Source organism: Scardinius erythrophthalmus, assembly GCF_964197995.2.
Source record: "Scardinius erythrophthalmus genome assembly, chromosome: 23".
NCBI classification, from domain to species: domain Eukaryota; kingdom Metazoa; phylum Chordata; class Actinopteri; order Cypriniformes; family Leuciscidae; genus Scardinius; species Scardinius erythrophthalmus.
Window position 1 is genome coordinate 26,216,324 of NC_138243.1, and position 64,794 is coordinate 26,281,117.

At 38.6% G+C, this 64,794-nt stretch overlaps 4 protein-coding genes across 4 annotated transcripts; 3 read left to right on the plus strand and 1 right to left on the minus strand.

Annotated features, from left to right (window-relative positions):
* Positions 1 to 7,702: 7,702 nt before the first annotated feature.
* npy8ar (neuropeptide Y receptor Y8a) lies at positions 7,703 to 23,857 on the plus strand. The gene is made up of 3 exons (XM_081354252.1): positions 7,703 to 7,780; positions 8,242 to 8,551; positions 21,235 to 23,857. The coding sequence occupies exon 3, from the start codon at positions 21,359 to 21,361 to the stop codon at positions 22,493 to 22,495; it is 1,137 nt and encodes a 378-aa protein (XP_081210378.1). The 5' UTR covers positions 7,703 to 7,780; positions 8,242 to 8,551; positions 21,235 to 21,358; the 3' UTR covers positions 22,496 to 23,857.
* Positions 23,858 to 27,509: 3,652 nt separating this feature from the next.
* Positions 27,510 to 32,558, minus strand: marchf5l (membrane-associated ring finger (C3HC4) 5, like). The gene is made up of 7 exons (XM_081354442.1): positions 32,419 to 32,558; positions 31,824 to 31,923; positions 31,541 to 31,743; positions 30,234 to 30,364; positions 29,973 to 30,156; positions 28,639 to 28,805; positions 27,510 to 28,552 (listed from the first exon to the last, which is right to left on the minus strand). Exons 2-7 carry the CDS (start codon positions 31,850 to 31,852, stop codon positions 28,391 to 28,393), a joined length of 876 nt encoding a protein of 291 aa, XP_081210568.1. The 5' UTR covers positions 31,853 to 31,923; positions 32,419 to 32,558; the 3' UTR covers positions 27,510 to 28,390.
* A 432-nt stretch (positions 32,559 to 32,990) lies between these two features.
* On the plus strand, positions 32,991 to 40,751 carry actr1b (actin related protein 1B). The gene is made up of 11 exons (XM_081354443.1): positions 32,991 to 33,208; positions 34,292 to 34,356; positions 34,927 to 35,002; positions 36,681 to 36,806; positions 37,073 to 37,197; positions 37,283 to 37,499; positions 37,615 to 37,707; positions 38,019 to 38,193; positions 38,278 to 38,339; positions 38,420 to 38,460; positions 39,157 to 40,751. The coding sequence occupies exons 1-11, from the start codon at positions 33,161 to 33,163 to the stop codon at positions 39,257 to 39,259; spliced, it is 1,131 nt and encodes a 376-aa protein (XP_081210569.1). The 5' UTR covers positions 32,991 to 33,160; the 3' UTR covers positions 39,260 to 40,751.
* Positions 40,752 to 41,250: 499 nt separating this feature from the next.
* kctd9b (potassium channel tetramerization domain containing 9b) lies at positions 41,251 to 45,803 on the plus strand. Its single transcript, XM_081353614.1, has 12 exons — positions 41,251 to 41,419; positions 41,505 to 41,626; positions 41,710 to 41,753; positions 41,838 to 41,937; positions 42,757 to 42,812; positions 42,915 to 43,043; positions 43,337 to 43,404; positions 43,483 to 43,578; positions 43,663 to 43,812; positions 44,772 to 44,877; positions 44,963 to 45,096; positions 45,180 to 45,803. The coding sequence occupies exons 1-12, from the start codon at positions 41,303 to 41,305 to the stop codon at positions 45,294 to 45,296; spliced, it is 1,239 nt and encodes a 412-aa protein (XP_081209740.1). The 5' UTR covers positions 41,251 to 41,302; the 3' UTR covers positions 45,297 to 45,803.
* The last annotated feature ends 18,991 nt before the right edge of the window (positions 45,804 to 64,794 follow it).

Consider the following 64,794-nt stretch of genomic DNA (forward strand, 5'->3'; position numbering starts at 1 on the left):
GTCTCCTTTTTTATTAATCTATTTATATTTTATTTTTTTCTAATGTTTATCAGTAGGCAGTGACCTTAAAATTTCATCCCTGTTACAATTTTTTTAAATAGTAATCAACTGTTCATTGAAATTTGGTATTTGTAGAAATATCAGCAAAATTCAACTCTGTTATTGTCAATCCTGTAAGCTTTTTGAAGCCCCCAACATCTATTAAAATTAAAATTTACTCCTGGTGACACATTGCATTTTATTACTATCAACACATTTTACAGCATTATAAAATGTTTACAATCTAATGAAATTCAGCTCATTCTGACATTTTCCATTCATAATTTCCTCACCCAAACAAATCAAATGTAGTGCAAACAGTGAGGTAAATGTTAAGGAGAGGCATACAGGGATTATATAAATGTCAGAGACACTCTGTATTTATCATCGGTTCACAATAGGTGACGTAAAGGGATACTCCAGAGAAATGTCATCACACATTAATACTGAACATTTTAAATAATTTAGTCTGGGATTGCCTACAGAGTGGGTGAATTTGTTTTAGTGTTTGGCTGAGCAATTTTCTGACCATGCGGTCAAGACGAGCATAAGAAGCTTACAGATCGGTTCACTCACCAAAATGTGTTTTCAGTTGAAGACCCTTGAGAGAGCCGCAAATGTCACATTTATGCATTTTTAAAGAAGCTTTTCTTACATGTTCTGTCCTCTCTTTTTACACATGCAGCATAGAGAAAAAACAGGACCAAATGACCCAGAAACAGTGGGTGTTGTGAATGCAGAAACTCTGGTTTGATCTTTCAGGGATGATTGCTAAAATGACGAAACGAGCGCTGGATGACATCAGAGGCTTAGTGAACTAATTTCAGCAGTGCTGCAGAGAGATTTTCCAGGGATTTTCCCAAGACCGTGTAAGGCTTTTCACCACTTAAGACTCTAAATTGGGATGCTTTCAATTTCTCAAGTGCCAAATGAAGGCATTGAGCTTCAAGAAATTACAGAAGTGGCATCCTTTCACTTTATCTCATAACTTAACTAAATGAAGCTAATAACTAATATTCTTCTTGTAAGTGTTTATTGTAATGAACTGGGGCTAGTTGTGACACAGAAAAAAGGCTGTATCTCTGTCACGAACCGCACACGGATGAAAGCAGGTGAAATCCAAAGTGCAGTAAGATGAGTTTTATTAGGGTAATCCAAAAGCGAAGTCAAGACAGGCAGGGTTCAATATCCAGGACTCAATACAAAACAGTGAACAGGCTAGGCAGGAAACACGGGAACAGAAGCGGCGTGACATAAAACATTGATCCACAAAGAACACAAGACAAACAGGGCTTTAAATACATGAATGACAAGGGGATAACGACAGACAGCTGGTGATTACAAACTACAGACACCTGGGTGTAATTCACAGACAGAATTGTGGGAGATGAAGTTCTAAGTGCAAGACACCGTGAAGGTAAGGAGGACATCTAGTGGAGACCTGGGGAACACAACCAGACACTGTGACATGACCCCCCTTCTACGGAGTGGCTCCCAGACACTCCAAGACATAACATGGAACAAGACAAAAGTTCAGGAGGGAGGTGACACGGTGGAGGATCAGGGGGAGGGACGGGGGGCCAGGTCCATGAAGGGAAACGGGGACAGGGAGTGACAGTTCATCTGGCGGCCAGGGCGGAGCAGACAGTCCATCGGGCGGCCAGGGCGGAGCAGACTTTCCCTCGGGCGGCCAGGGCGGAGCAGACTTTCCCTCGGGCGGCCAGGGCGGAGCAGACAGTCCATCGGGCGGCCAGGGCGGAGCAGACAGTCCATCGGGCGGCCAGGGCGGAGACTTTCCCTCGGGCGTCCAGGGAACAGGCACCGGCTCAGGAACAGACACCACCGGCTCAGACATCACCGGCTCAGGAACAGATTCCACCGCCCCAGGAACAGACACCACCGGCTCAGACACCACCGGCTCAGGAACAGACACCACCGGCTCAGGAACAGACACCACCGGCTCAGGAACAGACACCACCGGCTCAGGAACAGACACCACCGGCCCAGGAACAGACACCACCGGCTCAGACACCACCGGCTCAGACACCACCGGCTCAGACACCACCGGCTCAGGCACTGGAACTCGCACCACCGACTCGGGCACTGGAACTGGCACCACTGGCTCGGGTACTGGAACTGGCTCGGGCACTGGAACTGGCACCACCGGCTCGGGCACTGGAACTGGCACCACCGGCTCGGGCACTGGAACTGGCACCACCGACTTGGGCACTGGAACTGGCACCACCGACTCGGGCAGTGGAACTGGCACCACCGGCTCGGGTACTGGAACTGGCACCACCGGCTCGGGCACTGGAACTGGCTCGGGCACTGGAACTGGCACCACCGGCTCGGCCACTGGAACTGGCACCACCGGCTCGGGCACTGGAACTGGCACCACCGGCTCGGGCACTGGAACTGGCACCACCGGCTCGGGCACTGGAACTGGCTCGGGCACTGGAACTAGCACCACCGGTTCAAATGTGTGCGAAGCCCACACACACACCATGGCTGTGGCCATAATAGCCAGTGTCGCGGTCACTGAAGGCTCAGGAACAGGCACCACCGGCTCGGGCACTGGAACTGGCACCACCGGCTCGGGCACTGGAACTGGCTCGGGCACTGGAACTAGCACCACCGGTTCAAATGTGTGCGAAGCCCACACACACACCATGGCTGTGGCCATAATAGCCAGTGTCGCGGTCACTGAAGGCTCAGGAACAGACACTGGCTCCGGCTCAGGAACAGACACTGGCTCCGGCTCAGGAACAGACACTGGCTCCGGCTCAGGAACAGACACTGGCTCCGGCTCAGGAACAGACACTGGCTCCGGCTCAGGAACAGACACTGGCTCCGGCTCAGGAACAGACACTGGCTCCGGCTCAGGAACAGACACTGGCTCCGGCTCAGGAACAGACACTGGCTCCGGCTCAGGAACAGACACTGGCTCCGGCTCAGGAACAGACACTGGCTCCGGCTCAGGAACAGACACTGGCTCCGGCTCAGGAACAGACACTGGCTCCGGCTCAGGAACAGACACTGGCTCCGGCTCAGGAACAGACACTGGCTCCGGCTCAGGAACAGACACTGGCTCCGGCTCAGGAACAGACACTGGCTCCGGCTCAGGAACAGACACTGGCTCCGGCTCAGGAACAGACACTGGCTCCGGCTCAGGAACAGACACTGGCTCCGGCTCAGGAACAGACACTGGCTCCGGCTCAGGAACAGACACTGGCTCCGGCTCAGGAACAAACTCTGGCTCCGGACTAACAGCCGGCTGCACGTGCACGGTCTTAGAGATGACAGCCGGCCGCACGTGCACGGGCTTCGGAACCTTGTCTGGTTGCACGGGCTTCGGGGTCACGGACACCGTCTCGAGATCGAGGTCAGGATCGGGAAACTTCCTCCTCCTCCGCCGTCTCTGATGGCGAGTGGACGACTCTTGACTGGGTGGAGCCCGTGGCGGAGGAATTTCGGCATCGAAAGATGGCCAGACCGAGTAATGGGACTGGACCTCCTCCCGACCCTCCCCGCCTCCTCTACGACCTCCCCGAGTTCCACGGAATTTGGCCAAGCGGGTCCCCTTGAAGGACTCATCATGACGGGGTGCGTGATCCGACACAAAACTCTCTGTGGGCTGAGGCTCAGGGGGCTTGATGATGAATCTTTCGTCTGTTCTCTGAGCCCACAGAGCAAAACACTCAAAAATGTTCATCCTGGGTTGGGACTCACTGAAAGACGGATCTGGTGGTGGTTGTCTCCGCTCACCTCTTGCAGTGGAGAAATAGCGACGGGAACTCATACTGCTTGGATTTTCTTGGTGGATCAATCTGTCACGAACCGCACACGGATGAAAGCAGGTGAAATCCAAAGTGCAGTAAGATGAGTTTTATTAGGGTAATCCAAAAGCGAAGTCAAGACAGGCAGGGTTCAATATCCAGGACTCAATACAAAACAGTGAACAGGCTAGGCAGGAAACACGGGAACAGAAGCGGCGTGACATAAAACATTGATCCACAAAGAACACAAGACAAACAGGGCTTTAAATACATGAATGACAAGGGGATAACGACAGACAGCTGGTGATTACAAACTACAGACACCTGGGTGTAATTCACAGACAGAATTGTGGGAGATGAAGTTCTAAGTGCAAGACACCGTGAAGGTAAGGAGGACATCTAGTGGAGACCTGGGGAACACAACCAGACACTGTGACAATCTCATTAACAGTTTTGCGCCAAAAGTTCAGTTGCTTATTTTACTTCATAAGTGGCTTTGTATGTTCAAACACTTAAACTGACATCCTCTAAACTAAATCCTCTAAACACTTAAAGGGATATTTCATCGCTGGAAAGATGAATGTGTATTTAAATTGGGTCATTTATGTAGTAGAAATGTGAAATTATTTTAGAAGTTGGTGCCTTTTAGACTGAGAAAAGCCAGAAAATGTATTTTTGGCTCATGTGGATAAAAGACAACAACTCCCAGAATGCACTTGCTTCGCTGATCTACGAGGACACTCCCAAGCCACGCCTACTGGTTACAGAGGGCAGTATCGGAAGAAATAATACAACTAGACAACTAGTTGACTCGAAACTGAAAAGATGGCGTTTTATCGTGAGACCCTCCTATGGGCGAGTTGAAAACATGCGGAACGAGCTCCTCCTACTGGCTGTAGTCTCTCGCCTCTGGCCAAAAAAGCCTCCGATTATGCAAAATGACGAGTTTTGCGTTATCTGAGGTTTTTTTCCAGACACCACAATACAGGCCCTGTCCCAAATGGCACACTTCATATGTACTTTTGGTCTTGTGGGCTTACAATGGCTGCCACGTGCGCGTATCCGTTAAGTCCCTGAGACTGTAGGGTGTCCCATTTGTCATTTTAGGTCTCAGAAGGGTGCTCACGAGCCTATGTGGTCGATTTGCGCCCTCGATGCGCACTTTTGCCGAGCCCTCACTGATGCGAGCTCCGTAGCAGACTTCTTCCCGACAGTCAAAGCGGCGTTACGTCACGAAAGTGCGGACTCAGAGGAAGACCGCAAGTGCATGTGCCATTTGGGACAGGCCCTCAGAAATCTCTCGTCTCAGGGGGACATGAGGGAGGGAAGCACGGTCATCCGAAAATACTATCGGGTTTCTACTGATACAAAGCTTAATGCTAATCGGTGAAGTATCCCTTTAAATCCAAAACTAAGTCACATAACAACTCTCCAAATGAGGCTAATAAATGAGTTGACCAACATATTTTGCCTTTATTATTCTTCCTGTTATTAATTGTACAGAACCGGGGCTAATTGTCATGCAGAGCAGTATCTCATTAACTCATGAAGTTTAGTTACACAAATGCTTTCTTTTCTTCATCAGTTGTCATGTATAAGTAATAAAGTATAATTAAATTATAGCTGTGTATTGCAGCCATATGGACATTATACTCATCTCTGGCTGATAACAGAATACTTAAATTATAACAATAAAACAAGCCATTCCTGTAAAGCTGCTTTGAAAAAACATGCATTGTGAAAAGTTGAACTGAACTGAATTTTCCGTAGACACATTTCTTTAAGTCATTTATTATTAAGTCAAGTTTGATTATTAGTTAACTTCATGTATTCGGTTAAGCAGACTCCATGAACGTGTTTGGCCGAAATTACAACTTGATTACAATATCAGGATAATATAACATTTGAAAGTTTTGTGTGTTGATCCAAAATAGCCGTCATCTGAAAAATAAACTACTCTGAGACATTTAGTCTATATATTCATTGATTTGTCTGCACTGACACTATTGGATGAGACCAAAACATAAACTGAATTTAGCTAAATAATGACACTGTTTTCTGTACGACTGCTTTATCGCTGAATCGACTTTGTTTAATAATTGACGGATTTTGCAAGACTGATTCAGTTGAACTGAACTGAATCAACAATGAATTGACTCAAAGTGAATAATGACACTATTATCTTCAGCTTATAGCTGAATTAAACTCATTTCATGTTGATGAACAGTTACTGAACTGAACACTGAACTGAATTGAATTATTTTGGCATCATTATTTTCCTGTTTATCCATTTAAAGCTGCTTTGAAACAACCGGTATTGTTAAAAGCGCTATATTAGGAAAAGCAGACTCACTTGACTAGAGTAAATATTCCCTTTTAAAGAAGAAAAGAAAGCAACACTTTGAACATCCTTTGCTCAAAACAGCAGCATCACCTGCTTTTCTTCTCCAGACTCAAGATCTGCACTTCATAGCCTTTGGCTCCTGAAGTACTTCTGAAAGTGGTACTGAGAAGCTCATTTGCATTTCAATAGCATGGGTTTAGTATCTTAAAAGACCAAAAACCAAGTTTTGTCTCCCAGCAAGATCTGCTTTACATCACAAATAGGCTAAGCCAAAAATAGCATCTAGTAAATCATAGGCATGAACCAGCGAAGTGAGCTTAATATTTTCCATGCTCGGTTTACACGTCAAGGTCTAGCCATCATCGACTACCACCGAAGTAACTCAAACTCCCACCGCACATCTAATCAAACATTCGGTTAGGCAGCAGACGGCCTGCTCGTTGCGATTTATTTTCTATTTTTCCTGAGATGAAAGAGCGATATTCGTAATGACAGTTTCTTCTCCGGCCTGCCTTCTTTGTCTTGCATGCTCTGCTCCTTTTATTATCTTCTGTCTGAAATCCTTTTCCCAGGGCCTGAAAACTCATTATTCACAAATTACTCAACAATACACCCCAGTGGAGATTTCTTGGATTTCATTTGTTCTTAAATCATACTGTCATGTTTAAATGGAGCCTGAGTAATTAATTTTGACCCTTAATTGTGTCAAGGAACAAAATGTCGTGAAAAAGTAATAAGCTACTCTGCATTGTACATCTGTTTGACTATCTAATCTTTGAAGTATATATTTTGTGGTAGTTCCAGCTGCTGAATAGCTTGTGTGAACGACATTCTCACTGAATATTAAGTGAACTATAAATACTTTTCTCCTCACTCTCTTTTCTCAAAATTTCCTTTATGCTGCAGTAGAATGAGATATAATGTTGTTGAATAAATGGGATTTTAGATCAATCATAACTGGAAAATAACCTTAAAGAATATTTTATATAACCTCTGGTCGGAGAAGTACAGAATAATATTTGTTTCAATCTACAATCAATGTGCACTGTAAAAGGTAAAAATGCAGATGCTATCATGTTGAGCTTTTTTTAATATGATCTAACTATTAAAATGACTTTTGCTAGTTTAATTTAATTTTGTATAATTTCATGCAATTCTGAAAGCATTCTGCGGTGTGACACATATAATTCAAAGTGACCCCCCCCCTCCCCATTTTTCTACAATAATTATAGACATGCATAATTTATAACTTCATAACTGAGAGGCCCATGCAATGTTGACACTGATTAATGCATTTTGTTCTAGGCCTGTTAAGTTATTAAAAGAAATACATAAAAAAATGCAAAATATACAAACATGAGCACACCTCTACTAAGATTTGACATGTAGCCATATGACATTTTTTTGTGGGGTTTGAAGTCAAAAAGGACTAAGTGGCATGCGTTTAAATACTTAAAAAAAAATAGCTTAAATAGATTAAAAACAAAATTATAGCTGAAAACGTTTGTCAATTAAATAAAAACCAGTTGGGCGTAACCAAGGTGCTATAGGGTGTAACTACGCAGGCAGGAAGCCATTGTTGTCATGGGAAGAAAGTCGAAAACAGAGTTGTGGATCGTCTGTGAGTTAAGTTAATTAACTCAAATAACGTAAAGTTAATCAACTTTTTTTTTTTAATGACGTATTTCGACATTTGATATAAAGGCACGTTTTCTTCAGGTCAAACGGAATATGCTAACCCTGAGAAAACATCTTGATATTGCTCTGGCGTTCCAACGCTTTTTGGAAAAAATATTGCGTGATAGCCTGTGTATTCGACGTGCAAGACAAATAGCCTATATATCCTACCTACTTGATAGTTAGGCGACTCCATTTGAGATTTTTATTTGGTTTTAATGGCACCATATTCATTATTAATGTAAAGTTCACCCACCTACAATATCGATTTTGAAAAACGTCATTTTAAATGACGAGACATCTATTTTCAGTCAATAACTATAGCCTAACAACACAGTGGCATTACAGCAATGACCTATCATCAGTTAGCCTTAATTAACTATCTTATTAATTAACCTTTCTCAGTAACAGCATTCAGCGCGACAAAGTCTGTTTACCGAGAGCTCCAAACAACAACCAATCGAGTGAAGAGGTGCTCGCGAGAGGGGGATGGATGACACCAAATTCACGTCCACGCAAACTTTCTCAGCATTTCATCTTGACACGCTCTGCCCATCTGTACGCACGAAGTCTCGTTGAGAGAATCAGACAGATGCTGATGCTGTTACATTGAGTTTCAGCATCTTCCTCCTCCTCCTCCTCCTCCTCCGTCAGTCGAGTTCGGGCTCTCCGCCGCACTGTCGGTATCAGCGCTGGAGAAAATACAGCTGGACTGGTAAGATTTCTTATATCGTGAATATATCGTGCTGTAGAGGATTAGAAATAACATAAACTCAGTTGTATGCATGATGTCTGAACATCTGAGCAGATTTGCGACACGAACACAGTTTAAAAGCGTCTGGAATTTTAATGATTCCTTGCATTTCTGTGTTGAGTTATGCAACTGATTTTATCATCTGAATCTTGGCATGTGGTATGAAATGTGTGTTTATTGACTTTTAGATAAAAATAAGCCATGAATTTATCAGAAACGCTAAATGATCCTTGAGGTATTTTAAAGAAACTTCATTAAAATGACAGAAAAAGTCATTAAAAATGTGTGTCCAACAATCTAGTGAGCAATTTGCTCAAGTATCTGAGCATAATCTCAATTCAGGAAGCATTATGTGAAATGTTGATACGTGTTGATGGAAATTATAAGTGAAAGGAGGTGAGAGCATTTTCACCTTTTCCACCAAGTTGGAATTTGAGACTTGATAGAATGATCTAGTAGTTGACAGCTGAACGTGATGAGGAAACAGTCGGAGCAAATAGTAATTCTGGGAACGATTAACCACAACCGCACTAGAGATTTCCACAAGTGGGATTTAAAATATAATATTTGGCTTGTGCTTGTCAGGGTGCATTAAAAATATAATCTCAGTAAATAATGACTGTTGTGGTTTTTTTTTTTTGGTCAAGACTAGATACAGGGATTGTTCGGTAATGCAGCTTGAGAGACAAAAGATTAATGTTAGGATGAGAGGTATGTTATTGCACTTTATATAGATTAAGAATCCTTCCAGCCCTTGTGGAGTGTTTATCATGGTGTCTCTCTCTCTGCAATTTGATCGACAGGTGTGAAAGGATCTCAAGTTAATGGTTATTACACTGTCCTTTCCTCTTAAAGTAGACCATTCCTGGAGATATTCTCATGACCGTATCACGATTCAGACAGACCCTTCAGTCAAGACATGGTGTGGGGCAGTTGTCATCTAAGTCACCATAAGATTAGTTATCGGGCGGTACCTCCCCTCGCATTATCCGGAATTCAATGGATTGTGCTTGTAATCTTCAATGTTATTGCATATTAGCAACACTTCACATTGAACTGCATTTCGTAGAAGATTACATGCACAAGATGGAAGAATAGTAATGGCAGGACATAATTTTAATCTCTTTTTAAATAAAAATATGCACAGAAAGTATTAAGAAACAATAACAGATGGCCATAGCAGTTTTAGTTTATGTAGCTTAAAAAGGAAACCTCAACTGGTGGGTTAATATTGATAGAAATAGGGGGAAAACGATGCCCTAAATGTACTAAATAAAATGCATCTAACCATGTAATCGTGTTTAGTTGGGGTAGCAATATAAATAGACATCAATTTTAAAAGGGAGAAGAAATGCAGCAAATATCTTTTGCTCTTGACATCGAAGGCTCAAATTTATGTAAATTGGTTGACGTCAGATAAATTAGGTTTGCGTTATAAGAATTATGAACAAAACTTCAAAAGGTAAAAGAAAATACAGTGTAGTAGACTATATCACAATGTGGTGTAAGGGTGTGTTCACACTTGGCATGTTTGGTTCGATTAAAGCGAATCCTGGTGGTGTTAGTGCGGTTCATTTGAATAAGCGTGAATGCTGCCGTCCGAACATTGGTGAACACGAGATCGCTGAAAAGATGGGTCTCGATCCGCTTCCAAACAAACTCTGTTGAGGTTTGAATGAAATATGAACGCAACGTGGACCACAGACATGTAAATGAACCAAAAACAGGACATGATGTTACGAGATGTGACAGGAATGGACAGAATGCTCAAGCATACCTGTTTTTTCTCATCATAGTCGCGATGTTGCTAATCACAGGTTGTCAGAACCGCTTCTCGTCACAGCTGATCTTCGTTTGTGTGTGATGGAGGGATTCCTGCCGCTGTTTTAACTCCTTTACACATTTTATAAGCTCTTCACGAGTTCTCAGCTGGCCAAAATACCATCATATGTAGGCTACGCACATACAACGAGCGCATTTAGCCCAGCACACAGCATGGTTTTGGATGTTCGGTAAGTTCAGTTGTGAAATATACTTAAAGGGATGGTTCGGAGTAAAATCAACCTAGGGTCCTTTGCACCGTGACCTCGAGCCAAACACCCCCCCCCAGAAGCTTTTTTCCTTTGGTCGAACATTATTAAAGTTAGAGCTTATTTAGAGATATCAGCCGAATGGCTTAGTGCAGGCGCTAATGGGTCCAAGGTCGTATCTCGTAAATTACCCTACTAACGTTATGCATCGCTTTCTGCTAAGACTTTTACGGGCTTTTCCCAAATCACGGAAGTGACCTCGACGTCCAGGTTAGCGGTAGCATAAGCCATCAGGCAAGTGTTATTTAAATAAACTCCTGATGTACTTACAAACTTTCCAATGCCTCGTTTTATGAGTAGAGAACCTATTTGTTCTACTGTGGAAGTTTGGTACCATTCTGGCCATTATTAGTGGGGTAATTTATGAGATACATCATAGGATCCATTAGCGCCTGCACTACGTCATCCGGCTGATATCTCTAAATAAGCTCTAACTTTAATAATGTTCGACCAAGGGAAAAAAAAGCTTCTGGGGGGTGTTTGGCTCAAGGTCATGGTGCAAAGGACCCTAGGTTAATTTTACTCCGAACCATCCCTTTAATAAAGGCTGAGCAACCAGGTTGTGAACATATCCCTATGCCTTTAGATTTGGTATCTTTAGGCAGGTGTTAAAATGCCAATGTGAATGCTAAGCAGACCATCATTAAATGTTTGTTTTTTTCGGAACAAACGAACCAAGCGAACCGAACTACAATTATGAACACACCCTAAGAGGTGATTTTGGGTTGGTTTGGTTCATACTTGATGTTCAATATAAAATCTGCATCCTGCAGCAAAACAAGTTGAGAACCGGGGGAATGCACAGGGTGTATTTCTATAGATTGTAGACCATTGATTAGTCATGTTGGCCTACCTTTCATATTTTTTCTGCAGAGGACCAAGAGGTTCAAGGTTGAAAAAAGAAAAAAAGTCTTTACATGTGTTGTGTTGAGGGATTTCATAATGAACAGAGATCATACATATGTCTGTTGGATGTGAAACCACATAAGCTAGTGAGGGGAAACTTTCCCATCCTTAAAAGGCGCTGATGAAAACATCAAAAGTCAATGATGGATGTAATAGATTTTGATGGATTGTCAAACTTCATCAGTCGAATGAAGATGAAGTGTCTAAAAAAGCTATATTCTTATAGGACGCTTGTGTTATGCTTTAGCCGTCCCCCGGTGAATTTTCAACACCCATTTTCCAAGAACCAAGGTGACACCAGGAGATTCACCCTGCAGCAATTACTGGATGGGGTGAAGTTGGAGATGATGTATGGCATGAGTTTTTACTACAGCCCCGTGGCCCAAAATCTGACATTTTAAAGAAAAGCTTGTATTTACGCTTGTCTTTGATGAAAGATACACTGCAAAGATGCATCTTAAAATGTAAAGGTTCAGTCAAAAATCAATGTCATGTTGATTAAAACCTTTATCTGTGAATGAATATGGATGTTGGCTGCTCTTTTTCATACGTAATGTAATATTTATGTGTTTTTAAAGCGGTTAGTTCCAATCCTTGATTCTGATTGGTCAATAGCTGTGTTTTATTCACGATAAAACACGGCTATAACCGCTTCACCCAACGGTTCTATGTATCACTACACAACACCCCTAGCAACCACTCTTAGCAACTTACACACATGTTTGATCTCATTGATATTGTTCATTAAACCCTAGAGTAGAGTATTGTGAGAGATCGAGTAAGCAAGTGTACCTGCATTTACAGTAGACAGCATTTTCCTTCAGGTCAGTCCTAGATTCATGATTTAAAAAAATCCGTTTGAATGTCCGCTGCAATATCTTGTCCTTTTAACCCTATACATTGTCAGTTGCGTCTTCCTTCTCTGTGATCACAAGCAGAGCCCGTCTACGGAGAGCCTATCCACTCCCTATTTAGTCCTATTGTACCGAATGTTGGTTGTAGTTCCACCAGAGTTCCACTGGGGGCGCTCGCCATGAGTGCAAAATGAATGGGAGTCTATGGGGCTAGACGGCTAAATTTGTCTCTTTCACCCGATTGCCGATAAATATCAGATTTGATTGTAGGTTTTGCAAGTTCAACATGGGTTATAGGTCGAAAATTTAATGAATGAGTACTTATGTCCTTTCGATTTCTTACAGGTTGAGTTGTTGTTGCCCATAACACGCTAGCATTCTGCTAATGAACGCTGATTGGTCAGTGAAGGACTGATTACGACCAGAGATACCGCTTGATGACATCGTGGCATCCGAAGCAGGACCAGAAACAAACAAAACAAAAACTCTTCTAGCACGTGTATTTGTTTTGTTTGTTTCTGGTCCCGCTTCGGATGCCACGATGTCAAGCGGTATCTCTGGTCGTAATCAGTCCTTCACTGATTAAATTCATGTACGGCAATCCCTCAGTCACTTTGGTGCGTTCGCGCTCTGCACTTTCTTTTCTCTCGTGGCATCGACAACCGTACAGCAGTATCTCTGGTCGTACGATGTTTATGACGTCATTGACATTTTAAAAGACTTTTTAAAGCAAATAAGTGACTCTAAAAAATCTAACACCCAGCAATGTGTAATTTCTTTGCATCTCCTTTCGAATACAACATTCAAATTACTAGACAAAAATGTATATCCTGAGAAAAGTGGATTTTGATAGGTATAGCACCATAGATTCATTCATTCTGCACTCGTCCTGTGAGCGCCCTCATATGGAATCAGAGTGGAACTGCAACCAGTTCAGAAGCCGGAAGTGTGAGAGTGAAACTTCTCGCCTTATTAAACATTCTCTGTCACAAGTTTGAGTCCTTTCAATGTAAAAGTCTTCTCTACTGACTGACTCACTCATTAAGACCTCTTTGTCTCCATCTATTGGTGAAATAATGTATGTAACCTCTGTTGCTGTTTACGGTCAGGGACTATTTTTTTTTTTTTTTTTCAGCGGAAGGCTTTTAGAGATTTTACTTCATGAAAGTTGCATAGGAACATATTTTTTCGGCTTTAATATGTGTATTGTGTGGTAACAGTTTTATAAAAGCAATAAGGTACTGAGGCTAGTGCTGTATCGTGAATAATTCACGGCAGAAGGGGTTTCGGCCGTGACTTATTCACAATACAGCACAGCCTCTCGTACCTTAGGGTCAGTATTTTTTTCATGTTTTTGAAAGAAGTCTTTATTTGATCAAAAATACAGTACAGTAATATTGTGAAATATAAATTCACAATATCAAATATTATTTCACAATTTAAAAGAACCGTTCCCCGTTTGAATATATTTTCAAATGTTATTTATTCCTGTGATGCAAAGCTGGATTTTCAGCATCATTACTCCAGTCTTCAGTGTCACATGATCCTTCAGAAATCATTCTAATATGCGGATTTGCTGTTCAAGAAACATTTATTGTTATTATCAATGTTGAAAAGAGTTGTGCTGCTTAATATTTTTGTGGAAACAGTGATGCGTCTTTTTTCAGGATTCCTTGATTAATATAAAGGTCAAAAGAACGCCATTTATTAAAAAAAAATATTTTATTTTTACTGTCACTTTTGTTCAATTTAATGTATTCTTCCTTGCTGAATTAACTTATATATAAAAAAATTACCAATCCAAAACGTATTAATGGTAGTGTGTGTGTGTGTATGTATGTACATGATTTTAAGGATCTGTTGAAAGAGAATAGTGACCAGGTTTAAGGGTGAGTAAATGACAGCATTTTAATTTTTGGGTGAACAGAAACGGCTCCTTTTAAGGTATTTTAATACCTTTTTCCCCACATAGCTTTATACTTTATTTCCTGCTATTCATGTCCTCCCAAATAATAGACTACGCTAGAGCAGCTGTTCTTCAACCCTGATTTTCCGATAAATTGACTTGTCTCTGTGTAGTTGGCCTGCCCAGATGGATTTAAACCACATCGCCTTGGGCCACTTTGTGGTATTTCAGCAGTGTTATTACCTTCAGTGTGCATCCTATGTAGTGAATTGCCCTTCCACCATCCTATAGGGAGACACATATTTATGGAAACTCATGTTCTTCTCAGAACTGATCTGAATCAACTTCAGCAGAGAGCCAGGCATTTCCTCTTCAATCAGAGGGCTTCTGTGGCCATGAACCCGCATCAATAACACTGTTGTTCAGCTGCCATGTGCCACATGTCATTGTCCTTTTGCTGAAGGTCGAGAGAGCTCATGTCAAAGAAAGAGAGAGAGATAATGTCCTGCTATCCAAGGCTGTTGAAATGTGTAATTGCCATCTGTGTAAAGAACATAATGAGTGGAAATGTGTTTGTATGGTCAGAATAGCTCAGGGATACAATTCTCAATCAAGATGTAATTCCATCCTTGACAGCTACATTATATCTTTTTTTTTTTAAGATTTCTGAAAAAATTTGAGTTGGAAAAAAAAGATGTCTAGATGTCTCTAACTATGGTCTCTCCTTGAATGCAAATTAGTTTTCTTCATTTATATTATTATCCATCAGGTGAACATGGTCAAAACAAATGGTCAGATGATTTAGAAAAGCACTAGCACAATGTAGCTGTATTCAAACAAAAATGTTTTTATATGCTATTTGAGCAAATCAACCTAAATGGTTTACTTACAGTTGCCGTGTCATTCCAAACCTCTGATTTTTTCTTCTCCTATGAAACACAAAAGAAGATATTTTCAAAGTCATTTGACACCACTGACATCGTAAAAAAATAAAAATAATATAAAAACAGGTTTAGAACAACATAAGGGTGAGTAAAGATTAATCTTTACTCTTCAAAGATTAAATAGGAGAAAGTATTTTATCGGAGAAAAAAATTACACACTTCAGCAAGACAATTATTTTAAGGAATGGTTTGATCACTCCCGTTATAATTTGTTGATTCGACAGTTCCATCAATAGTCTGTTTAATCAGAGGTTGTGATTAGCCTGGCATAACTCAAGGTCATTATGAAGCTGTCAATTTCCCAAGTGACTCGCAGATGCTAATATGAGTCAAATACATTTTCTAATACCGAGAGGGCAATAAAGTACCAATAAAAAGGTTGCCAGAAAAAAACATTAATGTTCCACTTTGTTGGTAATGGTATAGTAAAGGTAATACTTGTCTGACTTTGATAGTGGTAGTTGTCATAAGCTTATTAGTTGCTCTTCAAGCAGTCCCGGTGCCAGGACACACCACATGGGGGGGGGGGGGGGCTTTTATAATTCTAAGGGGGGCTTGCGCTTGAGATCATGTGAAGGGGGATGGGGGCGAACCGCAAGTCCGAGGCCCTCCTCATTGGGTAATTTAGTCTACTTCATTATCACGGGATATGACGCGCGAAATGTGAATCGTTGCCCATCATTTTGCGAGCAGTTGTTGATAAAGAAAAAAGTCACTGTGGCAAGCAGGGCGGGGCCGAGAGCCGTGGGAACTGAGCGAGGACGGTAGCCTGATTGCTAATGTGTCACCTGCGCATCACACCGGTCTCGATTTTCACAGAGAAGCACTGGAAGGACCAATGGGGAAGTGATGACAGTGAAGGACAAGAGAGGACCAGGCCTGGACTATTTATGTTGTGGTTTTATTCTGTTTATACGCGGCAGTCGTCAGTGATGGGCTGCCGCTTTAATTTGCCACCAATGTAACAAGGTTTAAAGGCTCAGGGAAGAAGGAGGCGGGAACCGGCAAACGATCAACGTTAACTTTAATATCAAAATAAACAATTAACAAAACGAAAGTAAAGCGTCAGCCCCTCACGGACGACTGCTGCACAAATATAAACAAAACCAGGCCAGGCCTGGTCCTCTCTCATCCTTCACTGTCGTCACTCATCCTTTTAACCTCCCAGATTCAAGAGAATGACAAGAAACGTGCAGCTACAGTGAAAATGACAGGATCCAAATCATGAGGAAAGATCTAATAAACTACTAGGGCAGGGGTGCCCAATCCTGACCCTGTTCCTGGAGATCTGCCTACCTGCAGAGTTCAGTTCTAACCCTGATCCAACAAGCCTGTCTGTAATTGTCAAGTGTCTTAATTAGCTGGTTCAGTTGTGTTTGATCAGGGTTGGAGCTGATCTTTGCAGGAGGGTAGATCTCCAGGAACAGGATTGGGTGCCCCTGTACTAGAGCATCTGTCAAACGTCTTCAAGGTTAATGGAAGCAGAAAGCAGTTTGGCAAAATTCACTCTTTTGTTTTCTGACTGAATCTATCTGGCCTTGTAGACAGTCAGCAGCTCACAAATAGTGATACATGTCCTGTTGTGTTTTGGCTTCCTGTGAGAAGAGTTTTACATAAGCTTTAGTTAAAGAGACAGTTCACACAAAAATGAACATTTTGTCATCATTTTCTCGTGTTGTTGCATGTTGTTTGGCTTTTTTTCTTGGAACACAAAAGGAGATTTTGTTGCCTTTCAGTGAAAGCGGATGGGCAGGGGCTATCAAGGCAATATATATATATATATATATATATATATATATATATATATATATATATATATATATATATATATATATATATATATATATATATATTATAAAAAAAATACATCAATATAATAGTACTTCAAATGACTTTTATGAGGTAATTTAGGTCTTTTTGTTTAGCAGTGGTCACCATTTACGTTCATTGTATGGACCAGCTTGGACATTCTGCTATAATATGTGTATATGTGTGTATATATATATATATATATATATATATATATATATATATATATATATATATATATATATTATATATATATATATATATATATATATATATATATATATAATTCTGCTTTAAAAAAAAAAGTCATACCGGTTTAGAAATGACGTGAGGGTGAATAAATAATGACAAAATCTTCATATTTGGGTGAATAATTCCCTTAAGTGTCCTTTTTTATTTTTATTATGTACCTCAGCTTGATTTAGATGCCTGCTAAAAATACTTGTTTTCGTTCATTTTTGTCTTTTGTCTTACACCAAGTATTCATTTCTTTTTTTATCCCAAACGACAATGCATTTGATTTGCACAAGTAGTGAATCTCTGTGAGCGGTTATGAAAGCATGTCGCTCAGACTTGTCTGTGTGATATGAAAATTAGATGATTAATTTAGTTCTGCCTTATATAATTTCACACACTCCCTTAAATTCTTGAGTCATTCTCTCCACACACACAAACCTCCGATGCTGCTGCCTGTGATATATGCCAATATATTTCAGAGAGACAGCATGTCAGCGCTGTGGTAATACGATATTTTGTATCCTGTGAAGGACACATCTATCAAAGATATCACATATCAGTATATCATATTCTCATATCTGACCTCTATCTTAGAATGTAGTGCTTTTAAAAATGCTGGGTTGTTTCAACCCATGTTTAGAGAGATCTAACATATAGGGAACAGAATAGACTATTTAGACTGACAACCTAGCAACTACTTAGAACAGTTTAGCAACCACATAGAAATGCCCTGTCAACCTTGCAGAACACTCTAGTAGTCACCTGGCAAGCACCCAAAATGTCTAGAAGCCACATAGCAACACCCTAGCAACCATTTAGAACACTTTGGCCACTGATAACAGTACCCGGGCAACCACCCAAAATGTCTAGCAGCTACATGGCAACACCCTAGCAACCACTCAGAACACCTGGACTGCCTTGTAACTAGGGTTGGGTATCGCTTTAATTTGAACAATTCCGATTCTTATTGATTCCTATACGGTCATTCACATTTATTCTAAGTCTTATTGCAAAACATTTCATTGTAGCTGAATACCATGAACAAAAATCAACAGGCTAATAAATAAGACTTAGGCCGTGTGTCCACCAAAGCGTTTTTACTCGCGGCTGGCGTGTTTTTTCTATTGTTTTCAATGGGAGCGCCGCGTTTTTAAAACGCCATGAGCGCAGCGAGGCGCTGAGCGTCTTTTTCACGCTGAAGCGCCGAGTGCTCGGCGTTTTTTACAGGTCGCCGAGAGTTGAAGAATGTTCAACTTTGGGTAAAACGCTGCGCTCATCACTGTCACTTTTTACCCAACCGACCAATCACAGTGGTGGAGGGGCGGGACTAATACCACACCGACCAACCGCGTCCACCACATGATTCTGCTTGTACAACGTCAACAGAGGACAACAACAAGCATAATAACGGAACAAAATCAAGAGCCAGAGAAAATACATTACATTTTAATATAGAATCAACACAGAAACAAAATATGTGTGAAATGAGATAGTAAGACTTTCGCGGATATTCCGTATCATAACAACAGTGTCTCGGTCTCAACCGTCTCAACTGAAAAAACGCTGCGCTGCCAAAACGCTCTCAAGCGCCCACAGCTGAGCGTTTGTAGCAGAGCGCCTAGCGTTTTCAGCTGGCTAAAAACGCTTTGGTGGACACACGGCCTTACACAAGGAATTTTTGCCTATGGACTCTGTATAGTATCGGGAGCTATTCAATATGAGAGGCGGCCTTCACATTTTTTTTGATGTGTGCGCAAGACAGAAAACAGAACACAAGTCTTCTTGCGCTTGAATGGTTTAAAGTCATTTGAATGCACACAAAGGAATCGATAAGAGGAATTTAATTTTTTATTTTATAACAAGTATTTGTATGACCTTACAAGTATGACCTTCAGTATTGATTTTCGATTCCCAACCTTACTTGACACCACCTAAAATGTCTACCTGCCACAAAGCCACACCCTAGAAACCTCTCAGAACACTCTATTAAACATCTGGCAACCACCCAAAATGTCTGCAGTGGCCTACTAACCACTTAAGCTGCTTCATAACAATGTCCTAGCAACCACTTATAATGTCTAGCAGCCACATAGCTACACCCTAACCACTCAGAACACTTTGCATAGCAGTGCCCTGGAAATCACCCAAAACATCTAGCAGCCACGTAGAAACACCCTAGAAACCACTCAGGCAACGGCCTAGCAACTACTCAGAACACTTTAGCTACTGCATTGAGAGCCCCCTGGTCTTGTTTTGCCAAAAGCAACATACTCTTTTGCTGCCTTAAGCATTGGTATTTCATTTGTGAAATGCAAATTGTAGAGCACTTCTTTAAAAGATTACGTGTTATAAATGATGCTCTTTAGAGCTGTGAAGGATTGAAACTGTGGAGTAGATAATCTCAGTAAGGCATTCCCTGAATCAGCTTCCCTCTCCATGTGAGATGAATGATGTAATAAACTGGTGTGAAACTCTTGACAGTTGGTTTGGAGGAGCGAGAGGATATTAGCCGCGGTTTAATTACAACACTTACTCAATCCAAGTGAAACTTAGAGTGGCCGGCTCGGGGAATAAATTAGCTAAAGTGACTGCGAGAGTAAAATATTTGATGCGATTGATACTATTCTGTATGCATTACAGAAGTCAAATGAAGTCACTTTATATGCAGTGCTTATTCAAGTATGTGGAGTAATAGAACGAAGGAAGGAAACAATTCTACAATTTCATCTAAAAATTGTTTTTGAGAAAGCATCCCTAATACATACTATGCAAATACAAGTCGTCATGAAATCAAAATAGACACTATCTACTTTCTTAGTGGACATTTACTAGTGATGTGGTGAACAATTAACATGTGCAAGTTAATACACAGAAAAAAATAGTTTGTTGTGGTAAACTTTAATCAAAATCTAAAAAAGTTGCTTCCACTCTGGGATGGCGTTCTCTCTCCGATGTTCCTCCAGAGAGAGAGAGTTGCGTCAACTGACCTTTTTACAGCAATGGCGGCTCATGGAGCCTCTGAATAGTTCTCATAAGTAGCAGCAAATACATGCTGCACTGTAGAATTGCAGGGGAACAGACAGCTTGTGATGCATCTGTGTATCTTACACGTTCTCCTATTTCTTGTAATGCGCAAATAGCTAGGACAATGCAATAGAAAGATGTATTTTCTATGAATGTCACTGTATTATTTGACAGTGTCCAGTTTTCCTGCTCATGTTCAATTCAGACTGCTAACTAAAGCATAATTTCTTTTGCTATGGCACGGTAGATTCAGTAGCATAGTGTGGCCACAAAAAAATATTTGGTTCAGGTATTTCATTGAATAAGGTTCTCAATGTCCATCCCTTCAGATTGACTGGGGTTGACAAGGTAAACCGGTCAAATACTGTGTAAAAATGTGCTGATACATTGGCAGCTTTTAAATCAGTAGTTCGTGATATGATTATTTTTATCACTTCATCACATAAAAGCCATTTGAGGCCAAAGAAAAGAGAACTTGGAGATAAAAGGGATAAAGAGAGAATACTCATGAGAGAGACCTCCATCTGTCAGCTTAACGGACAGGATGACCTGTCAACATCCCGAGGGAGTTTTTGCAAAGAGTATTTGTTGAGTTTATGCCATTATTAGAGCAGAACGAATCAGATGTTTTGGTGGACATATGCATAAACTAATTTATGAAATGATAAGGTGAAAATACTTTAGAGAGATTTGCAGTGTTTTCTCCTTAAACAAGATATGTCTGCTCAGAGTCCACAAACATCTGTTGGATTAAGGGGTTTAACCTCTCCCAGAGATTCACTTGTTGAGCTAAATCCTTTCCTATTAAATCCCTCTCAACACATTGCCCATTTTAATGCCAGCTAACGGTCTTTACATGCTCCTTTTCCTCCAGGTCAACCAACTGGCCGTCTGTGAATAAATGCAAGGACCTCAACAATGAATCGACTTTCTTATGGTGTTTGAAGAGTGGACGCTTCTGTGAACTCCTAGCTGCCTCTCATCCAACTTTGGAACTTATGGAGGCCTCTCCAACCTCAGACAACATCAGCAACACCTCAGCTGTGTTGGGCCAGAGAACATGGGTGGATTCCAACGTTTGCCCTCCCTCTGTGAGTGGCACAACCCTTCTGATCGTGGCCTACAGCACTGTTATAGCGGTGGGCTTGGTGGGCAACACTTGTCTGGTCTTCATCATATCCAGACAAAAAGAGATGAGAAACGTCACCAACATCCTCATTGCCAACCTCTCCTGCTCCGACATCCTCATGTGCGTGGTGTGCCTCCCCGTGACGGTCATCTACACACTCATGGACCGCTGGATCTTGGGTGAGACGCTGTGCAAGGTCACGCCGTTTGTGCAGTGCATGTCCGTCACGGTCTCCATCTTCTCGTTGGTCCTCATCGCGTTGGAGCGGCATCAACTCATCATCCACCCCACCGGCTGGACCCCCGCGGCAGGCCATTCGTACCTGGCCGTGGCCGTCACCTGGATGGTGGCCTGCTTCATTTCCCTACCCTTCCTGTCCTTTAATATCCTAACTAACGCCCCGTTTCAGAACCTCAGCCTGCCGTTCAACCCATTCAGCGACCACGTCATTTGCATGGAGCTCTGGCCGTCCGAACGCAACCGTTTGGCGTACACCACCTCGCTTCTGCTTTTCCAATACTGCCTGCCCCTGCTTCTCATTTTAGTCTGTTACTTGCGCATATTCCTGCGTCTGCGCAGACGGAAGGAGATGGTGGAGCAGGCCACCGAGGCCCGGCAGAGAAAAGCACGGGGCGCTCAACGCATCAATGCCATGTTGGTCTTAATCGTAGTCGCTTTTGCTCTCTGCTGGCTCCCGCTCAATGTTTTCAACACCATCTTTGACTGGTACCACCAGGTGCTTCCTTCTTGCCAGCATGACGTCATCTTCTCCGCCTGCCACCTGATGGCCATGGCGTCTACCTGTGTGAACCCGGTGGTGTACGGCTTCCTCAACACCAACTTCCAGAAGGAGCTGAAGGCGACGCTCCAGCGCTGCCATTGCGGCTGGGGCGTTCCGGAGACCTACGAGAGCTTCCCGCTTTCGACGGTGGCCACAGATGTCACTAAGGTTTCGTCCATGCAGCAGGGCTCTCTGGGCAGATCGGAACAGTGCGCTCACTGCTAAAGAGACTGCAGGAACAGAGAAGAGAACAAGGGGAGGGGTTGAGAATGAGCTGGCACTGTTTCCATGGAGATGTGGAATTGCTATGTGGGTTTCTGCATCAGTTCATACCCAAGAGATCTAAAAACAACCTCTACCAACTGTTGCCGTGTTTTCCGGGGTCCAGGTCTGCGTGGTCCTACGAGGAACACAGCGTGATGTTTTGTTAAAGACAGCTACGGTAGTCAGGGCGTCATTCCTTTCCCCAAGTACGACTTGTACGGGATAAATGTTCCATCAAGAATGTGATTATTCCTCTGATGACGCTTTCAAGCTGTTGTGTTATGAGAGGAAGGACTGATTTATGAGACTGGATTGTTTTAGCGCTCATTGCGCGCCAGACGTTTCACATCAAACAGGAAGTTGTTGTTAAAATGAAATTACTTTTCATGTTCAATTCTTTTAGTTCTTTGTTAAAATCTCTTTAGCAGTGAGTTGGTGCCCTCACCAAAGTATTTATTCTTTTCATGTCAGGTTTTGTTGTTGATGTTGTTGTTGTTGTTGTTTAATGAATTATAACTATTACTATTTATTGTGTTGCTTTGGTGAGATCGCTTACGCTGCATTTGAACTTTGAATTGTGCCTCTGTAATGTTGGGAAACATATTAAACGTTTGAGCATCGGTGTTAACAACACACCCATCTTCTGCTACAATAGAAACATGACTGTACCAATGCCAGTTTGGTATTACACATTTTCTTGACGATCGAAGTCAAAGCAAAGTTAAGTTTCTACAAAAGTGTTTGGTGTTGACGTTCTTGTTGCCTTATGAATACTAGTTTTGAAAGCGCAAATAAATTAGGAAACATGACATCCATGTACTTCTCTTCTGTCACTTCTTGTTTCTCTTGTTACACTCTCTTGTGTGGCGGCATCCCTGGTAATTGCATTGAACGCTCATTCTCCAGCTCATTACTGAAGATGAAATAATTTGCATATACAGCAGGAGTGTCTGTATTACCGCATATAAGTGCATGTTTACAGAAAGAAATCTTTTATGCAGGTAACATTCCACCTGAGGCATCTTCCTTTTGATGCCCTTCAAGGTATCGAGTCTCGTTTGCCTCTTTAGAAACAGATTGCCATCTGAGAGGCAATTTTCCTGGCTTGCATAACGGCAACAACATAACAGCAATTTCATCACAGATACAAGAGTAAATGTTTTATAGCATTCCTGTGGTGATGGAAAAATATGGGGAATATTAGAATGTATGATTTTCATTTTACAGATGCTGTAGTGACATTGCATTCAAGGTATAGCATATATATATGTATGTGTACATTTATTTAAAATTCTTTTTTTAATAAAATAAAAAATCCTTTTGATTTTTTGAGGGTGATATGTAACCTTGACATGTTCTTGAAAGGTTTCATGTGATTTTTTTCAACATAATCATTAACCGTAAAACATGTAAATGTCTTTTTTATTCAAAAGTTCATTGGTGAAAAGGGCATCTTACATTTTGTCATAGAGAGTTAAATTTATGCTAGACCATGCCGCTCTTCAATGCGCTGTCCATAACATGACATCCCAGGTGATAAAATCACAGCCATTCTTGCGTGAACGGTGTCCAGGTCAAGGAGTCCTGTTTAGAGGTGTTACTAATCTCAGGCCACTTGATTTGCTGTCTCACGTGTCCCATTTCTTTTTCACTGCTGCCGCGGTTTCCTATTAAAGGAGATGAAACGTGTGGCACGCAGATAAAAGCTTTTTGGCTAACCTTGTTTTCTCATTCTTGATAAGATGCACTTATTTTAAATTGCCATTGATTTCCAGCAGGTCACTAATAATATCCGAAAGTGAAGTGTTTGAAGACAATCCATTGGTTTGTGTAGGATGTGTAGGCCGAAGCCTCTGGGGACGCACCAGCAAAATAGAGCTTATAAAAAAACGGATAATCATCATTTGTCCAGAGGGATTGTCACTTGCATCTCCTATCTGTTTTATAATTCTCACCGCAGTTTATTAGCTTGCCGTGGGTTATCTGCAGTCTAGTCTACTCTAATGAGCCCCACTTTTGTTATTTTATTCATACGTCATATAAGTAAGCCCAGCAGCTTTGATGTGTACTGCTTGATATGACAGAATCTCCCCTATAGTCTTTCTGCAATCAGATTTACTTGCTAGTGCAGCACATTTTGATAGTCTTTGATGTTTGAGGGCAATGCCCTAGCTATATAGCACATTTTCATGTTTATTGGATAAATTATTAAAGCTACACTGTGTAATTTTTTAAGTTGATTCTTAGCAAAAATCACTTCGTTCTTTCAAAATAATATGTGTTCATTAATGTGTAATTACTTCTACCAACTAATCAAGTATTCTCGTAAGCATAGAATCTGCCATTTAGAATACATACGAGCGAGTCGCTCGAATGGCGGCAGCCATGTTGCGCCTCCATCTTGAAAATACATTAGCCAAAGAGGGATATACCTGGAAATTCAAGCTTCGCCTTTCGTGTTTTTACACTCAGTGGCACCGTGACGAATGCGAGGGGGACTACTCGCGACTGCCGGCAGATTGTTTTGCTCATAGACTGTCATTTTATAGTAGATAAAGTAACATAGCCTATATGTGTATGATTCTAGTTGTTGTAATTTTTTGTTCTTAAGATGTAAATCCAAAGTCACAAAAACGGCCTTTTATCTTTTTTTCTTCTTCTTTTTTTTCATTATAGCGGCTGGATATTTTAGGCCTATGTGTCTCTTTTTATGTTCCTTTGCTCGTTACTTTTCATTATGCCTCAAAGTACATTTCTTTTCATCTGGATCATCAAGGTAGACCACTAAAAATATCTGAAGAAATGTGTTCTACTTCGATGTTGTGACATGAATTTTGACCGTCATTTTGCCTATGTTATGCATCTTCAGCCATCCAAATCCTTTGATTTCATATCTGGCTGATTGGTTCCATACAAATAGCTTAATTTAAGGCATTTACTTTCAACTGTATGTGCGAAGTATAGGTCAATTACATCGTAGGTATACAGCCTATGTTCATGGCCCGTAAGTGACAGATGCATTGTGGGGTTTAAGATTTTCTGCGTCATGACTCATGAACGTAGTATACGTTCCACTGTCTGACTTTATGTTTGACATCTGTGATAAAGCCTGACTGTCTGCCGTTGTAATACTTTGTAGAGATGTTTAAAAATGAGCGACAAACAATCCCAGAAGACTGTTTTAGATGCGGCTGTGAGCGGGGGTGTATTTTTAAACCCAAATGAAGTCATCTCGGGTGAGCCGATTGCGCTCCCCCTGCTGTCTTTTCTCCCAGCCAGCCCTTTACCATATGCAAACTTTTACATTATTCATGTTTTTTTTCTTTTTTCTTTCAGAAATAAAAAAATAAGAGATCAGAAGCAAACCAGAATGTTAATGGGGTGCCTTTTCCCTCAGTCTTGTCTTCGCCATTCCTTCAAAAGGCAGCCGGAGTGCAGACATGATGTGATGCCGCTCGCTCTCAGCGTGAAGGAAAGCGCGGGAAAATTCTACGACTAGATGATTAACACTTCTGTTCTGCGTTCCTTAAAGGGGTAGTTAACCCAAAAATGATTTTTCCCCCATCGTTTACTTAGCCTACCCTCATACGGAAGCCAAGAGTCCACGGATTATTATTCTTTTCTTGTTTTCTCGTGATCACGACATAACAAAAGTTGTTTTCTCATTATCACGACTTAATTTTCTCGTGATCTCGACATATTTTTTTTCTCTAAGTTACACAAATAAAATGCTTAGCCTACATTGATTGAACAGTGATTAATTAGCCCATATTAGCCTAAATTTTTTATTGTAGACTTTATTATTAAGCGAAGCAAACTTTTTGTTGAAAATATCCACAATAGGCTTAAATGAGTGCACGGTTTATCTGTCGACAGAGGCGCGGAGGTTTGCGTTCGTTCGTGCAGTGTGTTTTAGAATTAAACAATCATTGTAAAAATAACAACTTTTGTTATGTAGACATCAGGAGAATATGTCGAGATCACGAGTAAACAAGATAGAAAAAATAATAATCTATGGCCTTTTAGGGCTTCCATACCCTCAAGATATTCCAACCATGTATGAATTTCTTTCTTCTGTTGTTGAACACAAAAGAAGATATTTTAAAGAATGCTGGTAACCAGACAGTTGATTACCAACATTCTTTTAAATATCTTCTTTTGTGTTCAACAGAAGAAAGAAATTCATACATGGTTGGAATATCTTGAGGGTATGGAAGCCCTAAAAGGCCATAGATTTGTTCCAGGTTTGGAACAACTTGAGGGTGAATATGACAACTTTTTTGGTGATATGCCTTTAAAATATGATCAACACTAACACATTTATTAGATCCACTCAGTATTTTCATTTTCATGCGAATCTTATGAGACCTGTCCAAGATCAGAGGTCTTTTTTTTTTCTCAAAAGAGATTTTTATATTTGTTTTATATTATGCATGTATTTTGCATAAAGAAAATGAACCCAATTTTTAGCACCATTGAGATTGGTTGGATTGATACATTATTTTCATGACAAAAATCTCATTACTCTGACAAATTCTCCTTTTAACTACTTTAATGTTAAAATTTTAAATTTATTTCTGATTTCATTTATATTGCATATGCTACATCATATTATATAGCCTACATATATTTTTACTTTTTATTTTTATTGCAAAAATTAAATAATATGGTAACACTATGAAATAAGTTTTCATTTTTTAAACATTAGTTAACTACATCAGTTAATATGAACCAACTATAAAAAATATTTCCAAAGCATTTATTAATCTTAGTTCAATGTTAATCTAAACATTTACTAATACCTTAAAGTTCTATCTGTTAACATTAGTTAATAAACCTGAACTAACAATGAACAGTTGTATTTATATTAATTTATGTTAACAAAGATTAATACATACTGTAACAAATGTATTGTTCATTGTTAGTTAATATTAGTTAATGCATTAACTAACTTAACTAATGGAATCTTATTTTAAAGTGTTTCCAATAATGTATATATTTTTATTTTGCATTTTTACATGAGAAACATTGAAAACAATGACAATCACTAAAAATATAATAATAATAAACATCCAAGTGTATTACAGCTCATTTGAATTCGGTCTGAAAATACATTTAATACATCACAAATCCAATGCAAAAAAAATAAATAAATTATCTTTATGCAGAATATTATTTCTTATTTCTTTAATTTTTGGAGTGAAATGATCCAAATGTTTCCATGTTGCACCTCCTAATCATGCAACCAAAAATTGGGTTTTATTTTCTTTAAGCAAAATACATGCATAATATAAAACAAATATAAAATCTCTTTTGATTTTGGGGTCAAATATGACATCTGACCCTGGACTGGTCTTACCCAGACATGCAAATTGGTCTTTTTCCACAGGTTGCACCACCTTTATCAAAAACGATTACAGTAATGCATCAAAGTCAAAGTTTCTGGGTTTATTATCTTTATTAGTAATTGCCTTTAAAGAGCAAGTGTGTATTGCCTTCAAATAGAATCAATAAACTCATTCTCATTCCATGATTCTGCTGGTACATTTGCAGCATAAATGACAATGTCTTTCTTCACCAGACATCAGTGCACAGTGCAGTTTCCAGCTTTGTTTTGGCGCCATCTGAAGGTGCATTTCGCTATTACAAGCACTTCAACACCCCAGCAAGAGTTTCTCACAGATGAAAGAATTTCAGCCATCATTGCATTATAATAACACATCGCAAACGTGTTTGTGCTATATTAGAGCCATGTGAAGCTGAAAAATTATGTCTTTAAACATCCGTAAATATGTATTTTTATTCTGCGAATCCTATACTACAGTTCATTTGTTGATTTCCGTAAGTGCATCCTCTTCATTCATTGCTACTGTCTTCGTTGTCGTCCTCAACAGCGCCGTCTGCTCGTCCCTCGGGCTCGGGGTAATTCAGGATGTGTCTGTTGGCCTGGATGAGGTACTGCTGCTGTTTGAAATACACTTTCAGCACTCCCTTAATCACCACGAAGGCAATGCCACCCTGGAAGAGGAAAACTGGGTTAGGCGTTGCACTTGTTAATGTAATTCCAGGTTGTATGGTAGGCGCTCAGGGCTGTGGACTCTCACCAGGATGGTGCGCTGCAGGTTTGACGGGACTCTGCGGAACAGGAGACGACCCACCAGGCTGGCAATGGAGGGGAAGATGAGGGCTCCACACAGGGTGCGAGACACAGAGAGATGGTCTCCTCCGTATCCGCCTTCTGCTGGGGCGCGGGGCAGAGCACGACCCATCCCTGTGCAAACAAATGATATTTGTACTTCAAAAATGGTTTACGGTATGATTATGACAGTAAATCATCCATTCTAAGATGCTTTAAAAGAACAGTTCACACAAAAATGAGCTATCCATTAAATATGTATACATATTATATATAATGGGTTTAGAATGAGAGGGTGAGTAAATGTCAATGTACATTTTTGGATGGATCAGTGTTATTTTAGTAAAAAAATAAATATATATATATATTTAGCTTTTTTAATTTCAGTTTTAGTCATTTTAGTACTTTAACGACTTAACTGAAAATAAAATAAAATAGTGAATTAAAGTACTAAAATGACAAACTGAAATGAAAAAGCTAAATATAGTTGCTTTTTAAAATAAAAATGACAAAAGCAATTAAAAAGTGACAAACTTTAACTAAAACAAAAAAGAAAACTGACAATAGTTTTAATAGAAAACTGACAATAAAAGCTTTCATTTTCATTTTAGTTTAAATTTTAGTCATTTTATGTTTAAAAAAATTATATATAGCTTTAAATCTATTTTTATTTGTTAAATTTTTTGTAATTTAATTACTTTGCTGAAACTGAAAATATAAAAATAAAAGAGAATTTGTTGAAGTACTAAAATGACTAAAACTGAAAAAATAAAACTAAATATAATAGTTTAAAAAGAAATATAACAAAAGCAAATAAAAAGTTACAAACAAACTAAAATGAAAATTTCACACTTTCAAAAAAAAATAAACGCTTTATATTGTTTGAATTTAAATTAACTGAAAACAAAAATAAAGATGAATCTAATTGTTTTTTAATAATGACAAAAGCAAATAACAAAATGACTAAAACTTAAACTAAAATAAAAACAAAAAAGCTTTAATTTTAGCTTTTTTATTTTAATGTTAGTAATATTAGTACTTCAACAAATTAACTGAAAATATAGAAATATATAATAATTTTTCTCAATAATAACAAAATGACTAAAACAAACTTAAATCTAAATGAAAACATAAAAATAAAAGCTTTCATTCTATATTTAGTGCTTTTGTCATTTTTTATTAGTTTTTTTAAATAATATTAAGCTTTAATTTCAAATAACGAAAACGATTTTTGATAGTTTTAGTTGAAGTATAAAGAACAACAATGAACTACAGCCCAGTTTCACGCTGTCGTCCACATACCAGGTACAAGCCCGCTGAAGATCTGAAGCTTGGAAGAGTGTCGCTGCCAGAGCCGCACCACGTAATCCTCCCAGCGGATCATTTTCCCCAGTACCAGCATGACGGGGATGGTGGGTAAACCCATGAGCAGGAAGAGAGGATCCGCACGCTCCATCACATCCAGACCCTTCTTATGCCCCACCACCTGAAAACAGAGAAGAAAAAGTGTTCAAAAGAGCCAAGGAGAGCCAAGCTCCTTTCTTCCTCCTGTCTTCAACGCACCTGCATAACCGTGACGGCACCGTAGGTCACGGCCGACCAATAGACGGTGCCCACCACGACTCCAGCCGCAGCGAACGGACTGGCCCTGGACAGAGCTCGATCCACCTGCTGGAGGAAGTACACCAGAGGCCCTGGAACAGAGACACAACCACACATTTAACACTTCCCTATTCACTGACCAAAATAACAGCCACACAGAATGACGGAATATTAGTCATTAGTAAGCCCACACAGCATCTGTGCACTTCTGTCACTTTTTCTGAGCTAATTTGTAATTTGTGCTTAAATGGGAAGTGAAAATGAGTGCAAAACTGTTATAAAACAATATTTAGTATTACTTATATACTATTTAAATACAGAGGACATATTCAGAGTGTGGGTTACTATACCTGGCCTTCATGTCGTGTCACTTTTAAGAGTAATTATTAATATTTCGAACATTTATTTTGACCGGTTTCATTTTAATTTTAGCTTGCTTTATATGCTTTTACAATTATTATTTTTTGTTAAAAAATAAAAAAGTATAGCAATTTTACTATTTCAATTTTCGTTTACTTTTTTAAGTTTTTCATTAATATTTATATTTAATTTATCTCAGCTTTATTTCAGTTAAAAAAATTGTTGTAGATAGTTTAGCTTTAATTTATCTTTATTTGGGTTTTTAGTAATTTTTGTATTTCAATTTACACTTATTTTATTTCAGTATTTCAATTTTCGTTGACATTTTTTACGTTTAAATTTCCCATTTAATATTTATATATTTTAATGCATCTCAGCTTTATTTCAGTTAACAAAAATATTTTTTAATAGTTTGTTTGAGTTTTAATAATTTTTGTATTTCAAATTACACTTATTTTATTTCAGAATTTAAATTTTCATTTTTTTCATTTTAAGTTTTCATCTAAAATGTATAATTTATCTCAGCTGTATTTCAGTTAAAAATATATATTTTTTAATAGCTTAGCTTTCATTTATTTGTATTTAAGTTTTCATTTTAGTCTTCAACTTACACTTATTTCAGAATTTCAATTCTCATTTACATTTTTAAGTTTATGTTTTTCATCTAATATTTTTATTTTCATTTACATGAGCTTTCTATCAGTTAACAAATAGTTTTCGTTAATAACAACACTGGTGCAAAACAGAGCTAACAGTACCACATTTTTATCGGGATAAAATGATCCAGAATATTTTGATGCAATAAGGATATGCATAAAATATGTAAGAGTCCATGACGAGACATCCAACGAAAGAGAAAACCGGTATCAGTAAGTCTCCCTTCAAAAAGGTGAAGTGCAAATACTTACCCATTTTGGGGAAAACTATATGATATTCAGTGCCACATTGCGGGCAGCTGACGGCTCCACCACTGTTTCCCTTCTGTTTTTCGTCGAGCCAACGCTGTAAGCAAGACTGATGGATCCACTTAGTGCAGCCCTTACAGCGGCACGGACTGACCCATTCTGCAGCGCGATCCTCCTTCTCCGTGGCAAAACAAACCCAGCAGTGCCTGTCGTTGGACGACATGTTAGTGAGCACATATCTAAGAGGACCACTAAACGGTGATTCACAACTAATGGAGAAACTCACTTCTCTGGAGGTTCATCTACACAGGCCATCTTGTGTCAGGTTTGATCCAGGGTCTCCAGCTCCAACATGAGTGAGCCAGAGCAGGCTCAGTGTACAACACCTGTTCACAGAGATCATTACACTTAAATACAAGAATATTTGCTATACTGCATTTTTTATTCAATGATACTTGGAGCTAAACACATAATATGATTGATCTTATATTAGGGTGGTCAGCATCATTTATATGACAGATATTACAAAATATTTCAATAAAAGGTATTTTTAAATAGAGTATAGGATATGGTATGACACATGGCATGATAGTTATTCTTCTAACGTCTGTCTTTGAATGAAAGATGCGCTAGAAATATTTTGCAGTTACATTATCATTATTATTTTTGAGTTAATCAGGCCTTGATCGCGTGTGAATGTCAGGGCAGTGGACACTGCGCAAATTTAAATGTATAATTCAACACAATTATCCTTTGGAATGACTCACTGTAAACAAATCAAACAGCCCCATACCTCAACATTAAAGTTCTTACAGCAATAAACATACCACACCTGGTCATTCAGCCAACATTGTTAACTGAATTCAAATGTAGATACTCACCTGAAGATGTTTTGTAGATTAATCTTTTCTGATAGTCGTTTAGTTTGGATCTCTAGGCTGATTTGACACTTTCAATTTCTCGGAGGACAGAATAACAACCTCTTGAAGAACAATTTCCGGATAAGCTACTTCCGGTTGTCAAAATAAATGTCCCGAACGTGCTATAATATCCGTTTCACGTTTAACCGCGTATTTATGTATAGTCTTACTTATTGTAAGAGAATGCTTAAATAAAAACAAAAAGTGAATTAAGTGTGTTGGATAATTGTTCAAAATGCAATATGCTAATGCAATATTTATTATGTTTTTTTTTTTTTACGGTTAGCTTCCTCTCTGATACTGCAGTCGTTTGCTATTATCATCTCCATTATTTTGCCCCTAAAAAACAAGAAATTAAATACCATATATTTCCAATTACATGTGAGCATAACATATAAATACATTTATAAAATAACACACTTTAAATTTTTAATATTTTTTTATTTTTGTGTAAGTCTAGGATGTTGTCAAACTGCGCCTTCGAACCAAATGACTATTGGCTAAATGAGCTGTCAGTCATCTCCTAGTCCAGCGCGTTTGATTGGCTCCCTCCACAGTGAGGTTCGGTTGACGCATCACCGCTCAGCCTGTGGTTTTACTGCCAAGCAGCGACGGTTATTTTTTATTTACATGAACAGAAAATCATAAACGTTGCTTCTTGCGAACGAGTTGACCGAAAAACGCACACAAGCGCAGGCTGAACATGGAGTCGTATGATATTATAGCCAACCAGCCGGTTGTGATTGATAATGTGAGTATGATGTCAGCAGCCCTCCACACCCAGTCTGTGCTAAGAGGCTAAAGCTAATGCCATTGTGCCAAACCCTGCGCTAGCCGGCCAATGCTAAATGAGATGTTTTGGATTTTATTTGCTGTGCACAGTCTGATGCACGTCTAAACACTTTATCATGTAAAGCATAACAGTGTATCTGTATTAAATGCGTAATCCTGAGGCATTCGCTGCTCAGTATGATGTGTCGGTATAAAGCTGATTTGCTACTCATTTCAATGGTTCTTTGAATTAATCACTCAAATGTCAAATAAATGATTCTACGTTGTTCATATTAATGAGATATCGCAATATGCATGGTTGTCAACGAGAATCTATCAGATAGAAACCTTTATTTTAGTTAGAGTTGTTATTGTTGCCAAGATGGCTGTCTGTGACCCCGCCTTGTATTTACAGCCACATTTCATAGTTTGAAATAATTTATATAAATTACAAAATTGATTTTAACACAAGCCAGAAGAGTGGAGCAATAGATGGAGAACTAATAAGCTTCAACCTTTAATCAGATTTAAGGTGGGAGCTCTGTAACCTCAAAGCCTGAATGAATGTCACAGGTTGCTAAAATTATGAAAACTTAGTAAATGTCAGTGATGTTTAAGGGAACATTGGGATGTTTTCTCACAGTGTCTCTCTACTGTAGTCTGTCGCTGTTGAGTTTCTTGTTGCTCCCTCCAGCTCTGTCTCATGACTCAAGATCAAACAAGAAGGGTTCAGAACATCAGATGAATCATTTTACAACACATTCACTGTTTGTGCTTTTATAGTTCATGCAGTTTACTGTTACACTTTTTTTTACAGTGTACACAGTGTTACAGAGTAATTATGCATTTAAGAACTGTGTAATAATAATTAATTGGGGATTGGGGTTTGGTTTAGGGTTAGTTGTGTGTAATTATGCATCATTTATAGTTATTACAGTAACTACATGTAACATTTGTAACAAGGACATTGTAAAATAAAGTGTTATACAGTTTACTCCCTGTACAATTGGAGTTCATATTGGAGTTTCATTTTCTTTCTTTTTTCCTCTTACTTCTCTTACAGGGTTCTGGAGTTATTAAGGCTGGCTTTGCTGGAGATCAGATCCCTAAATACTGTTTCCCAAATTAGTGAGTAACCATTTGATTGGTATTACCGCACTGAAAAGGTTTTGGCTCAGAAGTTTTTTTTAAAGAAATAATTTTATTCAGCAAGGTTGTGTTAAATCGATCAAAAGTGACATTAAAGACATTTATAATGTTACAAAAGATTTCTATTTTAAATAAATGGCGTTCTTTTGGACTTTCTATTCAAAGAATCCTGGAAATAAATGTATCCTGGTTACCTGAAACATTAAGCAGCACAACTGTTTTCAACATTGATATTAATAAAAATGTTTCTTGAGTAGCAAATAAGCATATTTAAATGATTTCTGAAGGATCATGTGACACTGAAGACTGGAGTAATGATGCTGAAAATTCAGTTTTGCATCACAGGAATAAATCACATTTTAAAATATATTAAAATAGCAAACAGTTATTTTAAATTGTAATAATTATTGCACTATATTACTATTTTAATTGTATTTTTGATCAAATAAATGCAGCCTTGGTGAGCATAAGAGGCTTCTTTCAAAAACAGTAAAACAAAATGCACACACACATTGAGGTGTTATATTAACCAGAACGGTTTATTTCTAGTGTGGGGCGACCCAAGCATGTTCGGGTGATGGCCGGTGCCCTTGAGGGAGATCTGTTTATTGGACCCAAAGCCGAGGTAAAACTTTATTTAAAGTACATGTTTCTATTGAAAATGTGTTTTATCTTGACATTCACAATGCATTTAACTTCCGTAATGTGCAACAGTATTCAATAAATATTGGTTAATAATATTTTGTGCATGTCAACAGAACAGAAAAGTTAAAGGCACACTATGCAAGATTTGTACCTTAATATAACAGCTTCGAAGTCATTTCGATTGTAAACGAACTCGTAGTAGGGCGAATCATCCCAATAGCAACGCGGGGGCAAAACCAGCAATGCAGGTTTGAGAGGTGGCGCCCCGCCAAATCTGGCGAGAATCACGACTTGCTTTACGGCACGACGTCACATACATCAACAACATATGAAGCAGCCTCTATAGAAGACACTAGCACGCATTTCAAACGTGAATCATGGCAGAGTCGATGAAGAAAGCGCTGTCGGAAGAGTGCAGAGACGGCTCTGCGCGAGTGGTATTTACAACAGTAACGATAAACACAAGTACTCCACAGCGACTCTAGGGGTTGCTGTTTGAGAACAACGGAAACTGCATAGTGTGCCTTTAAAGGGTTACTTCAGGATTTAGCATTAAGCTTTGTATTAGTAGAAAACCTGTAGTATTTTCGAATTACCATGCTTTCCCCCCTCATATCCCCCTGAGAGGAGAGATTTATGTATTTTTTGTCTGGAAAAAATCCTCAGATGACGCAAAAATCGTCATTTTGCGTCATCGGAGGATTTTCTGTCCAAAGGCTAAAGACTACAGCCAGTAGATGGCGTTGTTCCGCATGTTTTCAACCCGCCCATACAGGGTGGGATCTCACTCACAGAATGTACACAGTATCAGCCGTCTTTCTTTGGAAGCTAAGCTAGCATGCTCTTGTTCTGTGGAGAAAGCTGAATAATAGGAGAAATCTGAGTAAGTAGGGGTTACCATCTTCCTTTTCCCGGACTTGTCCGGCGGGCGAGACTGTTAAAAATGTCCGGGATTCGGCTTTTGCGTTCTGCGGTCGCCATTCATTGTTTACATGCACACCTCTCGTTTCAATCTAACTGAATTAATTCCGATCGGTGAATCTTACTGTAGTGTTTACATGAACGCTAAACAAGTGATCGGTTGATGTGCGTTTTAACATTGCTAAGAAAATTCCCGCTCCTCCGTGAGAGATGCGAGACCCGGCGCGTCTCAGTAATGAAGCCACCGGCCTCGCGCCGTTCTCCCGCGGCCGTCAGCCTCGTCCTGCTCGCCACAGTAAACATGATGAATGAATGGCAACTGTAGAACGCAAAAGCCGAATCCCGGACATTTTGGGTCTCTAAATCCCTGGCAAACTCATCACTTACTTAGGCTAGCCTTGTTGTTTTCAACTGTGCTCACTGCTCTCTAACCGGTAGGCGTGGCCTCCTAAGGCAGCGAAGCAAGTGCATTCTGGGAGTTGTTGTCTTTCATCCACATAAGCCAAAAATACATTTTCTGGCTTTTCTCAGTCTAGAAAGCTCCAAATTAAAAAATTTCTCCACATTTCTTCTACTTAAATGACCTATTTTAAATACACATTCATCTTCCCAGAGGTGAAGTATCCCTTTAATATAACGTGCAAATTAAAGGGGCAGTTTTGATTTCATGCTGTCTTTAAGTTGCATTGTAATCATGTAAAATCATAATGTGTTCTTTATATCTGTGGCATATGCAGGAGCACAGGGGGCTGCTGTCCGTGCGCTATCCCATGGAACACGGCATCGTGAAAGACTGGAATGACATGGAGCGCATCTGGCAGTATGTGTACTCAAAGGAACAGCTGCAGACCTTCTCTGAGGAGGTGTGGATTGAATTTATTCTTCACCAGAATTATTTTAGTGTTATTTATAGTATTTGTTAATTCTTAAGTTCATAAGAAGTTCAACATAACTTATTTTTTTAATAGCTTTTTTCCCCTCATTTTTAAGTTTTACATCTAATATTTATATTTTATTGGATCTCCATTTTATTTTAATTACCAAAATGTTATTGTCTTTTATAGTTTTAGTTAACAGCACTGTCTTGCGCTATATTGTTCAGACATTTATATATTTATGTGTCTTTCAGCATCCTGTACTGTTGACCGAAGCACCACTGAACCCCAGTAAAAACCGTGAACGGGCGGCAGAGGTTTTCTTCGAGACCTTCAACGTGCCGGCGCTGTTCATCTCCATGCAGGCGGTGCTCAGTTTGTGAGTTCAGAGCTTTCAATGTCCTTCTTCCTGATATCACGCCTCATACTTCCTCTCTCATGCACACTCGTTTCCTGCCTGACAGATACGCCACAGGCCGAACCACAGGTGTGGTCCTGGATGCTGGGGATGGTGTGACACACGCTGTCCCCATATACGAGGGATTCGCCATTCCACATTCCATCATGCGCGTGGACATCGCCGGACGTGACGTCTCCCGATACCTCCGCCTACTCCTGCGCAAGGAAGGCTACGATTTCCACACTTCTGCAGAGTTTGAGGTCGTTCGCACCATCAAGGAGGTACGAGACTCTTTCGATGACACTTTCTTTTGCCGTTCATGACAATTATAATCTAGATGTTAGATGTTTCACGTTGAAGAAAATATGAAAAAATGCTGTTTTATTTGTTTTCCAGAGAGCCTGCTACCTTTCCCTCAACCCCCAGAAGGATGAAACTCTAGAAACTGAAAAAGCACAATACACTCTACCTGACGGAAGCACTCTAGATGTAAGAATGAATTTGCCAGTAGATGTTAGTGTATGCTTAGATGGTCATAAAATTAGGTATCATATCCTAGTTTAATTGAAATTCACTAATGGTTCAGTCCAGGTTCAAGTCAAAATTGAATGGCATTCATAACCTTCCATAATTTGGTGTATTTTTTCTTCTTTGCAATAAAGTGCACTGATAACTTGTTCATGATGACACCAGAATTTTGTATTAAGAAAGTAAAAAGTGTTCATTTTAATTTCATATTGACTTTGACTAGTACTCATGTAAACCATTTGGTGTTACTCACAGCTGTTTGTCTCTCACAGATCGGCCCGGCGCGGTTCAGGGCTCCAGAGCTTCTCTTCAGGCCTGATCTGATTGGAGATGAGAGCGAGGGTATTCATGAAGTGCTGGCCTTCGCCATTCAGAAGTCAGACATGGATCTTCGACGCACCCTCTTCTCAAACATAGTGCTGTCTGGCGGTTCAACGCTCCTTAAAGGTAAGGCAAACATATCAGTCAAGAACTTCTTTCAGTTCTCCACCCAGTGAGAAAACTGAAAGTCTGTCTTGTTGTTCCTCGCAGGTTTTGGAGACCGGTTGTTAAGTGAAGTGAAGAAACTCGCACCCAAAGACGTTAAAATTAAGGTGACCGGCACATCTAAGGAATTTTAGCTTGGCTTGAGAACTGTGTCGCTAAATAATAATAATTTTTTTTCTTGTTTCAGATATCTGCACCACAGGAGAGACTTTATTCAACATGGATAGGGTAAGAACATGTATACATGTTATATATATACAAGTTTATATGTTACCGTTCAAAAGTTTGAGATCAGTTTTAAAAAAAGAAAGAAAGAAACTAATACTTTTATTCAACATGGATGCATTAAATTGAGCAAAAGTGACAAAAGTTCAATTAAATGCAGTTCTTTTGAACTTTGTTCAACATTGATAATAATCAGAAATGTTTCTTGAGCAGCAAATCAGCACATTAGAATGATTTCTGAAGGATCACGCACTGAAGACTGGAGTAATGATGCTGGAAATTCAGCTTTGCATCACAGGGATCAATTACATTTTAAAATATATTCAATAGAAAATTGCAATATTACTGTTTTACTGTATCTTTGATCCAACAAATACAGCCTTGGTGAACAGAAGAGATTTCAGTTACACTTTATTTTAAGGTGTCATTGTTACAGTGTAATTATGTATTTAAGTACTGAGTAATATTAAGCAACTTCATGTACTTACTATAGGGTTAGGGTAGGATTAAGATTTGGTTGAGGGTTAGTTGCATGTAATTATGCATAATTTACTGTTATTACTATGTAACAAGGACACTGTAAAATAAACAGTTACTGAGATTTCTTACCGACCCCAAACTTTTGAACAGTAGTTTATGTATTTTAAGTCAAGTTGTTTGGGTGTATTTTATGGTGTTTTTCCCTCATGCTTCGTATAGGGGATCTATCCTGGCTTCACTTGACACCTTTAAGAAGATGTGGGTCTCCAAGAAAGAATACGAGGAAGATCGCGCCCGTGCCATCCACCGGAAGACTTTTTAATGGGGTTTAGGCCACCAGCCTCCCTGATCTCTGCGGTTTCACATCCCTCTCCTCTCTCGCTTGGCCTCCCTCTGTTTCCCTCCCTACCCATCTACCCGCCGGGCCTCCCATCCGCAGCTAAGGCATGCCTTCCGTGTCCTCTGCCCAGCTCTCGTTCGGGACACCCTGCGAGCGGGACTGGGGCAGGATGCGACCGGGCATCCCTTGCCCGTTCTGCACCCATCAAACACCGAAAACCCCCCCGGCTTTTCAGGGCATCAGTCAATACTGTTAACTATTGTTTCATTTAAAGCCAATGCTTCAATCCTGCGCTTAGATATTTATTACACTATTTACCCTGCCCTCTATGATATTGTCATATCTATTCTAATGAAACATGAAGGTGAATGTTTTACTCTGTTGTAAGAATTTCATTCCAGAACCGAAGAGGTCGAAGTTGTCAACATAGTATTTTTATTCTTATTCATTTGACTGTTTTGCGGCGTTAATGGCGAACGTATACAGTAGAAAAGGCATCGCTCACCACTACAACAATTCACTGTAATGGACACTACTGTGTTTCCTGTCTGTGTCCCTCCCTTTGACCGTCTCGAGGCTGAAACCACTCAAGGGAACTTAATAATGTATACTGAAATACAATGTACGCGGTAGGTTGCTAGGTTTATCGCTGCTTGAAATGTCAACAAGTATTATTATTAGTATACAGCACATTTTAACGTGGAATCATCGGTTTATGAAAAGGGGCGGCTGTAAAGAACCATTTTGAGTTGTTTACTGTCTATAAATTTTGCTCTCAGAATTATGTTTTCCAGCTTTAAGTTGTAGACCATAATTGTCACCGCACAGAAATTGACTTGATGCGAGCATTAGCCCTTTTAGTTTTTTTTTTTTTTTCACTGAACATTTTACATTTCCCATGATTCTCATATTGTTAACTCTGCGGACTGAAGCTTTAATGAAGTCGTCCAGTGAGTTTCACATTGCCATAAGACTTTGTGGCACGATTTCGATGTAAATTCAGAGACTCCCCGAATTCCTGATTAGTGCATGAAAACAACAGGATGACACAGATTGTGTGTTATTTCAATGTAAATCTGATTGACGTGGATATAGAAGGCAGAGGGTGGCCGAATGGATTTAGAAGCTCTTCTGGCACTAGTATTTCTGTAGTGTTTGTTGCTGCTCTCTATTGGGATGATGGGTAGCAGGGTTGCGTTTAAGTCCAGTTTGTCCAACCTAGGATTCGCCTTACTCCGGTGTCGTCATTGGAAAGTTAGAGCATCTTGGTTGTTTTTCTTTTTAAAGATCTAGAAATATCATCATAAGCCTTGTGTACAGTGGGTTGCTATTCAAAACTGTTAAAAACATTAAAAAAACCAACAAAAAATAAATGACAAAAAGGACTGAAATGTACAAACCTGTTTCTTCAATTGTTGCTTTTTCTTTTAATTTTGTAAATTCAGTATGATAAATAAATTAATGATCTCTGGAATATGCTTCTCTCTATTCTGTAAACTAAAACTTGTCTGCTTGTACATTATTGCTGATGTTGTCAACAGTGGTTTTCAAGACTGCTGAGTTTCGTCACATTGAAGTGGTTTGACTTAGTATGCCATTTTTATTACGCCCAAAACTCATCTTTCTTAGGGTCCCTAAATCAACTATTATATAACTTTTACTATAGCTATTAATATTATAAAATTAAATAATGACATTTTGGAGTTAGTTGCTGTTATTGATAGTCAAATATTGTGTTAAATTAAATAAAGGTGTAAGTACCATGTGATCAGGTCTTCATCAGCGGTCTTGGCAATATTTTTTCTTGAATAATCGCACGAGAGACAGGTAAGTAGTCACTGAAATGTAAATTTACAAAGTTATTTAGACCAATCGTACCTGACCAATCACAGACGATGTTCGCTCCTCTAACCCCGCCCACCGTTTCGAACTGCCCTGCCCTGCTGCGCTCCGTTTTCAAAGTCTCTGATTGGCTGCAGTCATTACGGAAGTAAACAGTCTTCTGCAATAGTCGGAAATGCTTTGATGTTTTACAGTAACGTGGAGTTTAAACAATATAAACAAACACCTAAGAGTCACATTACACCCTCGGATATGAGAAGAGTCACGCTGTTTGTGAATGGAACCTCACACAATGGGAAGGTGTGTATGCTTTGTTATCTATTGTCCTTGTAATATAAATGTAAAAATAGCATGTTGTTGCTCCACTCATGACTGCTTTTATCAGGTGGTGGCTGTTTATGGAACTCTAGCTGATCTACTGTCAGTTGCAAGCACAAAATTTGGAATAAAAGCTGCCAACATATACAATGGGAAAGGAGGTCTTATCGATGATATAGCCCTCATCAGGTAAGTACAATAACTACTTCTCTTATGTATATTTATATGCACAAATCACAAACAAAAAACATTTGTGTTACATGTGTTAACAGAGATGATGATGTCTTGTATATATCGGATGGAGAATCTTTTGTCGGTGAGTTTGAAATTATAACATTGTTCTGGTCTTAGATCTGTTTTCAGTTGTCTTAATCCGTCTTGATTGAATCATGTCCCACAGATCCACCAAATAACCCAGACAGTCCGCATGAGTTCCACTCCTGGGCGCACACAGACTGGATCACACTCAATGTGGGAGGCCGGCGGTTCACAACCACAAGGTGATGTCACTACACAAAACACATCATCACACTAATAATCTCATTAACTGTAATCCATAATCTATTCTAAACCATCACAAGCAACCATCTCCTTTGCATTGTTTACATGACAATTTTAACAAACATTTCATTCTTGTTACAGTAATGTGAAATAAATATATTATTTAAATTAAATTATTGAAATAATATTAATTTTTTAATTTAATAGCTATAAATAATATATACATTAAAGGAGAAGTTCACTTTTAAAATGAAAATTCTGTCATCATATACTCACCCTCATGTTGTTCCAAACCTGTATGAATTTCTTTCTTCTGCTGAACAGAAAAGAAGATATTTAGAAGATTATCAGTAACCAGACAGTTTTTGGGTCCCATTGACTTCCATAGTAGGAAAAAAATATACTATGGAAGTCAATGGGACCCAAAAACTGTCTGGTACAATTATACTATATATATATTAATTACAATTATAAAAATATGTCATGTAATTAGAAATGACTGGAATTCTAGCACTGAGAAAAGTAACACGTAGTCTACCACATGACAAGGTCACCTATGCGATGCAGTCTTGACAATATTTTTTCTTAAATAATGACACTAGAGAAAGGTCGGTAGCCACTGAGATGTAAATTTACAGTATAGAAAATAAAAACAATTATTTCTCAGTAATAAAAATCAAATTTTTTAGCAAAATGATATATTTTTATTTATTTATGTATTTTGAATGTTTTTGTGACTCCCTCAACCCATTTAATCTGCTCTACATCTGCTCTGTGTGATGAATTTAACACTTTTAACACTCTCCTTTGGTTGTTAGAAGCACTTTGGTCAAAGAACCGGAGAGCATGTTGGCTCACATGTTCAGAGACAAAGGTAAGGACTGATCTAATGTTGTTTTTTTGTCAAACGTAAAAAAATGTGCTGTCTTAATGCATTTATTCATACTACAGTTTTTTTATTATCATTCCCTGGCAGATGTTTGGGGAAACAAGCAGGACGAGCAAGGAGCGTATCTCATTGACCGGAGTCCAGATTACTTTGAGCCCATATTAAATTACCTGAGACACGGACAGCTCATTATCAATGACGGGATTAATCTGCTGGGTACGAGGCTTGAAAATGAAAACGAAACAAATTCCACCCTTTTTATAGCGTTTTATTGGTTATTGGTTCTACTTATAATGTTAGGGAAGGTTTCTTGCACCAAACAACATTAATTTCATTTTCCATGACCTTTACGCTGCATCCGAAATCGAATACTTCCCTAATATACAGTAGTCGACAAATAGTAGGCGAGAAGTACCCGGATGATGTTCTAATATGTAAATGAGCTCTGTTATGATTGGCTAGCCTCTTTGCATGTTAATTGAGTACATATTGAACTCTATTTTATACAGGTGTGCTTGAAGAAGCTCGCTTCTTTGGAATCGAACGTCTTGCTGAGCAGCTAGAAGGAGTTATTAAGGTAAAAAATAAGAAATGCACATAAAGTTAAGTTGACTTGAGCATGAATAACAAAAATGGGTCTTTCCTCCTGCGTCAGAATTCCCAGCCTCCTGAAGACCACTCGCCCATCTCCCGCAAAGAGTTTGTGCGATTTCTGCTTGCCACTCCAACCAAATCAGAACTTCGATGTCAGGTAGCCACTGAATATTTGCACTGGTTTATATTTTTATTCTGTGCATTATTTCAATCTCTCAAATGCGTGAACTGTTTCTCCTAGGGCCTGAATTTCAGTGGGGCGGATCTCTCTCGTCTTGACCTACGTTACATCAACTTCAAGATGGCCAACCTCAGCCGCTGTAACCTCACACACGCCAACCTCTGCGGTACCAACCTGGAGAGGGCAGACCTCTCCAATGCCAATCTGGATGTAAGGATGTACCTGTCATTCACCATAAAATCAAAAGAAGAAAAAAAAAATGCATTATTTGAATGAGAATTTAGCAGTTTCATTACTTTAATAACTGAAATAAAAGTTTTTATTATTTAAATTAGGTTTTTAAATAGCATTTAAAATATTTTACACTACCATTCAAAAGTTTGCGGTCAGTAAGTTTTTTTTTTAAATATGTTTTTTAAAGACTTCTCTTGATCAAAAATCACCATTCTACTGTTTTCTATATATTCTATACAGTTTAATATATTTTAAAACGTAATTTATTCCTGTGATTTTCAGCATCATTATGACCAGTCTTCAGAGTCACATGATCCTTCAGTAATTATTCTAATATGCTGATTTGCTGTTCAAGAAACATTTATGATTATTATCATGTTGAAAACAGTTGTGCTTTTTTGTGGAAACCATGATAAAAAATATGTTCAGGATTCTTTGATGAATAGAAAGAATCAAAAGTAACATTAAAAGTAACGTTTTTGTAACAATAGGAATTCATTTACCGTCATGTTTGATCAATTGAATGCGTCCTTGTTGAAAAGAATGATTAATTTCTTTAAAAGAAAAATACTGTCCCCAAACTTTTGAAAAGTAGTGTATTTATCATGCTATTTGTTATGCTTTTAATTATGCTAACTTAAATAAATCTTTAATATATTACAGTGCTGAGAGTCAAATCAAATGTATAAACCAATGATAATCATCACAGAGAATAATGGGAACTATAAACAATAAAAGAAAAATTTCCAAATGTATAACAGTAATGAGAATTTTGGATGAAAAATGCACTTAATTTTCATTAAAACTTTGTTTTCAATAGTTAAAAATAGTATTTTTATTAATGCAAAATTTATTTACGTATTTGTTATGTTTTTTTGACATTCACCCACTCTCTCTGTGACACTGATTTGGTCTTTTCACATTTGTTCTTTCAGGGTGCCAATTTACAGGGCGTGAAAATGCTTTGCACCAATGCAGAAGGGGCGTCTCTTAAAGGCTGTAATTTTGAAGATCCCGCCGGACTCAAAGCAAATCTAGAGGGTAGAATGAGCACACTTGACTTGAACTGAAGCGCTTCTCTTGGATCTCATATTCCCAGTTTGTAATGTGTGTAATTTCCTCACAGGTGCCAATCTAAAGGGGGTGGAAATGGAGGGCAGTCAAATGACGGGTATAAACCTCCGCGTGGCCACGCTGAAGAACGCCAAACTCAAGAACTGTAACTTGCGGGGCGCCACTTTGGCAGGAACCGACCTGGAGGTGACCAACCGTTCCGGTTCAGAATCATTCAGGAGTTTGGCATGTTTTCTTGTGTTTTTGACTTTGATGTTTTTGTGAAACAGAACTGTGACCTGTCCGGCTGCGACCTCCAGGAGGCGAACCTGCGGGGCTCTAACGTGAAGGGGGCCATTTTTGAGGAGATGCTGACACCACTGCACATGTCCCAGAGTGTCAGATAGCCGCTTATGTTCGCCTCTTCACAGAGCAGCTTTAATTGAAAACCTACCTGCAAACCTAATGACTGTCACGTGACCTTACGCCTGTTGATATTATCTGTTCATCTGTTGCCTCAAGAACATTTATTTCGATGCATTGCTTTATTATGGATGGTGTTTGCTATATTTCTCAATGCACGTCATGTGACTTGCAATATTATGCATTACATTTGTGCAAAGCTTCTACATGTGTCACTGCTGGTCTGTGAACTGAACATCTGAAATGTGTGTTATTGCATTTGATTCATATTTAGGAATGTGGCTTTTCTGTGAATGTGCAATTTTATACCTTTTCATACGTGCCAGTTTTACACTGTTTTGCTCGTTTCACTGTTACGTGGCTTTTTCTGGACTGTGTCTGCATGCAAAAAGGAAAACATCAGCCAGAAACCTGCTAGTTTTATGTCACCACCTCTGTCGAGATCCAATAAAGTCAAACACTGGAGATTCAAAGAGGAGTTTAGATTTGAGTTTTTGCTAACCATAACCCTTACAGACACTTTATTTATTCATGCAAGAGAAAAATGATTTTCATTATATTAGATTATTAGCAGATGCGGTCTAGATAGTTTTTTGCATTATTTTCATGACAATTAAGCACAGAAATTTCAGTCTCATTGTAATGTGAAATATTTGAAATCTATATTTTATTTTTAAAATAATATATAAAATATTTAAATATAATAGTATTTGTTGTCATGCCTTTATGCTGATTTAAAAAGAAATGTAATTACAAAATTCATTCACTATATTTCAGTTTCAAATCAAATTGATAACCTAATGATAATCATTAAAAATGGAAATCATTAAAAAATGAAAATGTCCAAACAAATTACCGTAATGCGCTTAATTGTCATGAAAACTGACACAAAATCTTTATTGTTAGAGTGATGGTTCACCCAAAAATGAAAATTCAGTCATCACTTACTGTTGTTCCAAACCTGTATGAATTTCTTTCTTTTCTTTTTTTTTGGACACAAAAGAAGATATTTTGAAGAATGCTGGAAAGTTGATGATAGTCATTGACCTCTATTGTATTTTTTGCCCCAATACTATGGAAGTCAATGGGCACTGTTTGGTTAACCATATTCTTCAGAATGTCTTCTTTTGTGTTCAACACAAGAAGGAAATTCATACAGGTTTAGAACAACTTGAGGGTGAGTAAATGATTATTATTGACTGAACTATCCCTTTAATATACTGTTTGACATTTTTTGAGCCACGTTTTATAAATCATATTATTCAATTTGCTCTATAAACGATAAGGTCAAATGCTGAATATGAAATATAGCATAAGTTTACTTGCTTTAGTGCATAACCGATTCAGTAGTACAACAGAAATCATCATGATGCTTTTACAAATATCCTGGCAGAGCATTAAACGCCAGCAGGGGCAGCAAAGTCTCTACAAAACCCAGTCATTGATGGGACGTGTTGGTTGCCATCTACAGATTCTTCTACACCTTCTGGGAAGAGTCTCAGCTCATCCATGACGGTCAGTAGCTCATCACAACAGATGAGTACTGTAGCAGACCGTGAAATCTGTTCACCAGGATGACCTGCCAGAGTGATTGATTGGACCTGAGTGTGTGGAAAAAACATATACAGGAGCAGATGAGCACTGCTGCTAGCTAAGTCCCTGTTGTAATGAACGTCTGCCCAGTAACGTTAGTTAGGTATAAATTATATTTACTCATGTACAAAACTGTGACAGTTGCCATTTTCTACAAAAAATTTAGTTGTAATAATTTTAGAATTTTCGCAATAGTTTAGGATGGACGAACCGAACCACACCGAGTTCCATATTAATGCGCCAAAGTGCATTGCAATAGTAAACAGATGACGGCTAATGAACTAGCTTACTTGGCGGAAGAATCGGGGTTTTTTTGTGTGTGTGTGTGTGTGTGATTATTGGTGCTACCATAGGCGTCGATTTCGGGGGGGACGGGGGGGACGTGTACCCCCCGGTTTTCCTCATGGGTCATTTTGTACCCACCACTTTTAACTTCCCTCCATATTAATTTGACTTTTGGTTCGATTTTTTGACAGTTTTCAGTTGGGAGGAGCATGAGAGAGAAATTTGGTAATCATTGTCTGACCCAACAAAAAAACATTATAATATTCGTTTTATTTTATTTTCCATGTTCGCATTTATGAGGGAAAAAAGTTTACGGTTACGGACGTAAAGCGGTCTGAAAGCGGCACTAAAAGACTGCTTTAAAACTTTCACAGACACCTCAAACAGGGGTGCGTTTCCCGAAAGCATCGTTGGCCAACTATGGTCGCAAGTTCATCGCAATGTCCATTGAACTCTATTGGTAACGACGGAACTTGCGACCATAGTTGGCCAACGATGCTTTCGGGAAACGCACCCCAGAACAGCTGCCTTTCTTTAAAGTGAATTTCGTTTTGTATTAATTATATCTTAATTTTAATCAGTGTTTCATGAACCATTTGCCTGGATTTAATAGCCTATATAGCTAAAAAGTAAATATAGCAGAATCATACGGTGACGCATTGCACATATATTATTTTTTCACCTCAATTATGTCTAATAACGAAATCTTATGTCGTTTTAAAATAACGATGCATTTTAATTGTTTATTAATGAGCTAGTCTTTTCTAAATCAGTGTAGGCTGCCTGCATCTCCACATCTCCGCTGTAATGTAGCCTAGATGCGCCTTTTATACGGACAGGATTACATAATCAGATGGTAGCTACCGTATTTGCTTTCGATTGGATTTTTTTTTCGTTGGTGGACATTTTTTTTATTAACTTTATTGTTATATTTCTCATGTCTGTGAGGCTTGTCTACTCTATACACTGTTTGTCAGTTCATTTTTGAGGCGCGATCCATTTCACAGAGATCATGAAAGCGCGCCCTGTTCGTTTTCTTTTATTTTACAAAAGCACACCGTTTTATTGTTGTTGTGAGTTTACACAAGTAAACGTAGTTGCGACTGATGTATTATTATTTTCTGTATGACCAGAAATGGAGTATTTTAAGTTGTTTCAACTGTTGATAGGAAAATGCGAGTGATGGCACCGGCGCCTCTATCCATGTCATATAGTGCGCGCTCCACACTCCGCACAAACACTCGGATATGCGCTTCATAACAACAAACATTTAGGTTAACGTTAGAGCGAGCGGCCATGCCAGACGGATAATCATCTTCATGTTTAACTAATCAAATTCTGTTGCATTTTCTTGCGCCAGTTTGAAAAGGGCGTCTGAAACACTTAGCCTATAGCTACAGATAAACGCCAAACGCTGGTGTTTTTCTTTAAACAAATTAGTTTAGGCTTTAAAATAAATATTTTTTATGGGCTAATTAATGCCACAATAATTTGTTTATTTTATTGGCTAATTGTATTTTTTAATTTTTGTTTTGCATTGAATACCATTGAATATTTTCATCGAATGCATTGAATATTTGCTGTGCACCGCTATGCCATCCTCCCATAGAAAGACACGTTGAGAGCCACCTATTTTAAATAATAAAGGGTTTCTATGGAAGGAAAACGCTTAATCTATAATTAAATGCATTGCGTTCATATTCTTTATCACTGAAGCTTTTTCTTTATTATAAGGGTGTATCATTCCATTAAAAAAGGGACTGTTTATAAGGTGACAATCCGTTATACATCTTAATTAAACAAAATAAGAACACAATGTTGTAAAAAATAAACAACTTATGTTCTGTTAGATGTGTTTTGACTACTTTTTGTTTAATTATATCTCTAGGTAATGTAGATATAGCCTATTAACAAAAATAAATCTTATTAGGCCTGTATAATATATAATATTAAAAAAACGTATAGGCTATATAAAATATAAAAAAGCCTATATAAAATATATTTTCAAAAAGATTAATTCATTGATTAATTTTGCATGATTGGGGGCTGATACTATTTGCTTAAGCTTTTTGAGCGTGTGATAAAGATACACATTCACATTCACGGCGTATTTAGACGCATTCATAATCATTACTTTTACGAAGTGGACCAGCGGAGCGGAATATTCAGAAATGCGCTCTCCACTCTGATCGGAACTAACCCGAACCTCACTGTCTGCTGAACTTACGCAGAAACATCAAAATATAACCAGCTTTTAAAAATGTTTTTTAAAACTAAGCACTATTTTAGCACAAATTATGAGGTTATTGGCGATTTTTTTTTAATAATTATTGATTATTTTTTAATCAAATTATTAATTATCAAATTTTTTTTTTTTTTTGAAAGTTTTGGGTGGGCCTGTTGAAAAGTGGGGCCGTGTCTGAGCTACAGGACATCGTCTTATAACCTGCGCGAAAGAGAGAAAAAAATGAATGCGTCATTGTACCCAGCACTTCTGAAAATGCACTTCCAAATGCGTCTCTGTCCCCACCACATTTCAAACCAAACTGACGCCCATGGGTGCTACTAATTGTTTTTAAACCATACATATTTTTGCTGTTCTGCCGTTTTATTAAAGTATTAAATGCTTATGATTGTACCTAACAACACCACTCAAACAATCCCCAAAATAAACATTCTGTCAATTTGTTGTTTCGCACCATGACTTTCTCCTTTCTTTTTTTCTTCTTTTCCATACAATTACAGTGAATGGAAATCGGATCTGTTAATCTCCAAAATGACTAAAAACACACCATAAAGCTATATTCTGTAGTCAAATATTAATTTGTAGATAATATTTCATGGTAATTCCATGGTATTCTTTCAAGTACCCTGTCAATAGTGTTGCAGGAATGATGCATTTTTTTGAAGCCAAAATTTTATTAGCATTTTAGCCATTCCGGTCCCATCGTCCCAAAGTCAGTGGATTTGTTGAATGGGTTTTTGTTTAAACGCCTGAAATAAGGCCTGTATTAACACAAGCTTAAGATATTTTCATATTTTATTCTGTGACATAAAATACATCAGTAATACCTCCATGGAATCTTTTAAAAGCTTTTACTTGTCTTGAAACAGGTGGTTGCTTACAAGTCCCTAAATGGCACTACGGAGTTCGTCTGGGACATTAAACGTCATCACAGCGAACAGGTAAACTCATCTACTCACTAGTCCACTTTCACAGCCTCATTGTGATTATAATCACACTCTTGCAATGTATTTTAACTCAAACTTTCAGGGGAAATTTTTTAAATAAAGAGCTGACGTTGAAGTCACGCGACCAAGATGTATTTCGTTTACAGCCTGTATTTAGTTTTTTATTTCTGGCCATTGAATTTAATAAAAGTTATGTTAATTTGTGAAGATTGCTATGATGAACAAAATGTTTAAGAATCATAAACTTTTGTTGGTCATAGAGATTATTTTCTGCAATAACCCGAAAGCCAATGGAAAAATGCTATTGGGTTTTTTCGAGGGGTTGACCTGCAAAACTACATCATCACTGCAGCACACCATGGTATATTAATATGGTAATCATTCAGTCAGCACTGCTATTATTTCAGCAGGTGCTGGACTTTTGAAAAACTCACAAGTGAAACTTACTTTCTTTGGACTAAAGATGTTGATCTGGTGGTTTGAGGTTTGGGTTCGTATATTTGCAAGAGGCGAGACTGTTTTAAAAAGTGGGTGGGACGTTTATTTTTTTTTTTAAACGGGGGGGGGGGGGTTATGAATGCTAAATCATAAATCGATGTATGTACAATAACATTACGATGTCCAGCAATCGATTAAAATAGTGCATGGGTTTAATTTGTCGTTTAATGAGGTTTGATATGTTGGTGTGAGTAAATCCATAACAAAAATGTGGTCCAGTGGTAGAATTTTTGCCAAGCGTGTCAGAGGTTGTGGGTTCTAATCCACACTCGTATAGTTTTTTTTTTTTTCTCTTGTCATTAAAACCGATTATGTTTATCAGTGGTTGTATATCAGGCAAGCATACGTTTGTATGCATTTTGTTTGGTAATTTCACCGGAACGAATAGAGAGTCTCCACAACGGATTGAAGCGCGCGTCCGAGTGAAGACTGTGCGCGAGCCACAAGAGAATACAGTATCAGCGCCACTGATCGCTGCGGCAACGAGCACTTTGACCACTTGATTTCAAAAACAACACATTTCAGCGGTTCAGCTTACAAACGAACTAAATGAATGCTCTGCTAGTTAACTGGAGATGTTTATTTATTTGTATTTGTACATTCGTGCCGCGAGATGTTTCAAAAGTGGTGGGGACAATATCGACCTTAGCAAAAAGTGGTGGGGACATGTCCCACCCGTCCCACCCGCAAATTACGCCTGTGGGCGAGAGGAATATCCTGCACTTAAATCATTTTTACAGTGCGTTTACTCAAGGAATGTTCAATAAGCAAAATAAACTCGCATATCCTGTTACATTGCACTTGTGAAAGAGAAAAGCTCTTGATTCTTGAAACTTATTTGCTGTTTAAACATTTTCTTTGGCTTTTTGACTAAAGTTGCGACCTCAGAAATTGTGCATGGCCAACCGATCCTGTTTTTAAAAGCACCCACAGGTTCACCTCCTTCTGTTCCATTCCCTCAGTGTCGTGTGTGAAGGCATGAGAGTGTGTTTGTCCTCCTCACATGGAAGGTCCTCACGACTGGCTGCAGTAGCGGCCCACACTCGCCCACACACACATGTGGCCTTTCCTCCCGCCCACTTCCTCTACCCACAGGCCCGTCAGCGTCCGGCCCAGGGCCGTTCTGACCCGAGAGCTCCCCACTCCTTTTCCTGTGAGCCCCAGCGGGGACGACCGCAGAGTTATTAGGCCTAATGGCCATCTGGGTTCCATTAAATACGGCCTGTGTTGTATGTTGGCTGCAGAAAAGATCTACCACTGTTTCTGTTTTTAAATCACCAGGGAGCATTTTGGCAAACCCCACGATGATGCAACAACACTTCATTTATAATCCATTGGGCTTTTGTGGTATCAAAGCATCAGAATATGTGTGAAATGTCAGCGGGAATTAAACACAGGTCATTTCATACTTGTGGCTGTGATGTTTGGTTATGGTAATACAGAAGTAAAGGTGCTTATTTATGTTGTAGCACAAGAAAACCTTTAAAATTATGGGCAAACTTCACCAAACCATGTCCAGGTGTTTGGGGTTGGTAAGATTTTTAAAATCTTTTTGAAGGAAGTCATGCTTATCAAGGCTGCATTTACTTGGTCAAAAATACAGTTAAAACAGTAATATTGTGGAAATGATTACAATTTAAAACAACTGTTTTCTATTTGAATATAATGTTATTTATTCCTGTGATCAAAGCTGAATTTTCAGCATCATTACTCCAGTCTTCAGTGTCACATGATCCTTCAGAAATCATTCTAATATGCTGATTTGCTGTAGAAACATTACTTATTAGGTATGTATTATGTATTAATTAAAAAATCTTTATCTTTAAATCTTTATAAATCTTACTGACAGCAAATCTCATGACTATAATATAGTATATAAAATGTTTTTATTCATTTAATAAATACAAATATTTGTATAAATATTTTATAACATTTATGTAAATAAAGTGCAAGCATAAATACTTGACCATTTAAATGTATTTTTTTTATATGATATTAATAAATATTTAATTGATCAATTATTTTATAATATAATTTATAATTATTTAATTGATCATTTTTAAAATATATATATAATTTATTACAATAATAACAATCTTTTGCTTTTGCTTTATTTTTTTATTTTATTTTGATTGACATGACCTTGACATGTTTTTGGGTTTCATAAGATTCACTCACACAGCACACGAAGCCCAATGTGCCATAGGGCAAAATTACACAATCTCTGGTTTAATAAAAGAACATCATAAACCCACCCATTGTTTCTCTTACTGTGGCCACAGTTGCATAATTTGCTAAATATACACTTTTTTGTTGTTTGGTTGTTTAAATAGATTCTGCACTTGAAAAACAGGCCAGAAAAACATCTTTCTCTATTGGCATCCGTTCAAAAGTAGCTGTGTACTCTGACAAAATAAATTTATGGCAAGATATAAAGACACTATTTCAGATACATTCCTTCAGGTATAATGAACAGTGTTGGGGAAAGTTACTTTTAAATATAATATGTTACAATATAGCGTTGCCCCTAACAAGTAACCAATTACATGACTTAGTTACTTTTTATGGAAAGTAATGCTTTACGATACTTTTGCAAAACTTTGTCTCACTTTGCTGCTTGCAGGTGTTTGTTTAACGTAAGGGCGTAAAAAAGTAACTCAAATATCAATGTGTAACTTTATAAAGTAATGTGTTACTTTACTCATTACATCAAAAAAGTAATCTGATTACTTTAACTCTGCACATTACTTGTAATGCGCAACCTCCAGCACTGATTATAAATCACACACATCAGAGAGTGTATGTGTGTGTTCACTTTTATAGGAGACACTGATCAATTTTTCTGAGGAAACCGCACACGTGTATCTTTTCAGATGTAGAGGCGTGCTGGAAAGCTGGCAGTCTTTTTGTTGGCACCTGGAGCCCATCCAGACGTGTGGTCGTGGGGGTACAGTGCAGAGAAAAGAAAGAAACACATCTGGAGCTCATGGCAGCCGGCGCCACATTGGGCCCCAGAGAGGAGATGAGAGGGCAGGGCTGCTAAAACATGCTTTTATTAAAGAAACATTCATAAATCATCTCTGATTAATTCAGACAATGTTCTGAATTTAACATGAAATACTTTTACAGAGTAACAGCCTGAATCGATGCCAGACTTTTACAGAAAAAAACCCATCACAGTCTCACAGAGGCTTTATGGCATCTCTAATCGGGAATTAAGCTCATGGATGAATATGGCAGATGGCAGATTGGCTAATGTTGGAATATGGACACTTTTGTTTATTCATATACAGTCATGAGCAAATGTTCTAAAACACTTTGTGTTCTGACAGTAAATAAAACACACACACACAGAGAGAGAGAGAGAAAGAGATCCTTTACATGGAATCTGCAAGTAATCCCATCATTACAAACTGATTGGCCTCTGCTGATCCTGCAACCAATGCTTGCTCATCATTTAAATAGTCTGGTTCATTAATTGCTGTAAGCCAGTCCTGCAGCACGTTATCAATTCCTCTGAGAACCCTCCACCTCCCCCAGCTCCACCTGCCTAGACTATTTGTGCAGCAGCATATCTTACATGCTCACAGTAGCGTGTTTGTGTATCTGTTAGCAGTAGCCAGTCCATACTTGCTTCGCAGCAGCAGCATTGAACTATCTTAGATAATATGCAGTGCTTGGCATTTACGTGAGTACAACAAAAATTACTAAGCAAGTCTTCACTCAGCGGCAATCTTGGTAAAAATCTTTTTTCTATAGTCATAGCCTTACAAGAAAAGCTCCTATCTACTTGAATAACGACAGAAGTTATATCCGAGTGTAATGGCTTCTCGAACAAGAAGAAATGTACGGCGGGACTTGATTTTTGTCCATTGGGAATTTATTGTATAGTTTTGGTTTGCTATCGCCTTATACATTACATTATCAAGATCACAATTTACATTAATGCATTTGGCAGATGCTTTTATCCAAAGTGACTTACTTTGCATTCAAGGTATACACTTTATCAATTCATACTTTCCATGGGAATCGAACCCATGACCTTGGCGTTGCTAGAGTGTTCTGGCTATAACTGTGTTTATGACTATATTACATAAGCAAAAATGTTTCCGTCAGATGTTTTGATGTGGTCTACATGCCCCAAGCAACTTGACCAAGATGTTCCACTCATTTGAAAACAGAATGACCGTCCGGACCAGCCAGAAACCATGCAGACACCATCTTGTCAAATCTTGAAAGAACTTCAGAAATCTGTCTCGTAAGTTCACCCAAATTTAAAATATATGTATTTGAATTGCATGTAAAAGTTCCATTCATTTGAATTGCATAGTTTTTTCATAAACAACAAACTAACAAACTTAATGTGATGCATATTTGTCAGTCATACATAAATGAAACGGACAATATTTCTTTAATAGTACTAATAAAATGAATGTGTTTTAAATACACAATATTTATTATCATTCATCCATAAATCCAATTAGTTTCAATCTCATACATTTTCACAAATTAATATTGCGTATTCCACTGCTAGCCATATTTTAACCAAAGTTTATAGTTTTTAACTGAATAAATTTAATTGTTTTCACAAAGGACAGATTCACCCTGATAAGTAATTTAAATAAATCCAATGTGAAAATATGATTGTTTAAATAAAAGTTATAATTAAATATGCCGTGATTTTTTGAATGCGGATATTTTACCTGTTTGTTTCATTTATGTATGACTGACAAATATGCACGTTTAGGAAATGAAGTCCACCACTTCGGATATCCTGAATCTGACACATGTCTGTATATGGGGCTGTGAGTGTTGACGTTGTGTGGCATGTGTGTTTTCAGCTGTCCCATCAGCAGAGGGAGAGCTTCTTCCTGTGTGGAGGGCGAGGGGGGCTGCCAGTGTTTATACCCTGTGGCGTATTTGTTTGCTCCAGGATCCCGCGGAGCATTCGCTCACTTCTTGAACAATAAACATTGTTGATTGCTGACGAAAGCACTGGTCCCGGTTTCTCCGAAGTCCGGTGATTTAGAGGTGCCCGTGGTTTACCGAAGTATCCCCGGGGCCCTGACTGTGGCACAGAGACCGTAAGTGTAAATACTCTCAGTTTGGACTTCATATACACACACTTTGTAACATCAAACTGTACGTGAGCTGGTGGAAGGAGCTTGATTTGTGTCGGGTGATCACAGGCGCCGTTTTGACCTGTTTGCTCACTGATGAATCATATGGTGTGTCCCACAGTGGGGAAAACACCCACATAGGGGATTTATTTGATCATTGAGCTTTAGTCTTTGAAACCTAATGCTCTGTCATGTATAGTTTGTATATATTGGATATATTTCTGCATTAATAGCATTAAAAACTGCATTAATAGAAAAAACAATCAACTGATTTAAAAGAAAACATGCTTTGCATGAAGAATGAGTATGAGTATTCTACGTCAGTATTGGCCGACGCTGGTCATGTGTGTGATGCTGGCCAATAATGAGCTGACGTACAACCCAGAAGCGCTGCACTGTTTACACTACATCAACAGCGTAAAAAGAGAAAGAAATGGAAGTTAAGAGATTGTTGAATAAAGTCGTTATTTTGGGGGGGTTTTGCGCACAAAAAGTATTCTCGTCACTTCACAATATTAAGGTTGAACCACTGTAGTCACATGGACTATTTTAACGGTGTGTTTACTACCTTTCTGGGCCTTGAAAGTTGCAATGACGTTGCTGTCAATGGAAGGACAGAAAGCTCTCAGATTTCATCAAAAATATCTTCATTTGTGTTCCGAAGATGAACGAAAGTCTTACGGGTTTGGAACGACATGAGGGTGAGTGATTACTGACAGAATTTTCATTTTTGGGTGAACTTACTAACCCTTTAACTAATGTACACTTCTTTGACAGATCTTCCACACCAGCAGCGGTTGAACTCGTGCGCAGTTCACAGCAGCCTCAGGAGGATGTGACCGATGGCACTCGCCACAGAATGGGGCAAGGTTAAAAATATACGGAAATGTGGACGTCTCCTCGGCAAGCATCCCGTCACCAGCTGCTCTCCCAGCACAGCAGCGTCTCCAAACCTCAGCCCCAGACCCCGCCACAAACTCCAGCACCAGCCCAGAAACATTCCCCGACCGGCCTGTGTTATTCACAACAACTCCTCTCTGCCTGTTACCATCCATCTCACGATCAGAAAGGACTGGATGCTGAAAAATACAGAGGCAGATTACAGAAATCGTCCCTCACACCACAAGGATATCCTGCACGGCTTTAGGAAGAAGAACAGGTGCTCAAGAAATATCATATCTTCATGCAACCAAAATCCAGGTTAGCTAAAATGATATGCTTAATCACTATCAACTATGAACCCTGCAAAACACCTGTTACTAATGAGTCTAATTTTCTAGATTTTCATAGACATTTTAACTGTAAAATTAGATTAAAAAAAACAGTGTTTATAGTGATCATGGTCATGAAACGGCAAGGTGCTTATTAGAAACAGTGTTATTTTGCTATCATTATAGCACTATTATAGTTTTTATTCATATTTTGAATAGTTTTTTTTTTCTATTTTAATTTTAGTTAAAGTAAAATGCTTTTTTACATTTTTAAGTTTTTTTAAATACCTGTATTTTTTATTTCAGCTTTAGATTTAGTTATTTTAGTACATCAAATTAAGCTAAATAGAAATTAAAATAAATAAGTAGTTATTATTTGTAGTTATTATTCGTTTTTATTTCCCATCCATCCATCACAAATCTATCTATCCATCCATCCTTCCACCCGTCCATCAAAAATCCATCCATCTATCTATCCATCCATCTATCAAAAATCTATCCATCCATTTATCCATCTTTCTATAGTATTTAAAAAATCTATCCATCCATCCATCCTTCAAAATGTGTGCATTTGCTAATAAAGAAGGGAGAAATTGGAAGCACTGAGGTTGGTCTAATTTTCCACTTAGAATATCAAAATATTCATGAAACGGGGTAAATATACTTGTGAAGCAACACTGCATAAGATATTAAAGCTCTGGCACTGGTGGAATTGTTTAACTTGTTTTAAGCACAAACAAGTTTATACACTGCAGAGCCAATAGGCGGAGCTTCACGTCCAGTTCCCCCTCTCTGGACACAATGGGAGGAGCTTGAAGGTCCAGCCACAGCCTAACCCTACCCATTACCCAATTAGGTCAAGCTCCACCCATGATATCCAGAGAGGCGGAGCTGGATGTCATTTGGCTCTGCAGTGAGCACCACTTGTATTTTTAAACTCCTGTGAATCTCTCAGCATGACTAAATGCAAGGTCATAGAAAGAACTGGACAACCTAACCCCTAGACAGCTCAAAGCCGCACTTTGGCCATTGTCAGAAAGTACCAAAACAGGCTTGTTTTGGCCAAACCGTGTCTCGTCTGTGCTGAATTCACAGCGCGACCACAGACCTAGGTATTCACTCGCCCTTTGTTCTTTATGGTCCCCGTTTCATTTGTTGGTGCACCGCAGAGGATTGTGAATATGCAATGATGCTAAACCACGCAAGCATGTAATTTTCAGAAAATCTGCAACCCTTGTGAACTTTGCAAGTAATGACAGGCTCTCAGATACTGAAAATACTGGATGCATTTCCCATTTAATGGACGATCCTGACAGAAGTGGCAACCATTTACCACATGACCTCACCATTACTGCATTTCTAGCTGTGTGGCCGCCGTCCACAGCGCACATCTCAAATGTTTGCAGTGATCATGCATCTACATTAATCTTCATGCAGATTGGTTTATTGTAAATGATAGCATCTTGCACAATTCTGTGCTTTCCGTTGGAATAGCCGGTGTCTCGCAGTTAGTTCTTTGCCGGATTGCTCCTTGTGGCGATCTGGGTGTGGCGATGCTCGGCCCGGCAAAACCGCATTTGCTTTCCTCAGCATCCATCACTGCCAATGTGGCATAAAGTAGCGCAAACACTTCCTGAATGCTGAGAGGACTAGGAACATCCAGATTCATTCAAAATACAAAGAATAAAACAACTACCAGACGACACAAACCTTGGAATTTGGATGTCATGTTCCGTCTTCTTCCAAAACCATGTTTCCTCAACCAAAGTTTCAACCAAAGTTTGGAAGAACCTGACAGTTTAGCAGTGAACGGGAAATGAGTTGTCAAAAATACATTTCGTTTGCTACATGTATAGCTATAAGTCTCCAAGCACTAATCATTCACAGGTGATGCAGTCTTTGATCAGTTTCATGCAATACCACCAACACATCTTTCTCTGGCCAGCACTGCTAACATGTGTTATGCACATTGTGCCTGATTAAAAAACGAATTTATTTTGGGCTTTTTATTGAACTACTGTAATTCTGATTCTGATTGATTATGAATGTGAATCTGCGTTTTGGCCATGTGTAAATCACTTGCACAGCTCTACTGTATGTCTACATGACTTCCACGTGTGATCAAAGCAGCAGCTGGCGCCAACGCATCTGTTCACTTTCATTAGAAATTAAAGAGAACTCGGACAACATAAATGCAGCTATTTCAAAAAGCAGAACACCAATCAATACAGAATATCATCCCTATTAAAAATGTGACAGGTCATTTCAGGTCAAACGAGAAGCCTCTTATGTGGGTCATTGTACAAAAATGCTCCAATATGTGTTCAGTTTGTGTTCCTTGCATAGTTTTTTTTGTAAAAATGAATGTAATGAATAATAAGCTATAATGTCAACTTTAACAATGTGTTTGTCTAAATGCATCAACAACAAAAAAATACTATAAATACTATAATACTATTAATATACTGTCATATATATATATATATGTGTGTGTGTGTGTGTGTGTGTGTGTGTGTGTGTGTGTGTGTGTGTGTGTGTGTGTGTGTGTGTGTGTATATGTAAGGGATAATGTATAGAGAGGCGGTCGTTATAGCGAATAACAAGCCCGACAGGCTGAACGAGACCCCGACGCGAAGCGGAGGTAGCCATTACATGGCTACCTAAAAAATAAATAAATAATTTGACACAAATTATTGATTTAAAAAGGCTTTTATTGTTTTAAAAACGATTGTATTGCTTCCGCCAAAGAAAATAGTCCGTTCCGCGTCCATAGCAACGCGCTGTTTTGCATGGCAGCGGTCTGTACTTCGCAGCGGTCTGTTATGTAAGGGTTAATGCCCGACGAGGTGTCCATTATCAGGTATTAATGGACGACGGCGAGGCGTGAACCGTCCGACGCGCAGCGGAGAAAGAAAGAAATATTTAATCAATTAATAATACTTTAATGTGTTTTAGAGTAAAAATCGTGAGGGTTTTTATTTATTAAGTTTAGCGCACTATTTAATATCTCCCGTATACAGGCGTTGCCAAGCAACGTGCCCACAGCGACCCGACCGCAGCAGTTGATCAGTGAGTTTGAGCCAGCGCAATCATTTAGAACTGTCATCAGGCAAATTGACGGGACGCCTTTCCTAGGTGTACATTATCACGTTTTAACGGACACCCTGCAGCCAATCAGAATCGAGTATTCACCCAGACCATGGTACAACAAGAAATAACAGACCGCATTCTACATTGGAATTCAGCCACGCCATGTAATAAATATATTATATGTGTGTGTGTGTGTGTGTGTGTGTGTGTGTGTGTGTGTGTGTGTGTGTGTGTGTGTGTGTTTATAAAATTCATCAAAGTTGATATATATATATATATATATATATATATATATATATATATATATATATATATATATATATATATATATATATATATATAAATATATATGTTTTGCTTTACGTTTGCCGGTAGGGGGCGATCTTTAAATGTCAACTCAGTAACCATGAATTTATATTGTAAACATATAATTGAGAAGTTTATATTTGTGGAAACATCAGCATTTAGTTCTCTGATAAGCACCTTGTCGTTTCATAACATTGAGCGTAAGGTCAGTGTCGGTGGCAAAACGAGGACAGAAGCGATAGCAAAAACAAGTCCATGAAGACCATAAACCATGAAGACTGTGTGTCATTATGAAAAATCTTAGGGTGGCAACCCACTCCCAGCCTGTCATTTTCACCATAATGAATGCCTGTTATTACGAATGAGCAGAGCAAAATGACCATAGTTTCCAGAAGAAATTATGCCAATAAACAAACTGCCTAACGTTTTTGTATTCTAATTCTTATGTACTTGGCAAACTGTATTATTAAAGTACAATACCGTGTGTCATCTTCTAAAACTACGAAGTACCAACAGTTTTGTTTTTTTTTAACTTGTGATGCACAATTTGAACAAAAAAAGAAAAAAAGAAAAATGTAAGAGTTGCACAAACCAGGATGGTGAGAAATGAGCAAAAAGCCTTGTGTGAAAAAGTAAAATGCTGTGGGGTTAAAGTCAGCATGAAACATGATCATGCTATTTTCTTCCCTATTGTGATGTATATCTGAGCGAAATGGATTTTCGGGAAAAGAAAAAATATAGAGCGGGGCTTGATTTTGTCCATCAGGAATTTATCGGATTGTTGTGGTTTGCTATTGGTCGAGGTCATTTGAGTGACAGATTGCCCCGCCCTCACGCCAGTAAACACGTCATCATAGAAGAGAAGAGATGTTGCTGAAGAGGGAGGAGAAGTTATTTTGATTAATATATTTGATGTACACTGATAAATCATTTATAATAAATTCTGATTTCATGGTGACTTTAAAACAGGACAGTGTCACCACATAAATGCTGTTGCACACTGAAACAATGACCAGACCTCTTGGACTTGGATGTTCGTTTGGAACAATGTTATTATATAATCTAATGTGTTGAATTATACTGCCACTTTTAGGGGTCAGTATAATATTTTTCCTTATTGAGCATGCCTAAAAGGTCATTCCAGGGGATTCCCAGTCAAACTGCCACATTTAAAACTCTGGAGTGTTTACTGAGCGCAGCGTGTTCCTGTCTGACTGCGGTGTGAGAGTGCAGACACAGACGGCCTGTTTTAGAGGGTAACAGTGGTTGAATTAAAATGCTGGAATCTAGAGGAATGTGTCTAAAGAGCCAATAGCTAAATAAATGTTTACAAATCAAAATATTTACTTGACCCTGTTTACTTTTTAATTAAACATTCCTGTGCATCATAGGCTACATGGAAGCTTGTTTCCGCTATGAAATAAAAAAAATAAAAAAGGTTTATATCTCAATTTGCTGAACTTATTACTTGCAATTGCGTATTTATATATCACAATTCTGACTTTTTTCCAAAAATTTTTTTTATTTATATTCTCCAATTCTGACTTGTTTTTCCTTAGAATTGTGAGTTAGGCTATATTTATTTTTCTTAAATCTGAATTGTGAGATAGTTGCAATTACCTTTTTATTAGGCTACATGTCAGAAACAAGCTTCCATAGTTCATCCGTGTATATTATTCCAAATTTAAAAGGTGTGTTTTTATAATATTTAATCAAATATAAAGACGTCACAAATAGCCAATGACTTGGAGGGTTCTTGATTCAGTTTTAAAGAACCCTTTATCTCAAAAAGGCTCTAAGGAGATCTTAAATATTTGCATAATACTTTCATGTTTAACGGGTTATTTCAGTATCTATACAAGCTGCTTAATTCATAAAATTTAATTAAGATTAAAAATTAATTAAAACAAAATTAATTAATTAAAACTAGATCTATAAAATGATCGATGGAACCCCTAAAAGGTTCTATAAGCACCTGACAGAACCCTTTAACAACCCTGTAGTCCTGTAGAACCCTGTAGTCAATCATTTTATCCCTTAAAACTCATCTTTGATCACCAAAATAACATATGTAAAAGTTTTTTTTCCTTGAATTTTTTTTCATGCCTTAGAATAGCTTTAATGTAACTCTATACCCTTGCCTCATTAAGTATACGCTGTTCTATGAATATGCAAATTAGCCCCTCCATTTACTCACACCGCTCAGAGATCCACTCATTGACGATCACACGTTGACGTGATTGGTTACAAGGTAGATTGTGACGTCAGAAACACCAGTGGTTTCAACCCGCGTTTTTGAGACTGTCTTTGGTTCACTGCAGTTTTAAAGAGAAAATACTCAGCAATGGTGTTGACTTATGAATTTACACATGGTTTGTCTTAAAGGTGCTGTATGTAACTTTTTTTATAAAATGAATCCTTTTTTTATTGGCCGTCTGTGAAGGGGTTGTAATCACACATTACATTGATCCACTTTTCGTGTTTTGCTATTACCTCTGAAGGCCAGTAATCCTATTTTTATGTGAAGTCTCCGGGTCGGATTTTCTGCGAAATCCACCGGATGTGACGTGCATGCGCGCTCCCGAGCCTACAGTCTATTGCAACTGCACTGCAGCTAACGACATGGAGTCTGATAACACCAAAAAACGACCTGCCTCCAGTACAACACAGACTCCAACACAAACTCCAAATATATATATATATATATATATATATATATATATATATATATATATATATATATATATATATAAATATATCTGCTGAAGCTCGTCAGGCCAAACGTCAATCGGATCGACTCAGGACGAAAACACGGATCAACATCGGCAGAGCGTTTGAATTATGGAGAGACCTCCGTTTTGAAATAGCAAGGTAAAATATAACATACATAAGACATGAAATGAATACAAAAGACTGTTCCATGATAACAAAAAGCAGGTGCTTTAGGATGTAACTTTTATTTTATGTACTAGATCTACTGTCTAACGTCACTCATCCCACTACTATCATATTGTTTATAATACACATTTCCAGACATGTACAGTACAGTAATATTACTTCCTACTGTCTTATTGTTACACTGAAATTGTCCAGTCTAGTTGACTAACCGTTTTCGTTTTCATTCATTGACCTATGTTGACATTGCTGATTGTGAAAGATACACGAATAGTTAGTGAAATAATGCTAGATAACACCACATGTCGGCAAAATACAGTCAATGTAACGTTATCATGGTACGAGCATGGAGCATTAGTTCTACGTCAAGCTGATAAAAGTAGCCTATTATGGTAATGTTGCAGTGGGAGTTTACAAGAGTTTCCAGCATGTTGTGTGATGCTTTCTCCGTTGTGTTGAAAGTCTCAGTGTGGCCGCCGGTAGTGAGTTCGCGCTCTTGAGTTTGAGCACGCGCACGAGCGCTGTTGTTGCAATCTGAAACATCACCGCTAGAGGCTGCTGGATCCTACATACAGCACCTTTAAAGTGAAGTGGTGAAGTGGATTTACTTATTGTAGAATTAATGAAAGTTATCTTGAGCACTGTAATGTTTGAAGCACATGTCATAACAAATGTCAATAGACCGGGAAGATTTTAAAACGAGCGGTTCATTCATAAATCTATAAGATCTTACCTTCATGCTGCAATACAAACCGGAAGAGAGAACACAATGAGTGCAGCGCTGAAAAGGGGCGGGGCCACGCATGGTCTAGTCTATAATTCAAACCTAGTTTGCCTATTGTCTTTGGCACAGATTTGCTGCTATTGTTCAGCACTTTTTGAAAGGTCAGGTAAAAGTTTTAGATACAAGATAGTCCAGCCACTCCCTGATAAATGAGTTGAAAATAAGCAGAGGAAATTAATACTTCTGACAACATGGTGCCCCTTGGATGCCTCCAGGGTCATTTTGAGATAGATGACCTTCTCATTTAGTCATGTGTACTATTCATATTTCAGGAAAAAAAAATTAAAATATCACTTATGTTGCGATCAGGGGCGTAGTTTGTGGGGGGGTTAGGGGGGAGATAACCCCCCCAATATTTAAATCTTTGCATTACAACCCCCCCAATATTTATACCATGATCACATGAAAAATATGCAGAATCATTTTTCAACCCCCCCAATGTTCAAACCAAATATACGCCCTTGGTTGCGATACTCATTAGTATGGTTTGTGACACATTCAAAGACTG

Coding starts and splice junctions, on each gene's coding strand:
- npy8ar (XM_081354252.1), top strand. CDS start 21,359: ATGGAGGCCTCTCCAACCTCAGACAACATCAGCAACACCTCAGCTGTG.
- marchf5l (XM_081354442.1), bottom strand. CDS start 31,852: ATGGCCTGTGTAGATGAACCTCCAGAGAA. Junction 30,365..31,540: donor TATAGTTTTCCCCAAAATGG/GTAAGTATTTGC, acceptor TCTCTGTTCCAG/GGCCTCTGGTGTACTTCCTC. Junction 28,553..28,638: donor ACCTGCAGCGCACCATCCTG/GTGAGAGTCCAC, acceptor TTCCTCTTCCAG/GGTGGCATTGCCTTCGTGGT.
- actr1b (XM_081354443.1), top strand. CDS start 33,161: ATGGAGTCGTATGATATTATAGCCAACCAGCCGGTTGTGATTGATAAT. Junction 33,209..34,291: donor AGCCGGTTGTGATTGATAAT/GTGAGTATGATG, acceptor CTTCTCTTACAG/GGTTCTGGAGTTATTAAGGC. Junction 37,198..37,282: donor ATGCAGGCGGTGCTCAGTTT/GTGAGTTCAGAG, acceptor CCTGCCTGACAG/ATACGCCACAGGCCGAACCA.
- kctd9b (XM_081353614.1), top strand. CDS start 41,303: ATGTTTTACAGTAACGTGGAGTTTAAACAATATAAACAAACACCTAAG. Junction 43,813..44,771: donor TCTCCAATGCCAATCTGGAT/GTAAGGATGTAC, acceptor TTGTTCTTTCAG/GGTGCCAATTTACAGGGCGT. Junction 44,878..44,962: donor ACTCAAAGCAAATCTAGAGG/GTAGAATGAGCA, acceptor ATTTCCTCACAG/GTGCCAATCTAAAGGGGGTG.